Consider the following 54,507-nt stretch of genomic DNA (forward strand, 5'->3'; position numbering starts at 1 on the left):
TCGAGGAGCAGCGTCGCGTCATGTTTACGTCACCACCTGTCACGTACAGGAGAAGCCCCTCGGATCAACGGTATATAGTTGACCGTGTTACTTTATGTGATCCCCCGTCGCGATATATCTCTAACACAGGGCCCTCGTTTGACGAACGAGGTTACCCTACGTCAGAAAAAACGAAAGTTCTACCCGTTTGTACAAATAGAACGGTCAAACCACAAACCATGCATGATAGCGAACTCGCCTCGCTCGTGACGCATATAAACAGACCAAAGCCCGAAGTTATTATATTCGACCCAATGGATTATTGGAGATTTATTCGCAATTTTGATTCTCGTATCGACGACATGGTCGATGACGAAGGTGCCAAATTATCGTATTTGGTCCAGCACTGTGAGGGCAAGGCCCGAAGGTTGATTGAATATTGCTACAGACTGAGGGACAATGGTTATCGACAAGGAAGACAACTGGTATATGATCAATACGGCAAGCCGCATATTATTGCGCATGCATGTGTAAGGTGCGTAGTTGATGGTCCGGAGTTACGTCCGAATGATGTCGTTGGATTAAGCGAATTAGCGCAATCGCTGCGCGACTGTTTACTCACTCTTTCGGACATTGATGAGCACTCAGAAATGAACAACTATCCTACACTGATTGCTGTTGCAAGCCGTCTCCCGTTCAAGATGCAGGAAGCTTGGAAGCGTCGCGTTGACAAGATTGTCAAGAAAACTGGTCGTGAGCCTCTGTTCAAGCATCTCGTTGACTTTGTGGAAACTGAAGACCGAATCGCGAATTCACTCTTTAGTCGAAAGCTGGACGAGCATAGGAGTGAAGCCAAGAAAGTCAAAGGTAAAGGTAATAATGTAAGGGCCTCAAGTCACGCTATTGTGACAGAGGGAGGGCCCGTAGCCCAGGCTCGCGCTGGATTCTCCAAGCTTCCCACGAACCGACTGTGCCCCTGCTGCTCAGAAAATCATAGTCTTACAGAGTGCAAAGAATTCAAAGCCCGGTCGTACAGTGACCGCGTGCTCGTTGTCCGACGCAGCAGGTTGTGCGACAACTGCTTTCGATACGGACATTTCGCTGTTAAGTGTTATAGCCCAAATGCATGTTCCGTGAAGGGCTGTAACGGAGCTCATCACGACCTGCTGCACCCTCCAGAGAAGAGAGATGAGGACCTCCCACCTACTAAAGGTTCAGCGCCGGAACGTACAGTATGCTCGGTCGTGTCGGCGAGAGAGGAAGATTGTCATGCTCCATCTGGTCGTCGCCAGGCCGTAAATTTGATGATGGTTGCGGTGCGGGTCAGTGTCAATGGCAAAGCTGTGAACACATATGCCCTTTTGGATACCGGCTCTGGTGTCACTTTGTGTGACAAGAAACTGACGGATAAGCTTGGATTACAAGGAGAGCCTAGCAGTGTGACTATTAAAACGGTGAACGGAGACAGCCGCCGGAGAGACAGTAAAAAGGTGAGCTTGTCCGTAGCCTCGCTTGACGGTGCCACGACGGTGAAACTTCCTACGAAGTGTTTGCTGTTGACTGCCAATCACGGCTAACATATTTCCAAGAAGAGCAGAGTTGGACAGACTGTCACACATCAAGGATCTGTCATTCCCACGTGTTGACTGCAGTGAAGCTCTACTGCTTATTGGGCTGGATGTTCCAGAGGCTTTTATCGTAGAAGACGTGCGGAAGGGCAAACCGAAGCAACCCATTGCGTTTAAAGTTCCGCTGGGATGGGCATTGGCAGGACCCATCGGAATACGATCTAGTGATTTGATCTCTGTTAACTTCACTCGTGTGGCTGATGACTTGCTGCAGGAAAAGTTGGAACGACTCTGGAAGACCGACTTCCATGACACCAATGGCACCGAGATGCCGATGCCACGGGAGGATCGCTATATTTTGGATCAAATGAAGAGAGAAGTTAAGTTCGAACAAGGACTTTACGTGCTGCCGTTGCCGTGGCGCCCAAATGAACAGCCGTTGCGTAACAAACGTGTCACGGCTCTTAATCGTTTGAGCTCATTGGAACGCCGCTTTGTTCGTGATGACGCGTTGCGCCGCGCTTACACCGATACCGTTGAGGGCTACATAGCTAAAGGCTATGCCGAGGCGATCCCTGAAGAGGAACACTCTGAAGACGTAGTGTGGTACTTACCCCCAACCCTGTTACAAATCCGCACAAGCCTGGTAAAGTACGTGTGGTATTCGACTGTGCTGCCAAGTATCGTGGACAGTCGCTGAACGAAACTCTACTCCAAGGACCTGACCTAACCAACTCGTTAGTCGGCCTTCTTTCAAGATTTCGGATGGAACGGGTCGCTCTCGTGTCGGACGTTGAGGCTATGTTCCATCAGATACGCGTGAAACCGACAGATTGCGACGCACCTCGGTTTTTATGGTGGCCGGGGGGTGACATTTCGAAAAGGCCTACTGCTCACAGGATGGTAGTACACTTGTTTGGGGCTGCTTCCTCACCCTCATGCGCGAGCTTCTGCTTGAAGCAAGCCGCCGAGGACCTGCGAAATGAATTTCCGAAAGAAGTTGTCGAAACAGTAGTTGTCGAAAAGAAGAATTTCTATGTCGACGACTGTTTAAAGTCCGTGCCAACAGAAGCGGAAGCTCTTCTGCTGGTCCAAAGCATCCGCACACTTCTTGAGAAGAAGGGGTTTCGATTGACGAAATGGCTTAGTAACAGCCGGCAAGTACTCGCGTCTATTAATGAAAGTGAACAAGCGAAATCTGCGAAGGAGCTGAACCTGGATGGTTCGTGCGAAAGAGTCCTCGGGGTCCGTTGGAACGTTAGCTCCGACGAGTTCGGTTTCAATGTCGATGTGAAGCAACCGAAGGCGTTCACTAGAAGAGCAATTCTGTCAGTGGTAAGTTCGTTATATGACCCTCTTAGCTTTGCAGCACCCGTGCTCGTGGTGGCAAAGATTATGCAGAGGGATCTGTGCAGGGAACAGCTTGGATGGGACGACGTGGTTTCCGAAGAAGACACCGAAACGTGGAAGAAGTGGCTGGATCAATTGCCGCGCCTGGAAGATGTTACTCTTCCTAGATACGTGCTGCCACACGTTTTCGGGCAAGGTGCGAAACACAAAATTACACCACTTTGCAGATGCATCGCCTGCAGCCTACGGTGCGGTGCCTTACCTGAGATTCGTAGACGACGGAGGACTAATTCACTGTTCATTTGTGATGGGCAAAGCAGGTTGCTCCCCTAAAGACATGTTCAATTCCGCGCTTGGAGTTAACTGCGGCCGTTCTCGCTGTCAAATTGGACCAACTTGTGAAAAGGGAATTGGATTTGGGCGAGTGCCGATCGGTATTCTGGACGGATTCGACGGCGGTTTTGCAAAGCATGAAGCGCTTTCCCGTGTTTGTGGCCAATCGCCTGGCCAAAATTGAAGATTTTTCTAGTCCAAGTTAATGGAGGCACGTAAGCACGAACGTAAATCCGGCCGACGAGGCATCACGTGGATTAAACGTCAAAAAATACCTGAAATCAAGTCGATGGCTCACCAGCCCGGATCCGGCTCGCGAATGTAATTTATCCGACCAACAGCCTCTTTAACAAACTAGACACGTCCATTTTTCATACTTTTTGACTATTTTCACCATGTAAAAAAATTTCGCGCTTTGCGTCAACGAGGTTTATACATCGGGTTTGTTTACGTTATAATGTTGTCATTTGAACTAGATTAGCGCTTCTTGCGCCGTGGAAGACTGACTGCTAATGTTAAAGTGCGTGGTGTACAAACGGAAAACGTACGGTGTTCAAAAATATTGGACATACATTTTTAATTTTTATTTTTGAAATGTGATAAAAAAACAAAAAACGCTTCACTCGCCAGGTTCGCCCGGAGTTAAATAGGTTAACAAACACCGAACTAGATTAACCATTTAGGTTATCGCGTTTTCGCAAAGTGCTTTTTACACTTTTCAATATGAATAACGACGTGTGGACTCGAATTTTAAACCAAACAAACACTTTTTGTTCCGCTTTGCGCCAATACTTTACTGCCTCTTTAAAAGTTACTAAACACGTTTTTAAGTGCAAAAAATATCCAAGGCCCGCCTGATTTACAGTTGTTCTAACATTTTAATAACACAATTCTTAGTTAACATTTTGTGCGGCCCGCAGAGACCTTTCTGAGTTTGGTTTTAGCACGCGACTAGAAAAAGGTCGCCGACCCCTGTTGTACAGTATGTGTACCCTTTCAAAGAAAATTGCCGCAATTATTCACAACTTATTGATTTCGAAAGCTTTAGCTATCCAGTATCGTAAATCTTACTTATGTTGCGCTTTGAATTTATGATGAATTGATGATTGATGATTTAAAAAGAGAGAAGCAATCCCATCCGTCCTATTGATGTTGTCAGTTTAGTAAATATATAAAATGTGGTTTTATTTATTTTTTGCTTTGTATTGCGGTCCGCGAAAAAACAGATTTACTGATAGTGGTCCGTGGTCCAAAAAAGTTTGGGAAACCCTGAGTTATACTGATTGGCTAGGTGCTAGGTAAATTACAGCAGGAGCAGTCGCAGCATTTAAAGCGATCCTAGCAAGCGATCCTAGCGATCCTAGCAAGCGATCCTTGCAATCCTTGCGATCCTAGCGATCCTAGCGAGTGATCCTAGCGATCCTAGCGATCCTAGCGAGCAATCCTAGCGAGCGATCCTAGCGATCCTGTATACTTTAGATGCACCGGTTTTGTTAAATGGGCAAGGTACGCAAATAGCGTCTTCCTAAACCAACCCTGCAAGGTCTGACGGGCAAACGTGGGCTTGACCTGTTCAGTGCGGTCTGGAGGGAAAAATCATAACTGGATACCTTAAAATTGGGTCCTGCACTCCTGAGATCTTGGCATAGAATAAAACAATGAAACATAGACCTGAAGGATCAAGGCTAGTTACAAGACGTAATGGTACCCTAAGGAATATTCTTAATGCCAAGAACGTCTCTGTTAAGACCTTGCCTTCAATTGATGTTGGAGTATGACTTGATCGACACACGAACACGTCTCCTGGTTCGTTGTTGACTTGCAGAGAATGCACAGCCACAATTCCAAGATTGTCTATATCGTTGATATGCCGAAATTCGCTGATGCTAGGAATAGCAAAATGGTCAAAGGCCGTCCTCTTGATAATGGCCTCAAAAGATCCGTCTTGAAGTCTGATTTGTTAAGTAGTTACTGCACGAGCTTTGAAATAAGAATCGACAAAGGGGTAAGATTCCTGATTTTCAAGTAGCCGATCGGAAGCAATTTGCTCTCTTGATGTGCCTGCACTAAACGGGACGTGGATTCGCCACGAAGGTCTTGGAGCTGGCGGGAGATACAGTTCGTAAGAATCTTCGGATTCCGGAGAACGTTCGTGGCTATTTCTTCTGTAATTGCTTCTTCTTTCCGATAGATATCTTCTTCTTGGTGGTGATCTTCTGCTTGATGGTGATCTAGATCTTATGGGCGATCTGGATCATGAAATTCGTCTAACCAAAGGTGGAGTTCTTGGACCTCGAGATGGCTTCCTCAATTGTCTTTTCGCTGTATGATTAGCAGCTGCTGAAGTAGATGCTTGAAGTCTATCAAGATTAACGAAGGGTTTACGTATCTTCTTGACAGGAGAATTTCTGCTTGAATCTGAGCTTGCAGAACTGATTGGCGAGAACTCTGATACTCGGCGTACAAAGCCTGTTCTGTCCGCTTGCTGCGGTTGGGGTGAGTAGCCCCTATCTGGTTCAGTCACAAAAGCACTCGAGTTTGCTGTCTGAGTAAAAGCCGTAAAAGCCCATTTTATATTGATTGAACACGCTATTTATAGACGAGAATCAGTTAAGAAAATTTCTGCAAACAAAGAAAGATTTACGTCATTAATTCTTATAATACTTAACAAAATATCACGTGACAAAAAGGGCGTAACTCAAGACTTTTTCACACTTATTTCTGACGCGAAACATACAATTTTACGTCAAAACGCGATTGCGAAACAGCTTCTGACTTCAGTTAAATGACAACAGTTTGAAATCACACGACCGGGGAAACCGATTAATGTTCAGACCGCGGTGTTTTGAAAACATATGCTAAAACGGTTGTAAATGCCTTGACGCATAAAAATTGGTGTCAGCAATTTGAATTTTTGCAAATTCGCTGCAAGGATATCGCAAACATTAGAATGTGGTTGCAAGAAATCTACGTAACGGAATTTTACCGAAAACTTTCCGTTTATCGTTTGCACATTGGCTGCAAGAAGTAATGCAAACATTGAAAGGATTGCAAAGAATTTAGGCCATAGATTTTTACTGAAAATTTTCCGTTACGACACATCGATTAAAACAAAATTCTCTTGTGTAAACACAATATGACGAAGTGGCTGCTATAGACCCATAGATCGAATACGCACTGCAAATATTCGGCGGTGGAATCCTACCGCTGGTATTAAATTAACCCACAATATTTGGGTTAGGGTGTGAGTTAGCACATTGTATAATATTGTACATTTATACAACTTTTCATCCCTGTGCTATTCAGAGGACTAAAAACTTACATTATTACCGTTATACAATCTTAATTTTTTTTTCAAACATATCTTTTTATTGGTGATTATGATAGTAATCCTTTTGAATAGTCCTGACAATCCTTGCAAGCCTTATAATTGATCCTTGCAAACAGGGGCATATCCAGAAATCCAAAAAGGGGGGGTCGCGAAATTTCAACTTAGGGAATTCCCCGTTTTTTCTCTGACGTTAATGACGTTATAAAATAGTGACAGATATGACGTCATAAAATAGAGATTGTAATGACGTCATAAGTAATACCAGAAACAGCCAATAACGTCCAGCAAAAGCAAACTTTTAGACGCAAAGCGCACACGTGCGTCGCCGACACTCACCAGGCGCCAGCTGCAAAACCGTTTATTGTGCAATCGTTAACTTCAGGAGAAAAACGAAAACAAGACCGTGCAATATTTGTGATCGATTGTGGTAGATCGTTTTTCCCCGGTGTTATTTGATTAGCGCAACATCTGCAAAGACGCCACTTCAATAGTTAATCTATTTGAATGTGTTTAACCTTTTTAACTGAATGCACACCTGGCTAGCGAAGGAAGCGCGATTTTTTTGGTGGGAATGACGGCATTTCTTTTCAATTTCTTGCAAGTTTTCATTACATTGCCGAAAATAAAAATAAAAATAAAAAAAACGTTAAAAAATATATGTCCAATATTTATGAATACGTTTTCGTTTGTCCGCGACGCACTTGTCAGCCTTCCACAGCGCAACGGTCGAAAAGCGCTGATCTTCAAAAGAAAGCACCAAAACGCAAAAGAACGGACGTTGAAAGAACATTCGCGCGAAGCGCGAAAATTTTTCGCACTTATGTAGTTAAAATACTCAAAAAGTATTTAAAATGGGCTCGTGAATAGTTTGTCGAAGAGGCAGCGGGCCCGATGAATTACAGAGACCCCTTGATTAATTGTTATTAATATTCGAACACACGCTTACTGATCAGCCAACCCGAACGAATAACAGAAGGCGCAAGAGAAAAAAGCGTTTACGGTCGACCAAACAAGAAACGAAAAAGGCGTTTTGCGTTTGTTTTGGTTTCGCATTAGCAAGACGCGTGACCCAATTACACTGAAAAAAAAACACGCAGCTTCGGACGGTGAGTTAAACCTTGACAAAAACGAACAAAAAACGTTAATGTCACGAAAAGGTTCGGACCCCCCCCCCTACCCTGGATACGCCACTGCTTGCAAATCAAATTTTAAATGGTATATTTAATTGCTTTGATGCACTTTCTGCTATGCAAGCAGAATATTGCTGATTCACTAAAACACCCAATTATTGCTACACCTTTAAAATAAATAATACATTATTGTTTATTCATTTAAATCTAAAGCCTTATAACAAAAAACAAAATTAAAATGTTATTGTATTTTGTTTATTGATATACACATTTTAAAAGTTTAAACTAGCTGTTTTAAAGTCACACTTCCCATTGGGATTGTCACACTACTGGTTATGTTACACAGCCGCATTGGGAAGAACCAACAGAGAATCCACTATTTGTTTGTCTGCGCAGATCAATTAATTGATTTTATTCATGATATTATACACCTTAATAGAAGCTGTAGAAATGAACTGAATGAAGTAAGGCAATGGTGCTCTATGACATTTTGTCAGCAATTTCTGATTTTGCCTGCAGAGCTTGGTTGATTGAGCAACCTTTTTTGATTGGGCTGATGTGTGACTTCGTCACAAACTTAGTATTTTTAGCCTTTACTGTATCCATAAATATTCTTACATGGCGCCTCATTTTGGTAGTCCTTTCAAAGAACCCTTTTATAGTAATAAACAATTAGTATATATTCGAGTAATAAATCACTCTCCACTACAAAAGAAAATGTTAACCTTTTGCAGCGTTACCAAATTTATTAATTTTTACTTAATCTGCTTTGCATTTGATAATTAAATTTACAGTTCTAGATTGCTATTTTTGTTTTTTTCAAGTAAGTGTTCTATTAGAATATTAGATTAATATTTTTGCACAAAAAATTATTTTATGTGCTCTCCGTTTCCAATTAAATGGCTTATCTATACAAATATAATTACCTGTTTTTCGATTATCCACATATATTTTTAATAATATTGACTTAACTTGACCTGATAATTCGGCAGCTATTGTAATGACCAATGGACTGTTTAAGAATATACATTACTGTTTTTTAAAGGTAAAGCAAGAGAATTATTTTAAATATATGTTCACAAAATGCATGATGCATATGAAGCAGTTCCTGTTCTTGAAAGGCTTCCTTTGACGATACAATGCATTGCATGCTACAGTAAGAACGTTGTATATGTTTATTTATATATTATGCATATATTTAACATTTTGTTTGTGTTGTGCTGTCTGTTTGTTAAAAGAGTATAAGAGGAACACAACAAAACGAGTATATGTTATGCACAGTGGCATCATGGGGGTTTAGGTGTTTGGAACCCCCGTTTTAGCATTAAAATTATCATTTTTTGTTCGTTATTGTCAGGGTTTAACTTATCATCCGAAGCGGTAATGTTTTTAAGGTAACCCGTCTTAAGCTAATGCAAAATCAAAAGCAAAATGCCTTTTTTCGTCACGTGTTGGTTTACCGTAAACAGCAGGTTTTCCTCTTTCGCCTTTCATTATTCGTTGAGGTTTGCTGATAAGCAAGGGTGTATTCACCAAATGACAATGCTATGTCAAGCCTTTTTCCTTTTTTTCCTTATAAAGTCTAGTAGAGCTGATGTTTCTCAATGTTTGCTGCCAGAGCTAATATCCCATGTTTGGTGTAACATCGGAATTTTTGTAACTGAATCAGATTGTTAAAAGGTGGCCTAACTGCAACTTTTTAAAGTCGTCTTTTATGTAATGATAGTTAATGCAAAATTATTCTCTTTAAGCATATCCTAAGACCACGTGTGTAATTGACCCAACTTATTTTCTCTTCATCGTAGCTTGTATTTTAGCTGATTTGGCACACTGCTTGGCGCAGATCTTACTCTGATGGCGTGGCATAATAACACCCGGGGAAAACGATATTCGTTTAGTATTGCAGGTTGCGAAAAGGCGTGCTTGCAATTTAGCGTAGTCCCATACATAGAACTTTAGTTACTGCGCTGCTAATAGTCGAAACATGATTCTACCAAAATTAATCACACATTTCACTGTCTTGGTATAATCTAAGCCTGAAGTTAACGATTGCATACTAAGCAGTTTCCATGCACGTGTTTGCTCTATGTCTAAAAGTAGTGGTCGGCAAACTTTTTTGTCGCGGCCCAAAGTATCAGAGCTATTGAAGGCCCACTCCGAAAACAGTGGCAAATTCAGGATATTTGTTTTGAGTTAGTGGCTTTTGAATGACATGAAAAAGTGACGTTATCAAACAGTTGTTCTTAGAAACACCTGTTGTTCTCGAACAAACTCATGCGCACGATGAAGCTTAAATTCAGTTTAATTGAAATATAAAAAAAAAAAATTATAAAAAAATGGGTTGAAATGTTGTTTATAGAATTCTCTCTGAACTGCAAAAATTTCAGAAAAAAAAAATATTAAAGGGGTTGGGAGATATTTATTGTGAAACATGGGTTGAAATGTAAAAAAGCAAAAAGTGGGGTCCTTTTAATATCCCGGTTACCCATGACCTTAGTGAAAATTTGCACTGAAATTTTGTCCACATATTTACTAAGATATGACAAGTCTACCATGCAAAATTAATTCATGGTTCTCAATGTTTTCTGACAGAAATTCTGTGTCAAATTTGGACAAAAACGCGAAAAATTACAAATGAAAAAAAAAAAAAATGTATTTGTAATTGTGTTTTTAACAATTGTTACCTCACAAAACACAAGTGTTATACTTGTGACTGTAATATACAACTTGAAACTGAGTATTTTTCTATTTTTTGGCCAGATTACTGTATAATTTACAAAAAAGTCATGCATTTCTTGCCATGCACACTGCCCCATTTGTTGTGCTATGTAAAACCTTATTTTCTCATTTGTTGTGCCATGTAAAACCTGAAATGGCAATGAATTTAAACCTAGCAGCAAACTATAACTCAATTTTATATCATTCAAAATTGTGAAATAATAACTTGATTGTGACATAGATGCTGACATAATTACAGTTGGCAAGAGTTTCGCCAAATTAAGCCAATGGGGTTGTGGACCAAAAGTTTGAGAACCCCTAAAATAGAGGTGGTCAATTTTTTAGTTTAAATACAATATATTGTTAAATGTTATAAACAGTTAAACGGTCACACCAGTTTTTTATCTTTTATAATAAGTTTAAGCAATAGGCTCATATTAATAGAACAAAATTAACTGAGCATCTAAAAGCCTGGATGACTTTATTAAATCAGTGTGTGACTCCTTTCTTGCTTTGAAGACCCATTGCTTCATTAGCAATTCATAAAAAATATACTTAAAACAAAATGAACAGAATTTAGCTGATGATGAAGTTGTAATATTACTTGATTTTTTTGAGTTGTCCAAGATGCCGTGTAGGGGTTCCATTTGAACATCAGTAAATGTGATGGGATTGGTGGAACTACTAAAAGATTTTTTTGCATGTGCAAGTCTTCAAGCAGCAACCAACAACCAAATTTTTACACCACAAGATCTTTTCCAATGGGCACAAGATCTCAGTTCTGGGATTTAATATATTTGGCTTTCCTCAACTAAAATTAAAGACCTCAACACAAAATTTGAATTGGAAAAGTGATATGCATGGTGTAAAACAACAACAGGCAAAAGATCACATCATAGCTTCATTCCACAATCATGTCAGTCTTTAAAAATGCGTTGACTGTCAGATGATATTTCATTTGCCCTTGTGGATGTGAAACAAGGTCAATTACAACTGCAGAAAATGATACAAATGTAGGCCAATATATGGCTTGCAGATTTGATTCTGATTTGTACAATTTGGTTGTTGGTTGCTGCTTGAAGACTTACACATGCAGCTAATCTTTTGGTGGTTCCACCAATTCTATTACATGGACTTTTGCCATGAGAATTAGCAAAGAAATGCCACTCAGTTTCAGTTCCAAACTCCATTGAATGATTGCAAAAATACTTTTTTGTGGGTTTTGTATTGTAAAGCAGCACCATCATCAATGAATGCATGCACTGTGCTTGTTAAATGTTCCAAATAATCTGATATTGCAAGCGCAAGCTTTTTGACATTAAAGCTCCATATTTTTTGTAGTATATTACAAAAGGGCGAAGGATTGTTGAGTGATTACTATTGAACCGCTCCATGACATCTTGGACAATAAATGAGTAGTTCTCAGCAAAATCTAGTAATATCACGACTTCATCAACAGCTAAATTACGTTTAATCTGTTTCAAGTAACTTGATTGTGATTAACTAATGAAGTGATGAGTCTTCGAAGAAAAAGGTGTCACACAATGATTCAATAAAGTCATCTAGGCTTTTCAGATGCTCAGTTAAGTTCGTTCGATCACTATGAGGCTATTGCTTGAACCTTATTATAAAAGGTATAACTCTGATGTCTTCATCTAACTGTTTATAACATTAAACAATATATTGTATTTAAACTAAAAATTTGATAACCTCTATTTAGGGGTTCTCAAACTTTTTGTGCCGCACCCCGATTAGCTTAATTTTTCAAAACTCTTGCCCCTCCCATTTTGGCAATGTAATTATGTCAGCATCTATATCACAATCAAGTTGTTTATTATTTCACAATTTTGAATAGTATAAAAGTGAGTTTTAGTTTGCTAGTGTAAATTCTTTGCCATTACAGAAAATAAGGTTTTACATAGCACAACAAAAAAAATTTTTCATTTGTAATTTTTCGTGTTTTTGTCCAAATTTGACACAGAATTTCTATCAGAAAACATTGAGAACCATGAATTAATTTTGCATGGTAGACTTGTCATATCTTAGTAAATATGTGGACAAAATTTCAGTGCAAATTTTCACTAGGGTCATGGGTAACCGGGATATTAAAAGGACCCCACTTTTTGCTTTTTTACATTTCAACCCATGTTTCACAATAAATATCTCCCAACCCCTTTAATATTTTGTACTGAAATTTTTGCAGTTCAGAGAGAATTCTATAAACAACATTTCAACCCATTTTTAGCCAATTGCAATCAAAAATGGGGTCTTGGCGAGGTTTCAAAATTAGGGAAAATTTTAGCCGAGTGCTCGGAATCGCCAACTTTGGATGTCTATGACCTTTGACCTGTTAGAGTGACAATGTAAACTATGTTGTTTTTTTAATATTTGGTAGAAGTACTATCATCTGTAAAAATTGGGTTGTTACCTTATTTAGTTTAGCAGTAATAGGGCGTCAAACATGGTCCAAAATATAAAAATTGCGCCCCCTCGGCAGACCCCCCCAAACTAAAAGCTTCATAACTCTGTCGTTTGTCGACAAATTACACTCAAATTTTGCAGGTGTTCATTATATAGAATAGTGAAAAGGTGTGTAAAATTTAAGGAAAATCGGAGAGGTTGAATTTCTTGACTGTGTGAATTGACACGGAATGGCCCTATATCATTTCCACAGCTGAATGGCGGCACCCGCACACGTAAAGAGTTCGCACGAAAAACATAAAAGGAATATATTACGTTAATCTTGTTTTAAAATATGGATAAATGTTACTCATGATACAATAGCCATATTACAAAGTTAAATAGAAAATTACATTAACTAGATATATTTTGGTAAAATTGCGCTTTGCAGGGTGTCTATGTTCACATTAGTGTTAAGCTGTTGACACCAAGAAAAGGGTACATATTACACTGCGCCTTGATGCCAAAAACACAAGACATAATTTAAAACATACCATAAAAAGAAGAAAAATGTAGCGCTTATATAGTTAAAGTTGGCAAAAAATATTTGTTTGACAAGGCCCTATTTGGCTCGCGGGTCTGAACCACACTGAGAGAATATAAAAATTCCTACTCACACCAACTTTTTAAATAGGCTACAGTGCAATAAATGTACGGCTGCCACGCGGCCTGCAACTACATTGATAATACTAAACTATTTAAAAGTAACTCACGCCCTCTATAAATGGCTCTGCGGCCCACAGTTTGCCGATCACTATCTTAAAGGTCCGTTTTTGCTGGACATAAATTTGCTGTGTTTTTTCAAGACTTGCTGTGTTATTTTAAAGAATTTGCTGTGTGTTTTTTTCAAGATTTTTTAAGACGTCATACCCATCGCTATTTCATATTGTCATTGTTATTAACGTCAGACGGAAAAGGGTGTTTATAAAGTAAAATTAGGTGTTTATAAAGTAAAATTTCAAGATATTCTGGAATAGAAAATTATGAATCTAAAATAACAGATCACACCAAAAAATATAGTAGATAGAATCCAACTATATTTTTGTTTAATTTTTAACTTTTATTTTTTGGGAGATTAATCAAAATAGACGTAACTAAATAGAAATTAATCACAAATCAATACTAAAATAATAATATTGTAATAAAAAATGAGATTGCAGATTGTTGCAATTATAAACAAATGGCTAATTGCCATAAACAAATGGTACAAAGTCATTTTTACAAGGAATTGTGATGCATAACTACAGAAAAGCAAAAAATTGATACAAATATCAGGTTTTGCAAAAACTTAAATTTTTGGCCATTATTATGAATGCAGTGGAACATAATAAACTTTTTACAAATTCTGTCTGTTTGTTAAAACATTGTGGTGTTTTAGTTGTACTTTATTACAAGTAATATATTGAAAAGCCAAATTATATTCTGCGAAGAATACAAAGTTACTATTGCCAGTAATGTGTTAACATGACTTGCGATTTAAGCTTTGTGTAACCTCTCTGAATAGAGGCCTAAATTTGACCTTAACCCTGTATTGTTGCAAATTATGTACAAGGCCAGATAATTTTATGATTGAAGGTTACTTTAAAACTTATCGCATTTTGGGCAATTTGAAAATTATTTTAACCTGAAAGATATACATTAGGGATGTTCAGATTCAACTTTGTTTTGAAAATTTATGCTTCCTGCTTGATTTCCCATTATGTGTCACATAAAAATCAGTTTCACAAGTTTTCAAAACAATTGGACAACATTTAGGGGCTCCGCAGGCACCCCAAAGTTATCTCACTAAAATTGATAAAATTCGGGACTTCCCCTAACACGATACTGTACGTTTTTCTTTAAAAACAAAGAAACCTTGTAATTTTTATATTAAACAATGGCTAAAAAGCATCACTAATCTATTTTTCAGTTTTATGTAACTTAAAATGTATTCTTAAAGCCCCCAAAGCCCTACTTTACCCCATTTTTAGAGTTGTCATTTGATTTATCACATATATTCAATAAAATACATTTTATCGAATTATTTAAAACCTGTTTATGATCGCCTGTGATCTTCAACAGCCTGTAGCAAGTTTGCACGTTGCTGAGGATTGTCATTTAACATAGCAGCATAATCAGTGATTAATATTTTTAACAAACACATGGTCAGCATGATCATGGAACTTGTCCATAATCGCAGCTTTGTTTTAAGACAAACAACGGCTCCATCAAAGCAGGTTATGACGCCTTAGAAACGGCATGCATCAGGGATCAGTTTTGGCTCCTTTGCTGTTTAATGTTTATTACAGTGATCTGCCCGCCACAGTCTCCAAGCATACGCTGATGACTTGGCGATCTTGCCTGCTGAAGGGAATTGGCGCAGTGTTAAGAGGACTCTTAGTCCACCTCAATAACAAGGAAATTAAACGTGTGTAGATCGTCCATACGAAAGAAGAAGACGATCAAGCAGGTGCAACACACAGTACAAGGTGGATGGGACAAGTTTTCTATGGCCAAAAATGTTTATGTGGTCTGAACAGATGGGTAATGATGCTATTTTTCTAGACAAACTTGTCACATTTTCCTTGTTTAGTAATCACCCACAAATGACCAAGGATACAAAGGCAGCAATTGCCCGAAATCTTCTTGCAACTGCAAAACCTGAAGATTTTCACCAAGGCATTCAAGGTTTGCATCATAAAATCAAAAGTTATACCACTTGAGAATCTTTGATTGGCACAGATTCCTGATTTATTTTACGCTACTCAATCAGATATGTGATTGGCCGACGCATTCTCCCGATTCATGGTGCTCATAATGGGTACAACGAGTTAAAGTCTTCATGTACTGTTAAAGTTGTGAATGATGACGCAGAAAGAGGGGTTAAAAGTAAACACTGATTGTGCTGCTATATTAACCGACAATCCACAACAACAAACAACTTGCTACAGGCTGTTGAAGATCACAGGCAATCATACCCAGATTTTCTAAATAAAAACTTTGCTAAAAAATAAAAAAAGCTATTCATTACATTTGTTCATTACAACTATTACATTGGTATACTTTTGCTATATTCCTTCTTTATTCACTGTTGATTAAAATACCTTGCTTTTCATAATATACAATTTGTTAAAATGTATTTTATTGTACATATGTGATAAATTAAATGACATCTCCAAAAATGGGGTAAAGTGGGGATTTGAGGGCTTTAAGAATACATTTTAAGTTACATAAAACTGGAAAATAGATTAATGATGCTTTCTTGCCATTGTTTAATATAAAAATTACAAGGCTTCTGTGTTTTTAAAGAAAAACATACAGTATCGTGTTAGGGGAAGTCCCAGATTTTAGCAATTCCAGTGTGATAACTTTGGGGTGCTTGGGGAGCCCCTAAATGTTGTCCAATTGTTTTGAAAACTTGTGAAACTCATTTGTATGTGACACATAATGGGAATTTAAGCAGGAAGCATAAATTTTCAAAAAAAGTAAAATCTGAACAACCCTAATATACATACATTTACAACAACTGTGGTCTAGCCCTTCTGAAACTGCCTTTTGACCAATGATAACAGCTTATGTATCATATTACACTGGAAGCCAAAGCAGACTAATCGAATCTGTCATAAAATATTTAAACACAGACTCGAATTCAATATTATGAATCATAAGCTAAAATCTTAACCTACTATTCAAGAATCCCTAGGTATTACATTTTAAACACCCCTAGCTATCATTACTACTAAGGAAAATAATGCTACAGCATATTAATAAATATTAAATAGGAGGCCACAGGTTGTTAACTGCTCACATTCTAACCGCTGAAAAATCTCTATATATATGAGAAGGTTTCTGTGTCATTTCAGTGTGCTTCTTGCCTTGGGACTTGGGAGTAAATTGTTGCCAAAGCGAAGTCAAACTGTGCACTTCTCATGATGTAACTGTACAAAACTTTTTTAAACATTGTTAATGCAATTACATGCTGGACTGTTTTAAACAAAGTATATTGCCTTAGAAAAACTAAAATAAGTCGCATTCAGCGCAAAGTTTTTAGGCATCCCTATGAAAAACAAATTGTCATATAAAATACATGCTGTGCTGTGATGACAGAGGGCACACAAACCACATTATAGGGAACTGTACACTTCAGGTAGCGGGATCAGTACTTAGATTTTGGAGTGGGCTCAGCTCATAATTCCAATTCCACCCTTGAAATTTCAAAACTACCCCCACGGAGAATTTTTGATCATATACATATTTTTTGAATCCAATTATACAATATTAATTTTTAGGCATATTTTGAATCCAATTATACAATATTAATTTCTTTGGAAAAGAGTATACAGTTGACGCTTTGGGAGCATTACAACAGACATTAACATTTATAGGCAAACAACAATGTTAGATTTTTCAATTTTTAAAATTGCAAGAATGTTTATTATTAAGGTGATTATTTTTTTGACTTGATAAAAAATTATCAATAGATTATAAATAGGTTAGTGTCTTAGTTGTAGTGGGTTTAAACCAGGGGTGTCCAACTCAAACATGTCGACGTGCCAATTTTTATCTTATAACTTCTTTCCGTGCCAAAGTTTAGCAACAATTTTTTTTCTAATATTAAAAGCGCTTTTATACAAAAAATAAAAACAGTATAGTGTTATAATATCAGAAGTAATTGCTTGTTGTCGTAGTTGCTGGGATTGTTTTGTAATGTGAATAAACAATGACATTTGGCTGTATAACAAATTTAGCTTTTTTGACAATTGGCTGCATTTTTGGGGGGCTTGCATGCTATTTTTTTATTAGGTCTCGTTCCACATTCGGCAGGCATGCCTCATGTTTGACACCCCTGGTTTAAACTTTGTAAATCACCTAAATAAATAAAAGAAACAATGTGCACCAGAATGTAGATTATCCTTGGCTAACATATATGTTTTACCAATTTCTGCCAAGTAGTGTTCCTGTATAAATATAATATATATATATTTTCAGTTGAGCAATATTATTAAAAAATCAGAATTTCAATCCTTAGAATTTGGAATTGCACCTTAAACTACCTTGTATGTTACTTAACAAATTTAATGCATGTTTAGGTGAAACATCAAAGCATTGTACCCCTCATAGTATGTTGGATGAATCAACTTTACTTGTTGGTACAAAGGAAGGGCACCTCCTGGTTTACAAGGTAATCAAAAATATGTAGGGATATATGTTACCCTTCATACCGAATTGCAAATGCACGCTAAAAGCTGAAGGAATGCATTTAGCGTGCATTTTCAATTCGGTATGAAGATTTTCCGAGCTTTACACCCATTGTTTTTAAAATAAGAACTTTCAGAAGCACTAAATCTGTTCCTAAGTACAGTGTCGATCTACTATGCTCATAACAAAGAAGTGGTCTGTCAGTAAACGACATAATACTTTGGAAATACACGGTTATTTATTCACAATACTTAATTAGAATGGAATTTAAGTTGTACTTGCTGACAAGTCATAGCATATCTGGAGAGGTGTCGAGTAAAGCGAGTGCAACATTTTTTGATGCATATTTGGATTTGATGAAGATTTTACCGGATGAGATTCAACCTTAAACACAGAATTCTTATTAGCGTTTAAGGAATTGACTTCGGCAACGTTTTTTTAGACTCATGTCAGAGCGAAACCCTATGCTATAGCTGAGCCCATAATAAAGTTTTTTTGACAATTTTGTATATGAAAGAAGAAATATGAAGAGGGCGTTTAAATGCATTAGATATACAAGGTAGACGAACCTTTCGTAGTTGATAGTTTCAGGGTGTGCATGGCGCTTTGGGGAGAAATCTTCCCTTAAAACACAAACTTAACAGATGCATAAATAAATTTTGTAAAATGGGTAAAAAGACAGAATTGGTAATAAACAATACTTTCATACACCGTAAGTTTCGCACATTATTTTGAACTGTGCTACTGGCGGCGTATCGTTATTTTATGTTTTTTAACAGACTATAGTCTTGTATTTTCAAACAATATAATTTGCCCGGGATCAGTGTGACTCACAAGATATTTCCAAAACATCACAACAATTTTTAGAAGAATAAAAAGTGGACCAAATTTTAGTTGTCATATTTTCATAATTGGAACTATAATGTTTTAAATATGGAAGAATAAACCTCTTTATTTTTTAGCAACTGAAATGCTCAAACCACAACATATTAACAAAAAATTTTTTGGCTGAATTTTTTTTAAAATGTGTGTTCAAAGGATACCTTTGTTATTAAATGCTAGTTGGGTAAAAGTCTGGTTTGACTTCAGTAAATTTCCGTTGTGCGGTTTTGCACTCACCCGCTCACCGATTTCATTCCCAATTTTCATTTCCTATGGCCTGTATGTTTTTAATGTATATAAATGATTTACCCATGCCTCAGCCGCTTTCTTAACTTATTTCATTTTTATTACACATAGTACCAATTTTCAGCATGTCACTCAAATCCTATTTGTTTTTCAAAACTGTTATCCCGTTTGAAGAAATCTCTTAATATCCAAAAAAAAACATTCTTTAATGAAACTCCGTAATCAAAGTAGTGCAAACTTAGCTAATTTACCTTTGGTGCTTATAGCATATCCTGTCCTTTAATTGAGAACAAAATAAACAGCTCTGCTCAATTTACTATTTTTTGCCAACCTATAACTAGATGTTAAAAAAGTATTATATGGTTCTCATGGAAATTCAACCAAGAATATTTGGCCTTTATGGCTCCCTTAACTAAAGGTATACGACCCCTGGTTTAACTTATTGAATTTTTTTTGTTTGGTTTGGACTTAGTAATGGATTATATTTATGTCAAAAATAAGAAAAAGTTTCAAAAACATTTAAAACAGTAACCCTAACGCTTCCAACATGTGGAATAAAATCCAGCCATTTTGCTACAGCTAATAGGGTATTCCTCAGATGTTACAGAATTGAGTGCAAAGTTTAGGGACGCTAAGCAACAGGAACTCTTTACCCAATTTTTCTCTCATTCCTTTTTAAAGGTTAAAGCGCGGGTGAAAATTTAAAAATCTAAACATCCCTAATACAAATATATTTAAATATACAATATTTTTATAGGTTGTTGAAAATCCAGGAAGTGCTAAGAATCTTGAGGTCAATCTTGATCGATCCAACAGGTTTTTCTCTAAAAAGATGATCCAACAGCTGTATGTTTCAGTTCAAGTAAAAATTATTATAAGTCTGTCAGATAACATTGTTTCTATTCATGATTTAAACACTTATCAGTCAATAATGACAATCCAAAGGACCAAGGGAGCCCTGATGTTTGCGGCTGATTTAGAGGTATGGTGGAAATAGTTTACTCAATAGATAAGCCTATTTGCTTAATAAATATGTTTAATGTTGTAAAAGAATAATATTTAATCAAACTTACATGATTTATTTAGTTTAGACCTGTGATTTCTTATATGATTTGATTTTCCAAGAAGACCATTTAAATGATTATAAAAAATCCATTATCAGAATTAAAAAATTATAATTTTGTTATTTATTGTTTCATATTGTAAGCTTTTAATAAAGGCTTCCATTTTGTGTTATAAAATTATTGCATTTTTTGCTTGAAAATCATCTAATAAATCATTTCATTTCCCAAAGATGTCACACAACTAGCATACCTCTAAACCAGGGTTTCCCAAACTGTGGTCCGCGACGACTGCACTGGTGGTCCGTGGCGATATGACAAGAAATTAAAAAGTTACACTTATATTTTGTACAGCAAGAGGTCGACCGCGGGCCGGATCCGGCCTGGGAATGTAATTTATCTTTTGACAAACTAGACACGAGTCTATTTCTCATACTTTTTGACTATTTTAACTATGTAAGTGCGAAAAATTTTCACGCTTTGCGTTAACGATCTTTATACATCAAGTTGTTTACCTTATGATGCTGTCATTTGAACTAGATTAGCGCTTCTTGCGCTGTGGAAGACTGACAATTGCCAAAGTGCGTCGCGTACAAACGGAAAATCAGTGTTCATGACATTCCTGTCAGATTACTGCAATCGTCCGGCCATACGCCCTGTCGAGAATAACTGCCTTTTTGGAACTTATTTTAAAACCCATCAGCGTTTCCTATTGTAAACAAGGTGTATTGGAATACTGTCAAGACAGTAGCGATTACATTAAGAAACTGGTGATGTGGAAACTTGATAACTACGACACCATCGATTTTAAGTTTTCCACAGACAACCTTCACCTTGTAGCAGCGGACGTAAATTCAGTCTACCCCAACCTCTGCAGAACGCTAATTTCCTCTGCCTTACTGGATTCACTTGGTACAGCATCACCATTCAAACCAACGTCAATACGGTTACTTATAAAACTTATTTTCCTCACTCTAGAAAATAACATTTTACAACATGGCAAAAATTTAAGTACCGGGATCGCCACCGGAGATAACCATTCGGTCTCCCTTGCCAACATTGCTGTCCACTATGTCATTCTTCAAGCCACTGTTATCTTAAGCAGCACAGAATTTTTTAAACGTTTTATTGACGATTTGGTATTTTTATGCTTCGGTGACAAAGCTACGCTTATGTCATCACTACTCTTGCCAACATTTTTAAAACTTTTGGTTTAGGGCTGACCTTTGCGCAAACCAACACGAGCAAAACGGGAAGCAAACTGGTGTTCCTTGATGTCGAACATCAGATTACCTCATCCAAATTTAGATTCAAGACGGTCAATCACACCAAGGACACTGCAATAGGTCGTTGCTTCCTTCAGGGGTCCTCACATCACCCATTGTCAATCTTTAAATCTATCGTTTACGGAGAATCCGTCAGAATGCGACGCCTCAACGAGGAACATCAGGATTATCTTGACAGCCTCTACAACCTAAAATTAAAGGCACTGCGCTCTGGGTTCCCTAAAGGTATGACAGAAGGCATTATCACCCTGGCAAGCACGTGGACAGAATGCTTCCCACCACAAACAAGTCAATCGAACGAACCTGTTGAGAGGGATATTTGGGCTACCAATTTTCCTCAACTATTAAGGCCTTCTAAAAAAGAGCTGATCCTCAAGCCGAGCATCTCCATCACCTACAAGAGGCCGGCTACATTTGGTAACCTCCTCAAAGGTTATAAAAGAATCGCGCACGGCGTTGAAAAAGAAGCGACCCTACCTGCGGGATCCCACCCGTGCGGACATTGCGCTTTGTGTGGCCACTTCATCAAACACATCGCAATGGTGAGCTCAACGTCACACATAGCCACACGCAGCCATGCTATAGTGCTTAAGGAAGCGCTTACCTGCCGCAATTACGGTATATACATTGCGACATGCACGTTGTGTAAAGAACAATACATGGGGCAAACCAAAAATAAGTTTTCCATCCGTTGGTCTACCCACCGTTCGTTATGGAACGCATTTCGACACGATGGTCTAAGTGACAAAACCGCACTGCAACATCACTACGCCATATCCCACCCCGATATACTTGATTGTAGACCGTTAATTTTTAGCTGTTATATTGTTCAGTTTGTTGCCCAGCCACCGTTCCACATGTTAGACATTTGTGAGGATAGATGGCTAAACAAAATTAAAGCTAGAATTAATATTCAAAAAATGGTACTGCCCCAAATTAAGTAGTATTTGTCTAGTTCTTATCGTTTCCTTACGCCTCTACTCCATTTTTTCTTTTTGCTTTGCCGTTGTTGTGCTGTTTTTTTTTTGTTTTTTTTAACCCGTTCTTATTGTTTCTGTACAGGGGTTGTACACATTGAATGTCACTACTATTTGAAAGCTTTTATATTTTAGTTATTTTACTTTGTTTTATTTAATCTTTAATGTTTCTGACTCTTTCCTATACTGTTGCATTTGTTTTTATTCAGATATACTGACGATGCCTTAGTTGGCAATATATATATATATCTTTTAAGATCTGGTTAATGTGTCTGACCTGAACTGCTAGCTTTGCTAGATTATTTTGCTGTTACTGATCAGGAATTAAGGTCGACATTTATCTTGCAAGGGTCAAGGTGATTTCTATTTTTCACATATTCAGTGCATTCATTTTTAATTTTTATTTTGAAATTTAATAAAAACTTGCAAGAAATTTGAAAGAAATGTTGGTATACCCCCAAAAAATTCATGCTCGCTTCGCTCGCCAGGTGCACCTGGACTTAAATACAGTACGTTAACAAACGCTGAACTAGATTAACCATTAAGGTTATCGCGTTAAGTGGTTGTATTACACTTTTCAATATGAATAACGACTTGTGGACTCGAATTTTGAACCTAACAAACGCTTTTTGTCCCGCTTTGCGCCAACACTTTACTGCCTCCTTAAAAGTAACTAAACACGATTTTAAGTGCAAAAACATATCCAAAGCCCGCCTGATTAACAGTTGTTTTAACATTTTAATAACATAATTCGTAGTTAACATTTTGTGCGGCCCGCAGAGACCTTTCTGAGTTTTGTTTTAGCCCGTGACTAGAAAAAGTTTGCCGACCCCTGTTGTACAGTATGTGTAGGCTACTCTTTCAACAATAATGAAATTGCCGCAGTTATTCACAACTTATTGATTTCGAAATCTTTTGTGATCCAGTATCGAAAATCTTACTTGTTGCGCTTTGAATTTATGATGAATTAATGATTTAAGCAGAGGGAAGCAATCTCATCCGTCCCATTGATGTTGTCAGTTTTGTAAATATAGAGAATTTGGTTTTATTTATTTTTTGCTTAGTATTGCGGTCCGCGAAAAAACAGATTCACAAATAGTGGTCCGTGGTCCAAAAAAGTTTGGGAAACCCTGCTCTAAACAACCAAGAATCAATGCGAAATAAATCTGCAAGTTTACACTTTTGTTCAGTTAAGGACTAAATAGGCCTTTTTATACTGTAGAATCTTGATAGCCTATGGTCTGGCATTAGTAAGCTTGTATAATTATAATCTTGGTCATACTTGGGCGAGCAATATGACTCTATTTTTCGAGCAATAAGTTATGGGAAAATAACAACCTGCATGCAAGTTTTTTCCATGTTTAACAATAACATATTCAAGCAATGATTGAAATACTTGTTTAACTTTAAATTACTTCAAAATATAAAGGTTTAATACATTTAATATATAGGCGTCGATTAAAGTTATATAAAGTATACATTGTTTGCATCTTCAAAAGTTTAGTTTACGCAGAGCATTGGTTTCACAAAAAATGATCAATCCACTAATGCTAAAGTAGGTTGGCGTTTTAAATTTTTCGCAGAATGATGGAGACAAACAAATAGCCTAAACAATATAACATATGAAACTCAAAAAAACTATATACTGGCTCTGTATACTGGCTCTTACGTTCTCTGTACTGGCTGAACATAGAAACTCTAATCATACTGATTGATTTATAACACTGGCCAACAAAAAAATTTTGGCATAGAAGGTAAGACCGATTTTAAAGTATATCAGGGGCGCTGAGCTCGAAAATTTTTAGTTTGCAAATTGGCTCTAGTGTTTTTAGATATTACCGAATTTAGGTGTTTTCGTACCTTTAAATGGGGGGTGGTCACAATAATGAGCAAAAGACACAATGTGATTAGCTAGATAAAGACACAATGTGATTAGCTAGATGAAAAGTGCTACATAAATCTATTTTTTTCCACATATTTAACACAAAAACTGCCCCATTTATTCGTATTTTCATCAGACTCTCCTAACATATTGCAATTGGTGAGACTAAGCTTTCTATACCATCAGTATACCAAAGCCCACACAAGAAAAACGACAATTTGTGAAAAAAAACAGTTGAAATGAACATATCTCCATGCACAAGCTATTCACATATATAGGCCATTCCTTTTTAATCCAGTGTTGAACAGTGACCCGACTATCCCAGTGACAAATAAAGCAGGAATACTTGATGTAGGCGCCTTAATGTCCTAAGAGAAAGTTGACCATTTTCAAATCAACGAATATCTTTCAGTTATGCACACTATAAGAAATTCTCCAGGAGCATCTTTACACTTTGGTAGAATGGTAGTGCTCCTTTAAATCGATTAAGTGGCCAATTGGAACATAGGCAAACTTATTTCCGTTGTGGAGTTGCACACATGTCAAACATTTTGGAGGGGAGCTGTCAATGAAAATAACCTTCATTCTTCTGGTTTATATTCAAGTAGACCCATAAGTCCTTTGATGTTATTACAGTACAGAAAAAATCTTTAGGATAAAAGTTGCATTAACATTTCTTCTCTGACCCGGTAAAACGTTATGTTTGTTGCCGAATCAAGAATGTTACAGAGGCGAAAAGACAGGACCTCAGACGCTTCTTTAGATAAACCTAAATCACGAACTAGGTCGTTTAGCTGATCTTAAGTCAAAGGTTTCGGTTTACTTCGCATTTGTGAAGATGTTGAAGAGTCGGTGTCATTGCAGTTGCTAGTATTGCCATCTTCGTCTTCCATTACATCCAACATCGCAGCTTTATCCGAAATCAAATCTGGCAGGGACGTAAAAACGGGAACAGGAATTTCAGGGCAGTGTGCAACTGGCCGTAAAGCAGAATCAATGTTGGGGTAGTGGCATGACTTCTTCTTGTTTCGGTTCAAACCTGACATGTCATTCATGCAAAAATATCAACCATCATGGTGATTCTTAGGCTTACTTTTGTTACTGCTTTATGGTAGAGGAGAGAAAGTAATCCAAGGCCTGTTTTACCTCCCAAGCGAGACATTTATACCAGACATCTCAACATTAAGGCAAAATTAAATAGCTGCTTTACATGGCTTTAGCTTTTATAAACTCATGTTACTCACTAGCCTACATTTTTCATGGTATGTAAGAAAAATATCTCAAAAACTAGCAATATCTCAAAAACTAGAGCCAACTCAGCAAAAGTAATGGCATTTTCGGACTCAGGGCCCCTGATATACCCCTAAATCGATCTAATGTATCATGCCTTTTGAAAAATTTATTTTTTTATTGGCCTGTGTAATATTCAGAGACCACATAGTGTGTTGCAAACTATCATGTTAGTGGGATGTTTAAATGTAAATTAAAGAACACAATGTAAATGTTGATTTCAATGCTTAATGGAATTATCTTAAGACTGTTTATTTATTAAAACAGATAAAACATAAAATCATTTCTTAAAATCTTTCAGAAATATATATTACACCTATATGGCATCGTGCTTATCTGTACAAAAACAAACATGTAAAATGCCAACATTGGTAGTTAAAAAGTAAAAATATAAAATTAAAAATTGTATGATAGTGTATAGGTCTAAAATTATAAAATACCTGTAGACGTCAGATGCAAAAGCAACAACTAGCTAAGTGCATCAAGCAACAACGTGAAAAAAACAGAAAGAAAGAGAAAAAAGTACGCAACTGATAAGCATGTTATCAAACGGTGTCGCGGAGCATTTATTAATGGAAAGAAATAAAACGGGACAAAAACAAGCCCTGAGCAAAAAAACTTACCTCACGCGTAGTAGTATCATTTTTTGGATATTTATTTCGGCTTTGATTTTATTAAGCCATTTATCTTCAAAAATATCCAAAAGACTGACTGGCGGGATTTGTAGAAATACAACAACAAAACATTGGTATAAGTGGGGCTTTCTTTGCAATGTGGTAGTATGTTGATATGCATAGTGCCGTAAGAGCGCATCTCGGTCGTTGTTGGCCAAATAATTAAACGTCTTCCAAGTTGCTTGAGTATTCCAACGTGTGGAAAACTTGGTTTTAGTTTGACCGACATACTGCTTGTCACACTTCTTGCAGGTGGCCACATAAATGCCGTAATGGCTACACGTCAAATTTTGGCGTAGCCGCACACTACCTGTCGGTGTACTTAAAACAGTAGTGTGTGGCACCATGGTTTGCTGTTTGTCAAAATTGCTACAAAGAGCACATTTACCACATGGACTCAAAGAACCAATTTTATTGCCAGTCTGCATCCTCGACATTCCTTTAAAATTTGTCAGGAAATGTGCCAATGTGGGCCGTCTTTTGTATGCGATGCAGTCAAAGGGCTCCATCGCTAATGAAATGCGCAATAGAAAAGCGGTAGCCCAAACAATGCCATCGCGCATTTTGTTAACCCACAAATTATCAAATTTCAATTTCGACAGGCGCTGTTTGACATTTTCAACTTTTTAAATCAAGATAAAACAACCCATTCTTTCACTATTATCAGTTTTACTACTTTTTGTTCCACCAAAAAATATGACTTTTAATGGCACAAAGATTTGAAAACAATCGGGTGTTGAGTTCATTGCTTTTTATAAAATTAATTATTGTGACACTGTTGCGAAAAACAGTATCAAGCTCAAGTGGCATTCAGTTGAATGCAAGTACCTATGTGTGGATCATGCAATGAGTAATAGTGATTTGTTTATTTGCATGTTCTTTTACCTTTGCAACAAAACCAGCATGCTTGCACATCATTGACCATGTGCCATTCATACAGACTGCAACGCAATTTTTCCATCGCAAACCTACAGTTGTTAAACCTTTATCGACTTAAAAATATATATCTTCACCTGTAAAGCGGCTTTTCAAAGAAGACAAAAAGCAATTCTTTGATAATTTTTTTATACAGCAAAATATTGTACCTACAATAGCAGCATGTTTTATACATCTGTCATCTTGTCAAGCTGATTAACAAACTTTCAACGAAAGATTAGCAGCTGGAATTGATCATCACTATTTCAGCAATTTGTCTGGATACAGTGTAAATAGATACAAGAATTTTGCGAATTTTGTAGCCATACTTTTTTCTGTCATTTTGAACATTTTAACAGCAGCGGATAAAAATTTGTCCAACCTGAAAGCTTTGTTAGTGGCTATTTGATAACTGCATCCAAAAGATGTATTTTTATTTCAAATTGATTAAGCAAAGAGGTTTCTCTCAAACATTGCCATTACAAGTAAACTTTTGTGCAAAAATGTTTCATCAATTTTTTTTATATTCATTTTCAGCTTTTTTGTGTGCTTTTAATGTTTCCACATTTTTGAAATTCTAAATCTAGCTATTGACCGATAGTGAAATCAACACTTTACACTCATAACAAAACTTTCAGCTATTGACCGATAGTGAAATCAACACTTTACACTCATAACAAAACTTTCAATAGCTACAGCGAAATCAGAATGAATGCAACAAGGTTAATATCAGGTAGTTTATCACAACGACATAAAATGTCACTAGGTCTGAAACCAATAGCAGCCAGTTTACTGCATACTAAATCTTTAGCACTTTTGCCACACTTGGATACAGCAGAATACAATTTGGGTTAACACAAACTCTCTTTAAAAGTAAACTGAAATTTCCTTCCCCATAGCCCAAATACTATAACTTATATAGATGCAGAGAGCCTTGTAGGAAATTTTCCCTCCTTTCTCATGTAAAAAAAAACTAATTAATGAAAACCTTTTATAGCGTTAAATTACCATTGATATAAAAATTTATAAAAAAGATATCCCAGAATAATTCTTAAATGTAGTAACTCAGTGTTTCTTAACTGTGGCCAATGATGAAAATTGTTTTTCTATTCAGCAAATAATACAACCCAAAGGTCTATTAAAATGTTTGAATATATTTTTATCTTAGACAAAACTGTGCAGTTCATGTAGCACAGGGGTCAACAAACTGTGACCGCATTTTATTTGGCCTGCGTCTTATTATTGCTCTTGTGTGGATAAAATACAGTTAAAATATTGTTGGATGCACTTACACTTAAAATTACCATGAACAAAAATCTTCAGGTTTTTATTAATTTCTTCATTTAACTATAAAAGTTCAACACACTGTTATCATTTGCCCACAAACTTCAATCCTTACAGTTATCTGGCCCTTTATGAAAAGATGTTGGTTTACAAAAACGTGGGACGTTTTTAGCTTCCCTTGATGCCCTGAAATTTGACCAAGCCACACTCGTAATTAGCGTGCAAAACTTAGTTTACAGTTTGCATTTATTTGTTGATTTATATTAGGATGTACTTTTGCATTCAAAAACTAAGCATGCTTCATAGTTAGCCTTTGCTTTGCAATTTGCATATATTACCAATAATTTTCGTTTTTTATTTACGACACTAAAACACACACAAAAAAAATATAGCTTTAAATAAAAGTTGTTGCTGCATAACCTCAATCATTTTTTTTGCAGGAAAAAATATCATCAATTGGTGACTCGGCCTATGATTTGAAGCTATGTGTTGTGGTCAAGCGTAAATTACAAACATACTTTTGGAAAAATAGAGATTTTGAAGAACTGAGTGTAAGTAAATAAACTTTGATGTAAATATAGTAGTTAAACCAACAGCAGTGTCATGTGTCAGTTAATTTTATTACTGATCATTATACTTTTTTGTGGCAACACTCTAAAAACTCATATTTATTGTCTGCTTTCTTTTTCTTGTTTTTATCACCGGTTCTATTTGAATCGGATCAGCGTCAGCGCTTTTAGCATACAGACCTGTCATGCAAAATATTGGTAAGTTATTTAAACAAATAATTTATAACAATTAGTATATTATATCTTTTCGTTCAACCGTAGATCAGGATCTTCCGCTCCTCTAGCACCCAAAATACTTCTGATGTATAGCTCATCCAAAGGATTAGGAAGATATAGACCTCTACCTTGCATGTTTTTTATGCTGCATTTACTTCTATCTTTGCCACTTGGGCAGAGAAAGCGGAGTCTTTCTCCAGCGTGATAAATTCTTACCTGTCAACAATCTGATCATCTTAAACAAATCTTATATCAACCAGAAAGCCTGTTAAATAGGTGTCTCTCAATTAGTCACCGCTCACCAAATCAAACCTTTTAAGAGCAACAAGTTACATCCGTTGTTCACCTGTTTGGTATTCCTTGGTACACATGCAGTCGGGCTGAAACTGCACATAAATTGCAATGCTTTACCAAATATTCTACAGTTTGGACATATCAACCACCTTTTTTGCCGATACGTTATCAGCCTTATTCTTTGCATATGTCCGACTTACTTGTAGCTAGAACAGAATTCATGCAATTTACTTTGCTTTATTTGCTGGTCTAACTCGCAGTTGTGTGCTGCCGGTAACTGTTCAGGAATACTAATTCGGAAAATCGTGTCATGGTGCATGTTCCTTTAGGTCACCAACTTTTTGGGACATGGCCTAGAAATCACCTCATTCTAAAGTTGAGCCCGATCACTTTACTAGTGCAGGTAAATATACTTCATGCTTTAAACTAGGAAGGACTCTTTTTAAGTCTTGAACTTCAAAACATCTGAAGTATCATCTTCGTTAAAATCAAAACAGTTCAGCGAAAACTTGCTTGAAGATAGTATTTTATTTGTCTGTACATTTAACCCAATTTTGTGATGGCAAACTTTTAGTCACTATTTGGGACAAACTGCTGTTATCCTACACCAGTGGTTCTTAACCTTTTTTCTCCTGCACCCCCGTTTATCATAAAAAAATATCGGTATTTTTCAATTATACTATCAGTAAGACACCATAAAAATACCAAAGTTGAATCTTAACCCTGCGACGCTCTAATATAGGAGTGTGGCATGATTCAAAATCCCTGTGCAAAACTTAGATGTCCATCAACCATATCATACTGTTCTGACTAAACATAGCCTAAATTGCCCATAATAAGTAGCAAATTGAACATAATTTGTAGTCATGTTTGTTACATTATTTATTTTTACAATGTGTTAGATTTCTCGCCACCCAACGTGTGGTACGGATGCCGGAAAGGTTGTTTGAACGTAGCAATCGCCTTGCTTCTGTATTATTCTTTGTTATATTTATTGTTTTGTTTGCGAGCAGTAATTTTGCCTGGTTTAGAACAGCGCTTCCACTACTCCGCAACCGTTCCCGTAGGTGTGTTACTTGTGTTTTAAGGGTACTTTCTAATCAGTCGCTTTAACGCGAAAAATATATATATCACCAAGGTAGGTATTTTGACCTTATACAATATTCCAGGTGTAAATTTTTTAACTTAATATGTAAAACTTTTTTAAAACATATGTTACCTTCTATCGTCATAAATTGAATACATACTTAACCACCAGGAACTACCAGGAGTATTAAAATACAACAATTGTTTTCAAACTTTACACCAAAGTGAAAAGGGAGATTAACCATACGCTCAAAATCCATAAAATATCATTGTTAATATATTATTGGCATTTTGTGATAGTATAAATAGTCTTGGAAATTGTTTCAAAAAATATCTGAAGCTACAAAATACAAAGCACCAATGTCCGGTTTCATGTTCCAAATTTTATTAAAAGTCCTCTGTTTTCCGCCAGTATTGCAAGGGAGTACAATTTTTAGGAATTTGACTAGCTTCAGAAATTTTCAAAAAGTCTGTAAAACTGCAAAATCAGATAATAAAGGAATGTAATACGTAAAATTTTCGATGCCTTCGGCACATTTCATTTTAACTTCTCCTTTTTCTATTGGCTGTCCATGATATTTGCTGATGTTGTCGATCAACATATATTTCTTAGGTGTTCCGCTGATTTTATTAGCTCTGTTGGTGTGCCGCAACTTCAAAAAGATTTTAGGACAATGTTTTGTAACGAAAAAAAGTTTAAAACCCCTGGTCTAAGAACTGATAAAATATAGTATCTCAACAGTTTGCAAAATTATGACCTATTCTTCTTCAGTTACTTCTTCTTTCAGTATCTAAACATGTGTAATTTTGTTGTTATATGTAGGACAGCATACACACAGGTTTAATCACAAACAAAGGCAACATAGAACCAATAAAATCTTCGAAAAAGTTAAATATTGGAGTAGAGCTCGCGCCTCCCTAAAAATCGTTTGGCGACCCCCGTAAAGAACCACTGGCCTACATTCCAAGGCAGCGATGAAGTTTAATTTGTTATACCATAAAACGATCCAGTATGCTCGCTCAGACACAGCAAATGGCCATTTTAAAATCAGTGAATAGACATTTTATTTTATGTGCGCTGGTCTTCCCTAAGCTGTTAGAAAACATTTGGTTTTATATAAAAACTTGTTTGATTTATGTGGCAATTATTCATCTTGTGTGATATTTAAAACAGATATCTATTTCCAAAGTATTTCAGTGAACATCTAAAATATTTTTAAAAGAAATTGGCAGTGGCCGAAACACTTCAAGATGTGGCCTGATTAAAAAAAAATGTAAAAGTCATCCAGCTTTAGGCTAAATTACTGTTTTTTGTTATATATCCTAGCGCTGTGTAATTTTAGTAACATTGTGCTGGTTAAGGTCTCTTCACCGCTAAAGTTGATTGTAGTCTTTAAAAATATGAAATTGTTTACTGTTTCTATAGTTTCAACATGTTCTGCAAAATCATACATTTAACCAAGGAAATCCCATTAAAGGGTGTCGAAATAAGAAATGAAGTTAAATGCCTTGTAATTGTCTGGCAACAAGTTTTATTCTGTGAACCCTTGACGCTCACCGTTTTAGCCCTTTCCTTTCATATATATATATATATATCAGGGATGTGTTCAGATTTATTTATTTTTTTTCAATTAATGGTTTCTGTCTTTCCTTTCATAAGTGTCAAATAGAAATCATTTTTTTGTTTTAGGTTTTTAAATGGTATTGGTGTAAATGTTAAAAAATGATATATTTAGCTTACTTGTCAAACATATGGCATATATATTTAGTTAATGTGATTTTTTTTCCCTTACTACTCTAGGTGGATATTTCGTTACCCGAAGTACCCAAAACTGTGTGTTGGTGCAAGGATTCAATCTGTATTGGTTTTAAAAGAGAATATGGTCTAATTAAGCTTGATGGCACTGATTGCAGTCTGAAAGAACTTTTTCCTACAGGTAAAAAATAGTATACACCTACCGCAACCTCATTTAGTTTTGTGTTATTTATACATCTTTTTGAAATTTGTTTAATGGCAAGCTAGGCTTACACTCAACTAGTTACTACTGCAATGTACTGAAGCAGCAACAGGCTCATGGTGTTAAATTTCATTATTATTAGTATCTTTTATGACACAACAATGAATAAACAGTTGAATCCTGAAATGATGGTTACTGTATGGATTTACACAACAGTTTCTACGATACCTGCATGATAAACGCCAGTGGTTCTTAAACTTTTTTTAGCCGGGCCCTCCTTTTGTAATTTTTTTATGCCCCTACGAAAAGCAATTCAGCATTTTTTTATTAATAACACTGAGACAATATGAAAATAGTTAGCGTAATGCTGGTCGCGCGAAAAAATTGGGTTTTGGTTTCCTTGAATTGGCTTAATTGCAATTTAGGAGGCTTTTAGCATTGGGCCCACAACAAATTACTGTGCTCGACACATTGGGCCCACAACAAATTACTGTGCTCGACAAAACGTGTCGTGAGGAAATTGACTCCACAAGTTGTAAGGCTGTGATGTGGAGCGCAAAAAGTCAAGCACAAAAATTAAACATTACGTTCTCGTTTTTTAAAAGATGTGACGACACACAATACAACGGCAATATTACAAAGAACGTTATAGATTTGCGCAAAAACGAGTCCCCCTGCTGCTAGCCTGTTATCATATATAAAATATGGAACAAAAATAGTTTGAAAGGGATAACTTTTATCATCTATCTATTAGTTAGCAAAACTGAAATTAAATAGGGCCGTTATTTCTTCGATGATATATGTATAACATATAGACAGAAAACATGCAATGCCACTTAAAGAGAATTTGTACTTGAAAAGAAAAGAAGTAGATAATTGAAATTACAATTTTGGGCAGTTTCAAAGGTAAAGTTGGGAAAAAAAACAGAGTTTGTACATCTGTAGGAGTGGTGCCTAACCTAAACGATACCATTAAAATCACGGAAGAAAATTAAATAATCAAGTAAAGCTCGCGCCCCCTGAAGAATTGCTTGGCCAGGGGGCGCGCCCCCCGGTTAAAAAACGCTGATTATTTAATCCGGCTATCAGCTTTTGATATCGCAAAGAGTAGAAGCGGGTCAAAGAAACTTTAAGACTGCCTTGTCCTCACATGAATTCTTCGCGGGCCACACAAAATTTATTTGCGGGCCACGTGTTCGTCACCCCTGAGTTAGACGGTCCTGATGTTTCTCGCAGTTTGCCATTTCATATACTTTTCGACTATTTTAACTATGTAAGTGCGAAAAATTGTTGCGCTTCGCGCGAATGATTTTTATACGTCCGTTTTATTTACATTTTAATGCTGTCTTTAGAACTAGATCAGCGCTGCTTTACCGTTGCGCCGTTGATGGCTGCCAAGTGCGCCGCGGACAAACTTGCAATAAATTTAAAAGAAATGCCATTATACCAAAAAAATCGCGCTCGCTTCTCTCGCCAGGAGTGCCCTCACTTACAAATGTTAAAAACACTTATTTTAGAACTATTTAAGTGGCGTTTTTAGGTTGTGCTAGTCCAATAACACCCGGGAAAACGATCTTCATTTAGTATTGCAGGTGGCGAAAGACGTGCTTGTAATTTAGCGTAGTACCGTACATGGATCTACCAAAATCAATCCATTGTATTTTACGGTCTTGTTTTTACTCCTGAAGCTAACGATTGCACACCAAGCGGTATTATTTATGATGTCATTACAATCGCTATTTTATGACGTCATTAACGTCAGACGAAAAAACGGGGAATTCCCCAAGTTGAAAATTCGGGACCCCCCCTTTTTAAATTTCTGGATACGCCCCTGAGTATATGGTCAATATACAACAACAGCACATCCTCTGTCTATAATAGAAAAGCATTAAAAATCTTACATTTTTTTTTCTTTTTATTTTACTTAAATCCCATAGCTTTAAGGAAATACATGCACAAGTTGATAATGTAAGTGCCTTAGTGTGTATAGTGTTCGACACTAAAACCTGATAGGGCCCTAAACGTTATGAATCTTTCAAATTTACTTATTTGTTCATTTTTTGTTAAACACTCTTCACATCCTTATGTGGAAATTACCATTTTTGTTTAATTTTTTTCATAAAATTCAACTATTACATTATTTTTACAAATCTAATGCATTTTATTTTGCCATTATAAACTGATTTTAATGTAACTAATTTTGTTTTAGGTAAACTGATGGAACCTGTTTTGGGAAAACTTAATGTCGACCAAATAGTGTTGATGAAAGATGACACTAGTATATTTATTGATAGTGATGGTGAACCCACATATAAACATTCTTTTGTCTGGTCTGATATTCCCTTGGTTATTGGTATGATGAGAAGTTGCAAATTTATATATTGTAGTGCATATTTAATTAGGTTTAAAGTGATTTATTTATTTTTTACTTGTGAATCTAGAGGGCTCCTAACAGATTACAATTTTAACTTTCCGATAAGTGTTAAAACTTTTATTGTTTTGTTTATGCGTTTACAATATGGCAAATACAGGTTACTATTAAGCATCTATTTTATGTTTAAGCTTCTATAAAAGCCTGGTAATGTGAGTTTTCTTCTCAAAATAATAAATAGATTGCAGCACCCCTACGAGAATTTTGTTAAGTGGCTTACATCCCAGGTTGCTGCAGCGCCCCAGCTTAGAACCACTGCAATAGATACTAAAATAAAGGTCTTTGTGTCCAAAATTTTTATTTTTGTACCAAGTGTTTGTTTGTTTAAATTGTGTTTGTATTGCTTTGTATTAAACTTACTATATTTGTTATTGTTTTAGATTCAAAGCCCCCTTACCTTATTGGAATATTACCCAAATATATTGAAGTTAGAACGGTGGAACCAAGGCATCTAATTCAGAGTATTGATCTGCATCAAAAGCCAAAAATTCTAGCCAGCTGGAGGTATTACATTATTAAAGTTTGTTGCAAATAGTACGTTGCAATTTAATTTTAGTAAGTTGTGGTACCCTCAGTTCACACAAGTCTTATAAATTCCCAAGACATACCTTGCAAATAAGATGACAAAGATATTAAATTTGTAGTATTCATTCTTTTTGAGCTTGTCTAAGCCAATTACTTATAATTAAAAAAAACATGCAGCTGAAATCCAGTCTAGCCACATGACCCGAAAAAATAACGGTATTTGATTTTAAGTAGAAACTTTTAAATTAAAAAATCAGCCGAATATTATAGAAATGCTAGTGTTGAGGCCAGACATTGTAAAAATGTTTTATATTTTTTTTTTCGTCTGTAATGTCATTGTCAGTGAATCTGGGAAAACATAAAAACATTATACACATTAGTCAGAATAATTAATTGAAAATTAAATTGAAACAAAAAATTTAAAACAATAATTTCAGTTAAGTTTAGTATGCATACCTCCTGTTGAAAATAACAACACGTAGGGGACGCGGCAACAAACAGCTCAAAGGCAGCAAAGCAAAAAAGTAAAAAAATCATAGATTCGTAAGAACACAATAACAACATCTAAAATGCTACTTATTTATGGGCTATACAATTTTTAATGTATTAATACTGGCTTTTTTAATTAAGCCACTTATCTTCGGAAATTTTTAGCATGTCAAACAAGAGCTGGCAACACACTGTACAATATAACATTTAGAAATTAAAGGTCTGTCTTTAAGTGTTAAGGGGTGAAATATGACGAAAAGATGGTGCAACACTGTTTTTCACTTCTGCCATTGTGTTGAAATGCATTCCATGAAGAACAGTGGCTGGTGGGTAGAACAACAGATGAAAAATGTATTTTTAGTACATTTTTTGTGCCCAAATCAGTCCTCTGTATTTTTCTTTGGACAAGGTGCATGGCACAACAGACATACCACAATTGTGGCAAGTAAGCGCTTCCGTAAGCAGTACAAAATAGCTACACAAGGCTATATTGAGAAGTAAGAACCAACTGATATGTTGATAAACTTATCTATCTTTCGCTAACTAATGTACTTGTCATCCAGACCAGGCAGCCAACCATTTGGTATATACTTGTTTTTTCTTTTTCACCTTCCTCCATCCTTACTGCGCTTTGAGTAACATTGATGTCGCTCAACATTGGTGAGATGTAGACATTCACCGCAGCGCTGAAATTTCACCACTGACACATGCTACTTGTTTAGTGTGCACTTCACTAGGTTTGCGACATCATGAGCCAATCTAGCTGAACACCACAATCTGGCCACATTGCCAGGACTTGTCCATTTTTTTAAGGTTATGGAAGTGGTTGTCACCAGGGTTGGGCCTATTATGGGATAACATAAACACAACAGTGACTTTAACGTCATTGTTAAACATCTTTGCTTGACCACAGGCAAGATCATTTACAGCATTTGTTTTGTGGATTGATAACCTGTTAAGCAACCAAGGCAAGTCGTTCTTCACAACAGAAACGTTAATGCTACATAATTTTCCACAAACACAACCATGACTTGCAGCTTGGGATTTGGAAATCACCAAACTTTAAAACTGTATGCAAAGGAGTAATTTTTACCCCAACGTTCACCACAGATGGTTTTGAAGCAAGCAGTGTCTACACCTGACTTGTTAGTTTCAGCTCCACAACCTTTGGTTACCCTTGAGAAGCACTATGTTGACTTTATCTTTAAAATTGAGCCATCATTAGAATTAACAGGCACATACGGATTTTTGTGAGCATGTTGCCCCCACATGTGCTTTAGAATCACATCTAGATATTTTCCCAAACTTATCAATCGGATTAAACTTTTTTTGTCTAAACCAGTGGTTCCTAAAGTGGGCGCCAGTGCTTGGGGGCATTGGCGCCTCTCAAGGGGGCGCTGGCTACTAAATGAGCGATTGGGGGCGCTGATAATGAATTGGGCAGTACCAAGAACATTGCCAAAGTAAACATGTGCGCTGTTTGTTTAATAGCATTATACTTCAATTTACTTATTCACTTATTTGTTTTCGGTTGCATGTTCTGAGAATTTTCGGTTAATCCTAAAATTGAACACATTAATTTGTCTTACTATTCTTATTTTTGCGTCAATAGACTAATTAGAACACTATTGTGTCAAAATAATATTGTATTTCTTCTCGCATGTTGCAGATGCCAAAGGTAAATCTTTAAATTACTGTTATCGCGAATAGCAATATTCTTACATTTCAGTTAGTGAGCTGGTAGTTATTTTAGATAGTCATTAAGAGTGCTAAATATATGAGTTCAGCCAAACAGAAATTCAGGCAGTACAATTCAAGTTATCTCCAGTATGGATTTATTCTAGTCGCAAATTCCGAATCACAGCCGAAGTGTTCACAGTGCTCTATAAGTGTTTTCTAAAGAAGCGATGAAGCCATCCAGACATTCCGAGCATTTAACGAAAATTCAGCTAGATAAAGTAGGCAAGAGTTCAACATTTTTTTTCAAGTACTATGGGACAATTTTAAAAACCGGAAAACTGTTGGCACGCTATTTTCAAACCTTTCCCATACAAGCAAGAATGGATTACGTGCATCGTACAATTTGTCTTTGATGATTGCAAGGAAAAGCAAGCCGCATACGATCGCGAATCTGTGATGGGCCGTGACCGTGGCTTCACGGCATTCCTAAAAGCAGCGAGTCCAAACTTGCTTACAATTCATTGTGTGATTCTTTGGCAGCATTTGGTGGCCAAGAATATCAGTGGTCGTCTTAACCTCTCATTGAAGACTGTCATCAAGGCAGTAAATAAAATTAAAGCTCATGCGCTTAACACACACTTGTTTAAGCAATTGTGTAAAGAGAACGTCGAGACCTTTGAGCGCTTACTTCTACATACGGAAGTAAGATGGCTCTCCAAAGGAAATTGCCTTGAGCGATTTTTCACACGGATAGATACTGTTGTGGAATTCTTAGAAAGCTATGACCTTGGCCTTGCCAAAGAAATTATTGCTATAAACAATGATATCGCATACTTGTCAGATATATTTCCACATTTAACGAATTGCACCTATCCCTTCAGGGCAACAAGGTAAATCAAATCAAGGTAAAATTAGCAGTGTGTGGATTTAAAAATAAGCTTGTGTTGTATCGGCGAAATGTAGCTAGTCGGAAATTCTTTCAGTTTTCGAGTTTACAACAACTTGCTTGATGTTAAGAAATACAGCAAGCATATTCAGGAATTGACATAGAAGTTCAGTTTCAGGTTGTATTACAATTGGAGATTCCTGACTGAATAATCGAACCATTCATTGATATTTCCGAGCAAGGGATTCTTCAAGAGGAACTTAATTAAATAAACATTAATTTGTATTAATTCAATGAAACATTCACACATATGTGTGTTAATATCTGAGATCTAGTCCTTCGAAGCTGCTTTTTGACCAACGACTACGGCTTATGTATAATTAGTACACCGAAAGCCATCGCAGACTCACCGAGTCTGTTGATCTATGATGCCAGCAGGGCAGACTAGAAAAACAACTAGCCTGCAGTGAGGTTCGAACTCACGACCTCCGGTCAAGCCGGGACCGTCGCTCTACCAACTGAGCTATGCAGGCTCAGAAGGGAACGAGTCGAGAAACAACCATACGCCATTGCTTGCTCAATTTGTTAGTACAAGCAACCTTATTGAAGGGGATCCACAGTACCGTATCATTTATTCAATGAAACATTCACACATATGTGTGTTAATATCTGAGATCTAGCCCTTCGAAGCTGCTTTTTGACCAACGACTACGGCTTACGTATAATTAGTACACCGAAAGCCATCACAGACTCACCGAGTCTGTTGATCTATGATGCAAGCAGGGCAGACTAGAAAAACAACTAGCCTGCAGTGAGGTTCGAACTCACGACCTCCGGTCAAGCCGGGACCGTCGCTCTACCAACTGAGCTATGCAGGCTCAGAAGGGAACGAGTCGAGAAACAACCATACGCCAATGCTTGCTCAATTTGTTAGTACAAGCAACCTCATTGAAGCACATATGTGTGAATGTTTCATTGAATAAATGATACGGTACTGTGGATCCCCTTCAATGAGGTTGCTTGTACTAACAAATTGAGCAAGCATTGGGCAAGCAAACAATTTTCATTCTTTTAGAAGTTCAATTTGTGCCGTTTAACAGTTTAAAAGAAATATATCTGGCAATTCCATCTCATAAAAAGTCATCTTATGCGATAAATGTTTAAATCCTGGAATGTAGTCAATCATTGTCATCTTTCATTAAACCTTGTAAACTTAGTGTATGTAGAGCAGGCATCGTCCACGGCTTCTATCCTGAACGCTTGATCGAGTTTTTTAATCAGCGTTTACATTCCATACTCTGATGCAGTTCCTCATGTCAGTGTGCAGGAATTTATTAACAACACAAGTGGATTCATATCATAATTCGAATAAATGTTAATACATACACAACAATGTTTTAAAAGCAGAAACAGTATCGGTGTAAGTTAAACATCATTGCCTATTAACTAGCTAACAAGGCAAGCTCCTACTGCGATAAGGTAGTAACACCAACTACCGTTAAGGACAACTACGAATTTAAAGCGCTGCTCGATAAATTTTGACCAAAAGGAATTTAACGCATAATTAGATTTGTCATAACAGCGTTCCCGCTAAGTACATTCTTTTTGTGCAAAAATCTGGGCACTTGGGCACTTTTTTCACGGAAGTGCGCAAGCAAAAAAACATTAAAAGTTAAAATTGCCCAATTCAGTTTTATTTTAGCTACTTACAACTTAAAAATGATCAAATTAGTTTTATCTGAGCTACGTACGGACAAAAAGTGCCCCAGTTAGTTTTACCCTTACTATGTATGGACAAAAAGTGCCCAAATTAGATTTATCGGAGCTACATGCAGACAAACATGTGACCAAATTAGTTTTATTCAAACATTTTAGTTTTATTACTCAATTACAGTAGTAAAATGCTTGCAGCTATATTGTTGTTATCCTTTGGCAAGGTGCATATCAACTTATTATTGGTAAAACATCAACAATTAATCATGATTTTGTAAACTGGCTTTGTTCAATCTTTTTTGAAAACGTTGCAAGAAAAAAGTTTGAGAAACACTGGCTTAAACAATATCTCTGAAAAATGTTCAGGTGTATTTTTACAGTCATGACATGTCAATCAACTTTTTATCTAAACCAAATGTGAAGGCTATGATGGCAAGTTTGTTAAATAACATCTAATAAAGGTGTATAAGAAATGTGTTACTGCTTTATTGAATAACTTGAATATAATGCATTTATAATATCAACCTAGTGAATAACTTGTTAAATACATGCTCCGATTGATACCAACATATGAAACACTTTAAATAAAAAATAAGTTTTCAGTGACCTAATATTTCCAACTGGGATAAATATTTAACCTGTGACATGTAAGCCATATAGTGCTACAGCAACGACTAGAAACAATAACTCTTACCATTGGACAGTTATTGTTGTGGAAAGCCAAACACTGGCATAATAGTTAAACCTACTAGAAATAGACAGACAGAGCGTTGATAAACCAACATTTAAAACATTTACATTTGAACGGAAAATATGACTGGCTTTACTAAATATGTTTTAGGAACTGGATATTTGTTGCATCTATGTCCCATGTTTGGGTACTGCGACAGCAACCACTTTCAGATCAAATTCAACAACTAATTAAAGATCGCGAGTTTGAACTTGCTCTCCAACTTGCAGTAAGTGATGCTTAAATGCTTTTATTTAGGTTGTTTGATTTTTTTTTAATGTTAAATTAGCTGTAAAAAACATCTAAAAAAAAAAAAGTTCCTTTTTTAAAGTGGGGATTTTGCTAGCTATGCAACGTTCATATTTTTATATTTTAGAAATTGTCCCTAAATGATGATGAAAGCAAAAAAAATGAAAGAATTCAACATATACATACTCTTCTTGCCTTTGAGCAATTTTGTCAAAATAATTTTGAAGAGTCATTGAAAAATTTTGCAAAACTTAAAACAGGTTTTTATGAATTAATACTTTATTGGTTGTTTTTAAATTGGTTGCTTTTACACCATATTAATTATTTAAATTTATGTGACTTTTGCAGATCCTGCACAGGTCATTGGTTTGTATCCAGATTTACTTCCAACAGAATATCGCCAAAAACTCACCTACCCACATGACCCTCCCAAAATTAAAGATTCTGACTTAGAAAAAGGTCTTCTTATGCTTATTGAATTCCTGACACAGGTAAAAAAAAGTCTTAGGTAAATTTTTCTATTGTTTAGTGATGTTATTTGTTTTTACAGAAACGTAATGAAACTTTACAAATACAAGAAACTCAAATAAAGGATTCTTTTCCAATTGTCAAGGGAAATATTGTTATGTCATCAAAACGGATGTTACTTCAAGTTATAGACACAACTCTTCTTAAGTGTTATCTAAAGGTTAGCAATGCTTATTTAAGTTTTTATAACAAATAAATTAGTAGATATTTTAGCTGTTCCAAGGTTCATTTATTTAGACAAAATACCTGGCCATGTCAAGGTTAAATAAGGTATTTGATTGTGCCTAAAAGTGGCATGGGTTGTTCAAATGCAGAATTAACTAGATGGGTTTGTAGTTATATGGGCCGAAAATTTATTTTCGGGACATATCTTGTTTTTGCCGCTATTCTTTTTTTGGTTTCCTATGGTATGTTTCAGACCGATTTTTGTCCGAAGCTTTATAGAAAAAGTAGACATCGTAGAACCTTCAAATTTTCAGACATGGCGTAGAGTGGTATGTAGGTGCTTTGTAGAAGTTTATGAGGCTGCACCCCCAGGGGCCTTTGCTTGGGGGGCAAAAACCTGAAACATTGCGTTTTAGCTCTTTCTAGATAACGACTGCCATCTAGCAGCAGATAAACTTTCATACAGAATTCGTTCATATTCGCTTGCTTTGTCCAGCTTGTGAAGTGACGAAGCGACTCACCGCCTGCTGCGCTTTATTGTCCCGCGCGTGAGACTTTCATTGTGCGAAGTGGCAGGTCCAAAACTGGGCTCGTGCGACTTGCATTTTAAAAAGAGGCTTCTCTTTAGTAAAATTACTTAGTGGTCTTAAGAAACATCTTATTTTACCGCCGCAAATTTAAATGCGAAATCTGGTGGCAACTCCAATCCAACATATCAACACCAGGCCTACACAACTTAAAATTGTGTATAAACTGTTGCTACCAGGCATGGTAATGTAAATCAAAACACAGCTCCTCTGGTAATTGTAATTGTTAACCAACGTTTAACGTTCAATAATAGCACGAGAATCAGACTACAGGAAAAGATTATTTTTGGAATCTTGGAACATCCATAAGAAGGGTAACACCATGAACGTCAAAACTGATGTGTTGCTTTCTGCATGCTACAAGCACCTGCGGAAGGCCTAGAGGCAGTCGCTAATTATTTTCTTATTGTTTTGTTGCTCGCGTTTATTTCTGCTTTTTTTCCCTTTCCATTTATTGTACGAGCGTTCAGTGTCAATCACCCTGACGAAGGCGGCTTGTATAGGTTGCCGAAACGTTGGTTAACAATTACACTTGCCAGAGGAGCTGTTTTTTGATTTATATTAAAATTGTGTGTTGATATGTTGGATTGGAGTAACATACTATACAGGTGCAAATAGCAAATATTCTCCAAATACGATTTTTCCAATATTCTTCAAATCGTATTTCATCGTATTGTCGCGGTAATACAAAAAGAGGTAAGGCCGTGAATAAAGTTTCACCCACCGTACAATTAAAGCAAGGAAGCATTTCGAGTAGGGATGTTCATGGCAGAATATCGGCGACACATTTATAGTGAAAAGCTTCGCCTAATAATCAAGTGTCAATAGGGTGTATTTACCGCCGCAAATTTAAATGCGAAATCTTAAGGCAGTGTACGCCTCTCTGTTAGCACCTGTTGTGCATGTTGCTCCAACCAACATACCAATATCAGGCCTAAACAACTAGCAAAACTTTCGATTTAATAGTTTGCGTATTGAGCACATAATAGTGTTTTTCATATTGTTTGAAACTACAGATTTAAAGTCTGTTTTAACAGTGATTGCTCGGACCAAGCCATGGTAAAAATTTACCGAGTAAAAGTTTGCATAAGTATTGCAAACCATAGGCGTTAAACCATTTTAAGTCTTTAGGAGAATGATAATATTTGCTTTTCAAACACGTAAGCTGGCCAAAATGTAATAAAATGGCCATACACATTATCTACGTAAATTATATTTATCAAATATATGTTTCGATCATTCCCCAAGTACTACGCCATATTTGAACCCCTTTCGCATCAAAGTGGGGAAGTTTTCGGCCCATATCTGTTTTTGCTTGCAGAAACAAGTTAAGGAAAATGAAAAACAAAATATGAAATATATAATATAAAATACACAATACAAAATATTAAAAAATATAAAGTATAAAATAAAAACTTAAAAATGAATATGAAAAAAAAAATTGAAAAAATAAAAAATAAAAAATAAAATCAATTTAAAAAAAATTTAAAACAAAATAAAAATAAACACTAAGACCTGAAAATATACCCCCTGACAAAATATACAACAACCGCATCCCCGTCTAGTTGATTCTTATTTTGGAAATAAATAAAAGAATTAAAATTAGTGAAATCTAAATGGCTTGGCAAGTAGCAAGTGCAACAAACATTTCTAAAGGTGTCGCAAGAAAAATTATAGGATACACTCAGGGCGGCCCAGGGGCATATTCAGAAATCCAAAAAGGACTGGTCCGAATGTTCAACTTTTTCCTATTTTCCACCCGACCTTAATGAAAAATGACAGCATAAAATAGTGACGGCATGACATCATAAATAGGTAAAAAGATTCAGAAAAGTCATTTAACGTCCAGCAAAAGCGAAACTTGAGACGCAAAGCAATCACATGCGTCGTCAACACTCCTGCCAGGCGCCAGCTGCGAAATTGCTTAGTGTGCAAAGCGCAATCGTTAACATTAGACTGAACTGTAAACAAAGACCATGAAATATGTGTGTTTAATTTTTAATTTCGGTACAATCATAATTTATCTACTGGTTGGGTCAACTCCCCAGGAAGATGAAAGTGTGCAAAACGCACAGCGGGGTGATGTCAGTCATTTTTAACCCGATTGGAAAACAGGTTATCTATTAGTTTTTAAGGTGTTTCCTAAAAACATCAAATATTAACGTACATGTCTTGATTTTGTGACAATATGGTCATTTTGAAAACGATAAATTAGTGAGAGTATAACAAACACAAACTTGATGTGAAATCAATAAAAGAGACATTTTGTCAGGTTCATATTCATTTATAGAAGTGGACCAGTTAATAACTGGTGTAAACTTAAAATGGTACATAAAATATTTTTTCGCAGTCTGCATTTGTTGATTTAACCAAGTCGTATTGTGTCTAAAATACCACATAGTTTAAAAATACATATCATTAAATAATGTCAAAAAGCATGTTGTTCCCAAGTAATCACCTTAAGGAGAATGTACTACCTAAATCTTATTGTTGAAATCGTGCAATGCATAGCCAATCCTTTTTTAAATTGAATTAATAAACAGATTGCATAGAAGAAAGAAGAAATAGACACCGCTACTCTCACATTTTTTGTCTGAGTTAAACTTTTTTTAAATGCACATTTCTTTATTTATTAATACCTTTTTAAATATTTACCAGTTATATAATCACCCAATGTAATAATTTAAATATATTTAGCTTCTATCTGGCTTCTGATTTGTAGGTTAATTATTTAATGCCTTTTCTATGTGAAAATGAACCCATTCGGCAAAAATGGTAATAAATTAAACAAGCTGCAAAACTATGAGCAGCAAAATCATACTTAAATAATGTCACCTCTTCTCATTAAAATCCTTGTTATATTTGTAGCTTATGTTCAAAACTAGATCTTAAAAAAGAGGCCAACTGTCAATAATATTTGCAAGCGGAAAACTTAACAGCCTTTATTTTTCAGACCAATGATGCTCTAATTGCACCCTTGTTAAGGCTACCAGACAACCATTGTCACTTGGAGGAAGCAGAAAGAGTCCTTAAAAAGGCACAAAGGCACAGAGAGCTAATTGAGCTGTACAAAAAAAAGTCTCAACATCGCAAAGGTATTTAAAAAAAAAAAAATGTCATGCTTTCAGTTTTACTTTCCCCAATATTTCGACTAATTGATTTAACAAACAATAAAATGCATTCAATATTTATTTTAAATCTTCAGCACTGAATGTTCTTCTTTTACAATCTCAAAAAAACAACTCAAGGACACAAAAGCATGAAGATGTGATAGAATATATGCAGCACATGGGTAAACTTGGTTTGATTGTTGTCAATCATGGTCAAAACCCCGGTCCAGGCCACATTAATTGTTCTTTGTTGCCTGTGAAACATTGCTTTGTTATTGTAAATGCGCAATCAATTAACAGCAAACCCATCTGAATTGTTTGGTTTAGATTTTTACACCAAAATTAAATTGTTGTTCTACCACTGAGCACATTTCTGATCCAAGGCCGTGGTAAGTGAGGTATCCAGGGGGGAGTGATTTGGACCCCCTATTTGTAAGTGATATGGTTGTTTTCCCCTTTTTGTAAGTGGTATTATCGTTTTTTGTTCATTTTGTCAGGGTGGAACTCACTGCCCGTTTTAATGTAATTGGGTCATGCGTCTTTAACTAATGCAAAACCAAAATTTTACCCACAACTCTGTTTTGTCTCTTGTTTGTGCAATGGCTGAATGTAAATGTAGGATACTTTTTCTCTTCGTTATTCGTTCAGGTTGGCAGATTAGCAAGTGTGTATTCTACAATTGACAACGCTAAGTTCAGCCCTCTTTTTTCTTGCTAAAAATATCGTTTAGCATAGTGTTTCCCAACCTTTTTATGCTAGGGCCCCTTGGGCTCCATATTATTTCATATTGCCCCCTTAAATTAATGATGTAGGTGGCTATGTGCATTACTTAAAAAATTAGGGTATATAATTTACATACAACAATAATTGCGTTGAGGTACACACTGCAGCAAACTACTTTTCACTACCGCAATTAAAATGGCGGACGATTCAACATATTATTGTTCCATGCATACTAAAACATTACACTTCACTACATTTTGCGGAAAATTTAACTTGATAATGCAACCAGTTTTGTCGTTAGCCCAACATAAAAGATTACTTGCGCTGGTCTAGAACAGTGGTCCGCAATCTTTTTTCACCTGCGGCACACCAACATAGCTAAAACAATTTGGCGACACACCTACGAAATATGTGTAGACCGACAATCGACAACATCAGAAAATTCAGGGACAGCCAAAAGAAAAAAAAGCGAATGGTCATTAAACGCGCCTGAGGCACTGAAAATTTTATCTATTACAGTCAATTGTATTCTGATTTTGCGGTTTGCAGACTGCCTAAAATTTCTGAAGCCGGTGAAAGTCCTGAAAATTGTAGCCTACAATAGCTGATTAGATAACAGAAGGCTATTAGCATTCGAAAAATGAAACCTGGCCTTGGTGCTTTTTACTTTTTTTGCATAATTTATTTTCTAAAACAGCTGCCAAGACTAATTGCACAATCACATGATGCCAAATATATATTTACATTTGTATTTTATGGGTTTCAAACGTATGGTTAATCTTGTCTTTGGTGTAATGTTTGGAAATATGTGTTGTCAGTTAAAAAATATATTTTGATATTTGATTTGTGGTTATATAAGATAACATAGGTTTTAAAATTTTTTTTTAAATATTATGGAAAGTTCATAAAACTACACCTGGGGATTATCGCATAGGATTAAAAAAACCTACCTTATTAATTATTAAACACTAACAGTACCCTTAAAAACGCAAGTAAAACACCTTCGGAAACATTGTTGCTCACCTGGCATGGTTACAGCACACCAGTTGCGGAGCACTGATCTAGAATCCTACCACAGCGTTGAAATAATTATTAAAGCAACGCACAATATTTGGTTTAGCGTGTCGGTTAGTGTTTGGGTGAGGGCAGATCAAGTATTATTTCTTAATTATATTGCTTAACCTACCCAAACGCTAACCTGTACCCTAACCAAAATAATATTCATTGTGGTAGGATTCTAAACCAGCGCCAGGTTACTTCCTAATATACATGCATTGTTTCTCAAGGTTATGTTATTACCAGGAAAACTTTTGCCGCATATAAGATGGTGAAACGTAACAACAACCAACAACCTTAAATAAGAAAGCCAATTATTATGTCAGAATTTAACAATGGATAGGAAACTTCTACAAGTTCGCAGTACGAATGTTGCCATTAAAGCTTAAATGTTACATACAGTATTACAGTGCTGTTTGTTACTATTTTTATGTAAATTGTTTATAAAATTTTCCGAAAAGTACATTTACGTAACGCCCCCTTATGTGCGCTTAGCGCCGCCCTCCAAATGAGACAAAGACCTAAAATCTCCCCTTGTAACTTGCCAACGACCACATTGGAAACCACTGGTTTAGCACATAATTACTCACTGTTTTAACAACTTTAAAAAAGCATTAAAAGTGAGCCAATATGTAGCTTTGTGCGTTGAGTCCTTGTTTCGTTGCTGAGTTACTAATACATATTTTTCCAAAATGATGAAAGCATTCATTAATGAGACCTTCTATTTAGCTCTCAATGATTTGTTGATAAAAACATATATATATATATATATATATAAATATATATTATAAAATTGTAAAAATTAATATTTATTTAGTATAGGATTATCCTGAGTATTTTTAACATGTTTTAATTGTTTGCTATGCAAAATATTTAGTTAATTTTATGTTTTAAGCAGTATTATGATTATATTTTAGTTTAAAATAATGGAAAAATCATTGTGTTAATGTTTTTTAATCAGTCTTTTATGGCGCCAGGTCAGGAGCACATACATCTTATCTTTGAGTTTTCTTCTGGAGTTCTAAAATCGGACCCAGTTGAAGGAATGAAGGCAATTATATAATTAACTGGTCTATATGAACTGTCAAAATGGAAATTTATTATATCTTTTTATTAGATATTCACTGGCGATACTATTGAGAATGAATCGTTAAGCAGAAATCAAGTCTTGGACTTTCTGGAAGGAATTTCCCAAAATTTAGTTGTGGCATACTTGGTAAATAAACATAATTCGCCACTCAGAAAGATATTGCAGAAGCAAAAGAGTGTTTTGGTTAATAGTTTATGGTCATATATCGGCCTGTTTCAATAACAATATTTTTTTTTTTAAACAGCAGAGTAATGCATTTAGAATTGAAAAATCATGAATTAGGTTTGAATGACTGAGTGGTGTAATCCACATTGATATGTACTTTAATCAGCCCTGCTAAAGTCATGCTTACCATTCTTACAGCATACTAATGATATTGACCAGATAGCTTCGGTAAGGTTATTACTATAATTAGTTGGCCTAACCAGGAATGCAGTGCAAGCAAGGCTCTGTCAAAAAAAAGCTAGCCTGCAGTTTTGACCTCGGTCTATCCGGACTGTCGCTTTACCAACTAACACAGGGTCAGAGGGTAGCCAATCAAGAAACAACCATAGCATCATTGCCCGCTGCATCCTATGCTATTCGTATATTGCTGAGGTCGTGAGTTCAAACCTCACCGCAATCCAGTTTTTTTAGCCTGGTCTTTCTTGCACTACAATCCCCATTAGGCTAACTAACTGATTTTCTAATATCCTTTTGAAGGTACCAGGTGGAAAAAATAGTGGTGTATGGTCCAAGCATATTCCTAACACCATTACTTCCCAACCTTTTCTAGTTTGCGACCCACGAACCACAATGAGATAGGACCAAACAAATGTTGGTAAAATAAATGGACAAGGTTTTACATTGCCAGGCTTCACAACTTTTTGGCTTGGTATAATAATTTTTATGTGTTGCCAGCACAAACCTTAACTACTGTCACCCTTTCACAACAGTGCAGTTTTAATATTTTAGCAGGTTGTTTATACAAACACTTCCAAACTATGTATTTGATATTTGTTTAACTTAATTAAATATTAACTATTATATTTAGGAGCACATAATTAATGTATGGGAAGATCATAAACCGGAGTTTCACAACAAGCTTTTAATTGCATACAAAAATAAAACATTGGATTTAATCAAGGAACACCGAGACTTTTTACCTGAAGGTAAAAAAATATATATTAGGATTCTGATATTTAAATTAAATTTCGTAAAGTTTTCGGTCACATTATTTTTAATTGATATAATATAAAAGATTATTAATGTCAAGTAGTTTGTGATATGATGTTGTTTTAATACAGAGTCCGTGGGTTTTTGCCAGAAAAGTTAAGTCAAACTTTTCCCCATGTAGGCTGATATTATTAGATTAAGGATATGACATCCAAGGCAGCAAACTATGTGTGATTGATTTTGGTACATTCGTCATTCCACTATTACCACTACACTAAATTACAAGCACTTCACAGGAGAACAAATTTAAATGGGTCCCAAACAGTTACATTTTCTTCCTTAACTCTATTTTATTCCTTGTCAAAAGGGTTTTACAAAAATTGACTGAACAAATACTAGATCGGGTTCCCACAATTCTTTAAATCTTTGGTTTTGGAATGTCTCTGAATTGATTTACATGTTAAAAAGTCATTGAAAAACTCATTTGAATTTATTTTATGTTTAGCTTAAGTCATGTGTTTAGAAAGTGCAAGTAAAAAAAACAATTAAATAACAATTTTGAACTATGTTGACAGAGGCATTTATACTGTTTTGTTCTAAAATTATTTTATTAACAACGTTGAGCGATCCAATGTAAGGTCTTTGAAAATCTTTTGAATTTGCTAAGTACTTGAATGTCTTTTTTCCATTGGGGGTAGCACGATTGTACCGTTTTCCACCAGGGGATTTTGTATAGTTATAATAAATTCTTTTAACAGGGGAAGCAACATAAAAATGGAATATTAATTTGAAGAAAAAAACATGTGCCTAAAATATTTTTAGGGACAAATATGGACTCCAAACAAAAAACATAATATGTACAAAAAAATCGTTTTATCAAATAATTATATAACCGAAAAAATAATACTGTGAAAAACAAAAAAAAATGATACTGAAAAAACAAAAATGATACTGTGAAAAAAACAATTGACTGTAAACATATTTGAGCAAGCCTGAAAAATACAGCACCACAAGTAGTCCAAACAAAAAAAATATATATAGACTTTCAGCTAAAACGGATATACAGGCATTTCACCTTTTTCAAATTTGCAGAAGAAGGTGTATGAAAATAGACATTGTTAGTTTCTGTACAAAAACCAAGCATGAAAAAATCCTGTGTGCAACTGATAACAATGTAGTCACACAGTGAGCGCAATGAAGAAAAAGGAGAAAGAAATGTAGGGCGAGGACAAACACTTTGCAAAACGCCGAATTACCATACGCTTGGTATATTCAACATAAATTTTTAATTTTTTTAACAGTCAAACTAAACCAAAAACCATATTCAAGATTGATTTATGCATGACTTAGAATTTTTTTGATTTAAATATGGTATACTCTAAGTAAAAGTCATTGCCAAATAGTGTAAAACAGTTAGTTCAGTTCTTCAACCACTAAGTAGCTTACTATTAATTTCCTTATCCCTAACATATATATTGATTTTCAGAAATAAACGTTTAAATCTTATTAAACGTACATAAGTTGTCATAGTAAATATTTTTTTGCTTTTACTAATTTAGATTTTTAAAGGGTTACATTTAACAATCTATGTTGGTTAGAAAATCCTGTTGTGTTCGTTTTCTTATGTTTTTTTGCATAATTGTAAATTTGTATATTAGACGAACGGCTGGAAAATGAGCCAGTTGAATTAAATGAAACTCGTCATAAACTTCTCTCTTTCTTGGAGTTTTCCTCTTCATATCAGCCTGAGCGTATCTTGCCCGACTTTCCTACTGACCGTAAGTTCAAGAATACTTTATTTGAAGTATGTATGTTATTAACTCACATGAATCGTTTTTTTTTCTACCTATAAAAGAATATAATAAAATACTACCTACGTTTAAATTTTAAGTATTATGTGTTTTGATTTTATTCTATATTAAAGTGGGAAAGATGATTTGTAAAAAAAAACAATTAATGTTTATTTGTGTTGGTGTAGCATACGTGTAACAATTTTTGTTAAGGTTTGTATGAAGAACGTGCAATTATTCTTGGACGACTTGGCCATTTTCAACAAGCTTTGGCTATTTATGTACATATTTTAAAAGACCCTATTCGAGCAGAGGTATTTTGCATCAAAGCATACAATCAAGATCAAACGAAAAACAGAGATGTAAGAAGTAATTAATGTCGAACCGATGGTATTCCTATTCATAAAATGTATTTTGCAGGTGTTTTTGAACCTCTTTAAAATGTATCTACAACCGGAAAACTTTGACAAAGAAATAATAAAAGAATCTAAAGCTAGGTTCTCTCCGCAAAACCTATCCGCCGCTCTGCGGGTTATTAGAAACCATTCCAACGAATTAAATCCAGAAGAGGTTTGAGCGGCCACTGGTTGTGTTGTTGACAACTTTTTAAATTGATATTTATTATTTTCAGACTTTATCACTTTTGCCCGATGCCGTTAACATTTCGGACATTCATAGCTTTCTTTGCGACGTTCTTGAGGTTCAGACAACGCGTAAGCACCAAGCACAAGTTTTAAGTAGTCTGCTTCTATCCGAGAACCAACAGGTAGGTTGTCCCAATACTTATCGGTTTTTTAACTAATCGGTTTTTAGGATAAATGAGTCACTTTACAATGTTTGCCTCATTTTTTTAATAGAAAATACATTAACCAATGAAAATCATAAAGTTACAAGAAATGTGGTATTCGCTTACCGGGGCAGCTTTTAATCAGCCTGTAAACATAACGGTGTTTAAAAGAATAATAAACTAAACACTTTTTTTCTTTAATTTATTATCGCCTGCTTTTGTTTTATTCTGTGCCAAAGTAAGGTGAGCTTTCTTAAAAACTTAAGATTCAAGGAAAGACATTACGAGAATCTCGATTTGAATTAAAAGCCTGTGTTTGCTAAACCGTGAGATTGGGTTGGCCTAAGTGTAATTTACATGACGCCGATTTACGGTTCCACATCTCGCACTGTAGCATTAAAAATGACAGGTCTATTAAAAGGTTAATTATATTAGCGTTGTAAATAACTTATTTAGCTATCAACAAGTCATGTCAAAGTCATTGTCATAGCGAGGTAGTTCCAAGTAATTAGCAATAAAATTAATATCAACCTTTAAAATTAGTAAACACAGGAAATACCAAAAACAAAAAATTACAGGCTAATTTTTTAGCGACTAGAAATTAAGATAAAACGCCCATTTTTTACGAAAAATGTTTTCAATTAAAAATTGTTTTGTCAAAATGATAATCGTCAAAATAAATTAGGTAATCGGCTTAAGTCATTACAACTGTTAACTATAAACAAACTGGGCCTTTGGAATCCCCATTCTATATATTTTATTATACAGGCTGAACATGACGTAAATGAGGGTGGTTTACTGTTTTATTTTATTCAATAAGGTGGTGTGAATTACTATATTTCACAAATATATCGTTAGTCAGGTCGTTTTTCAAACATTTCACGCCCTGCCGAAATTTAGATTCAGTACCATTTCTTACTGCAAACCCCTGCCCAAAAGCCTAGGCAAAAAATATTATTAAACATGTTATTCAGGATGGCACCAGTAATAAATTGTTATAGCATTTTACAAAAAGTTATATGTTCTAAACGAATATGCTTTCCACTTTTTCAACCACAAGTTCCACTTTCTGAATCCAATGGGTTGTTTGGGCTCCTCTAATAACACTTTTGTTAATTAAGACAAGCACCCACCGGATATATCACGAAAACAGCAAATGCATAATAACCGATGAACGAGTTTGCAGAGTTTGCAAAAAGAAAATTGGCGTCAGGTATTCTAGATTTAGTTTATCATGATTGGAGTACATTTGTAAGAGCGAGTTTATGTTGCAGTGCGTTTGCTCGATATCCAAACGACCTGGTTGTTCATTATTTCTGTTGCAAGGACCGCAAATTGCTCCCTGTGGCTTCGTAATTTATTCTTCTGCAGTGATCCTCAAACTGTGTGACGCAGCGCAGTGGTGTGCCTCTACAGAGTTTTTAATTCCGTAACGTTTTGTTGTTTTGGAAAATGACCGATTTGCGTGACAAATATGCATGCATGCAAGTTTGCGAGACTTGAATACACACTATCCATCAGAAAACTTATGATAATAAGAAATTTACCAATTGCTTTGCCAGGTATTACGGGCGGTTGTCAAGTTATAAAATTGTTAACATAAGGAAATTGTACTACAAATATATTTACTGTGCTGCAATCTAAAAATCGTGGAGAACCACTATTCTACTGACTAAAACTTGTTTATTATTATTATTTATTTTATTTTTTAAGTTTAACTACTGTCGACTATGCACGTAATTTTGTTACAGATTACACACATGGGATGAAACTTTAATGTCAGTTAATTTTACATTTCTATCTGTGCGTATATTTTTGTAATAATATGTGACAATTACAGTGATGTGAACGTTGCCGATTCGTATTACTTGAAAGTATTGTAACTGTTTCGCAATGATACAATAAAATGTAATAAGATCGCTTTGTGAGTAGCAAAGAAAGGTGACACGTTTAGTCAAAAGCATTGTTATATTGGTGAATCGCGCCTACTCACAGTGTAACACTTGAGTGACGCAGACCATCCGTTGTATCAATTTTTGTTGCTAGTGTAGGTTTATTTGATTAGCAGCCTACAACGTTTACTGATGTATTCTAGCGGTATTTAATATAGGTGAAAATCTGATTGCCCTTTTTATTTATTATCAAC

General features: G+C 35.7%; 1 protein-coding gene and 2 non-coding genes across 3 annotated transcripts; 1 reads left to right on the top strand and 2 right to left on the bottom strand.

The window, feature by feature from the left end:
- Positions 1-8,733: 8,733 nt before the first annotated feature.
- On the top strand, positions 8,734-54,281 carry LOC146168102 (vam6/Vps39-like protein). Its single transcript, XM_083380799.1, has 22 exons — positions 8,734-8,847; positions 17,939-18,030; positions 19,933-20,157; positions 28,985-29,095; positions 32,511-32,646; positions 34,877-35,020; positions 35,479-35,602; positions 41,233-41,350; positions 41,498-41,630; positions 41,719-41,861; positions 41,921-42,058; positions 45,604-45,745; positions 45,856-45,942; positions 48,517-48,590; positions 48,657-48,755; positions 49,663-49,780; positions 51,443-51,562; positions 51,788-51,936; positions 51,995-52,144; positions 52,206-52,340; positions 53,483-53,574; positions 53,636-54,281. The coding sequence occupies exons 1-22, from the start codon at positions 8,775-8,777 to the stop codon at positions 53,715-53,717; spliced, it is 2,685 nt and encodes an 894-aa protein (XP_083236925.1). The 5' UTR covers positions 8,734-8,774; the 3' UTR covers positions 53,718-54,281.
- On the bottom strand, positions 39,137-39,211 carry Trnaa-ggc (transfer RNA alanine (anticodon GGC)). The gene has a single exon. It is a non-coding gene; the product is annotated as a tRNA-Ala (tRNA).
- Positions 39,482-39,556, bottom strand: Trnaa-ggc (transfer RNA alanine (anticodon GGC)). Its single transcript has one exon. It is a non-coding gene; the product is annotated as a tRNA-Ala (tRNA).
- Positions 54,282-54,507: the final 226 nt, after the last annotated feature.

This window comes from Ascidiella aspersa, chromosome 1, assembly GCF_963924565.1.
Source record: "Ascidiella aspersa chromosome 1, kaAscAspe10.2, whole genome shotgun sequence".
Taxonomy (NCBI): Eukaryota; Metazoa; Chordata; class Ascidiacea; order Phlebobranchia; family Ascidiidae; genus Ascidiella; species Ascidiella aspersa.

Coding starts and splice junctions, on each gene's coding strand:
- LOC146168102 (XM_083380799.1), top strand. CDS start 8,775: ATGCATGATGCATATGAAGCAGTTCCTGTTCTTGAAAGGCTTCCTTTG. Junction 45,943..48,516: donor AGAATATATGCAGCACATGG/GTAAACTTGGTT, acceptor TTATGGCGCCAG/GTCAGGAGCACATACATCTT. Junction 53,575..53,635: donor AAAAAGAAAATTGGCGTCAG/GTATTCTAGATT, acceptor TTTATGTTGCAG/TGCGTTTGCTCGATATCCAA.